Below are 72,089 nucleotides of genomic sequence, written 5' to 3'. Positions count from 1 at the left end.
TGGAAGAACATCTTTTGCAGATTCGACATTCCCAATGCGATAGTCACTGATAACGGGCGACAGTTCGACAATAATAAGTTCAAGATGTTCTGCTCTAAGTTCAACATCAACTTATGTTTTGCCTCCCCAGCTCATCCTCAGTCTAATGGACAAGTTGAAGTTATCAACAAAATAATCAAGCGAACTTTGAAAACCAGTTTGGACAAGGCTAAAGGTTGTTGGCCAGAATTTATACCCCAAGTTCTTTGGTCATATGGCACTTCCTATCGGACATCAACAGGAGAAACCCCATTCTCACTTGCCTTTGGTACAGTGGCAGTTGTCCCAGTTGAGCTTGAGCAAGCAACGTTCCGAGTCCAGAACTACGTGCAAAGCGAAAATGACAAACAACTTACCCTCAACTTAGATCTAGTCTAACAACACAGAAACCAGGCTCACTTGAGGAATGTCGCCTACAAGCAGTGCATCTCCAACTACTATGACTCAAGGGTCAAACCTCGTTCTTTCAAAGTAGGGGACTGGGTATTGAAGAAAAGATTACTTTGCGACAGAGTCTCGAGTGAAGGAACACTTAGTCCAAACTAGGATGGGTCGTTTGAAGTTGTTGGCATCAGTCGCCCTGGCTCCTACAAGTTTAGAAGCTCCGATGGCAAGACCCTTGGCCATCCATGGAACGCTGATCACTTGAAGTACTATTACAAGTAAACTCACATTGTATAAGTGTTAAGCTTCAGCCGTTCGGCATCCTATGTAACGAAGACTATTTGGCATGAATTCAATAAAGAAGTGATTTAGACAACTCGGTCCTAATCCTCTTACATTCCTAGCAATGAAACACTCGGGTTCAAAGCTTCAACATGAATGCTTCCAACATGAAACAAAGTCTAAGTATATGTCAACAAGACTATACAAATAAACGAACAGCTTTACAGTATATTCGTTCAATCATACATTCCAACACATTCATACATAAGCCAACTGTGTTTTGAAAGGGTTCAACATACTTTGTGTCATTCGACACTTGCTACAATGTGCCTAGACACCTTGCCCTTATTCTCACCAATCAGGTGATGAAATGTGAAGAAGGAACTCATATTCATGCCACCAACCATGTGATGAAATGTACAACCCGTACTGTCCTTCATGCCACCAACCAGGTGATGAAATGTACAACTCGTACTCTAATATCATTTGGTAACTTGCCACTCATGCCACCATCCAAGTGAAGAATGAACTTATCTTCATGCCACCAACCAGGTGATGAAATATACAACCTGTACACTCATTCATGCCACCAACTAGGTGATGAAATGTACAACCCATACTCTAATATCATTTGGCAACTTGCCACTCATGCCACCAACTAGGTGAGAAGGAACTCATCTTCATGCCACCAACCAGGTGATAAAATGTACAACCCGTACTCTAATATCATTTGGCAACTTCCTATTCATGCCACCAACCAGATGATGAAATGTACAACCCGTACTCTCCTTCATGCCACCAACCAGGTGATGAAATGTACAACCCGTACTCTAATATCATTTGGCAACTTGCCACTCATGCCACCAACCAGGTGATGAAATGTACAACTCGTACTCTCCTTCATACCACCAACTAGGTGATGAAATGTACAACCCGTACTCTAATATCATTTGGCAACTTGCTATTCATGCCACCAACCAAGGGAAGAAGGAACTCATCCTCGTGCCACCAACCAGGTGATGAAATGTGATGAAAGGTGATGAAAGGTGATGAAAGAACTTACATTCATACCACCAACCAAGTGATGAAAGCAACTCACCATTCATTCCACCTACCAGAAGATGAGTGGTATAACTTGTACATATGAACTCGTAGCATTCACAAATAATAAAAAACCCTTAAGCTTGACAACTCAACTAGGGGAGCACTTATGCCCAACAAGAGTTATAATCACCAACAAAGTCTTATTGCAAGCCAATAACAACTTCAGTGCATGCATACGAAGATTAAGCTATTCAGCCATTTTGCATCTGCTTCAAACATTTCCCCTCTGTAACAATGCAAACAGTACAACTCGTAGAAAGCTTCATACACTCTTGATCAAGACAGTGTGAAGCAAAACCAATTTATAGTGCAAACAAGAGCTTCATCAAATGAGTTCAACCACAATTCTCAAAAGCTTCACACACTCTTGATCAAGACAGTGTGAAGTAAAATCAATTTATGATGCCAACAAGAGCTTCATCAATGGAAGGCAACCACAATTCTCAAAAGCTTCACACACTCTTGATCAAGACAGTGTGAAGCAAAACCAATTTATGGTGCCAACAAAAGCTTCGTCAAAGGAGTTCAACCACAATTCTTAAAAGCTTCACACACTCTTGATCAAGATAGTGTGAAGCAAAATCAAATCATGGTACCCAACAAAAGCTTCAACTCTAAAGCTTCAACTCCAAAGCTTCACCTACAAAAGCTTCAACACAAAAGCTTCACCCACAAAAGCTTCACCAACAAAAGCTTCATCAATGGAGGACAACTACAAATTCTCAAAGGCTTCACACTATCTTGATCAAGATAGTGTGAAGCGAAATCAATTCAAGGTACCCAACAAAAGCTTCAACTGCAAAGCTTCACCTACAAAGCTTTAACTGCAAAGCTTCACCTACAAAAGCTTCAACACAAAAGCTTCACCCACAAAAGCTTGACCTACAAAAGCTTGACCTACAAAAGCTTGACCTAAAAAAGCTTTACCCACAAAAGCTTAACCCACAAAAGCTTAATCCACAAAAGCTTCATCCACAAAAGTTTGACCCACAAAAGCTTCACCTACAAAAGCTTCACCCACAAAAGCTTCACCAATAAAAGTTTCAACACAAAAGCTTCACCTACAAAAGCTTCACATTATCTTGATCAAAATAGTGTGAAGCAAAATCAATTCATGGTGCCCAACAAAGCTTCAACCTCAAAGCTTCACCTACAAAGCTTCAACACCAAAGCTTCACCTATATATTTTCAGAAATTTGAAAATTCAAAAATTCGAAAATTTGAAAAAAAAAATCAAATATTCGAAAATTAAAAAAAAAATTCAAAATTCAAAAAAAAAAATTGCCTAGGCCTCTTCTTCTTTGGGCCTAACAACTTTCATAACAAATATAAATGAAGGACGAGTTTTGGGCTACCACTTAGAAAAGAAATGTCTCATTCGTCAACTCCCTCGACTGGAGACTTAGGGGACACCTACCATATGCTACTGCACCTTGATACTCAGAAGTCTCATGACCACTCAGTGACTTGGATTTTTCAAGTCTCCAACCGAGAAGTTTTCCTCACTCGGCAAATTAAGGGAGCACTACCTCAACATACATGCTTCACTTTCAAAGGTTCAACATACAAGCTTCAACAAAAGGAAAAATCCAAAGAGCTTAGTGAAGAAGGCCTTGGTGTATTTAAAACAATACGTTAAATTGAAGCAAAGCTTGTTTATTAATATCTCCGATAAGTTACAAATATGTACATATACATGAATGAAAATAAACAAACAAGAGGGAGCCTTCACAAAGGTTGCTCAGGAAAAGTCTCAACAGTCGGTAGAGCCCCAAAAAGAGGAGGCACCAAAGGGTGATTATTCGGAGCCTTAGTACTAGGCAGAACCGCAGAATGAGGAGGCACCGAAGGTTGATCATTTGAAGCTTCATTATGCGGTACAGCCCTAGAAGACGAAGGCAATAAATGCCTTTGGAAAAAACCTACAAACATCCGATGATTAAGTAAAATCTAACCATCAGATTCCTGCAGCTGGTTGAGCTTTATCTTCATGTTTGTAGCATAGTTATGTGCGAGCATGTGCAACTGTTTATTCTCATGCTTGAGCCCTCTAATCTCATGTTTAAGACTTATAACTTCAGCTGCCAATGATTCAACTTGGCGGGTTCGAGCAAATAGGCGTTGGGCCATATTCGACACAGAACCTGCACACTGAACAATGAGAGCCAGAGAATTCTTAATAGCCAACTCAGCAGACCGTTTGGAAAGTAGTCTGTTATCTTTGGGAATAAGAAGGTTCCTAGCCACCATCGCAGCTGTCATATCATTCTTCATCACAAAGTCCCCAACGATAAGAGGACCAGTATGGGATAAGAAGGATGGGCACCATATGTTGTCTTGAGAAGACATAGTTGCCTCTTCACCAAAGTTCAAGTCAAAACGACAGTCGGATGGGCCAGACATTCTCATAAATGATGAAGGAGAAATGAGTTGCAATAAATCTCTGAAATAAGGGGAAAATTCCTACAAGCAATAACTCTCTGAATGTACTTCTTGCACACAATTGGTGCCTTTATAAAAGCAAGGGCAACAAGATCGTTGGTTCAAGAATCGAAGAGGCACCACTCTCCGGATTTCGAAGAGGCACCACTTTCCACACCTAACATCAGTTCCTCGGGTACCACAGATAACTTTGCCAAAGATCTCTGACAAAGTTTAGACACATAAATTTTGAAGGTCCAGCTACTCTACTATTAACCACAAGGGTAAAGGAACAGCACCACTGCTTGATAACTAGAAAGTCCCAATGTGTGTCAACCTCCGTGCTCCGTAGCAAGGCAGACTGGCAAAAATGCCCAACCTTTACTCACATTCGAGAAAACACTCCCAACAAGATTGCTTGCTCAAAAAAAAAAAAAAAAGGCACCGCTCTCCGAATCTCAAGAGCCGGACTCCCAACGGGATTACTTTCTCAAAAATCGAAGAGACATTGCTCTCCAAATCTCGAGAGCCAGACTCCCAACAAGATTATTTTCTCAAAAATCGAAGAGACACTGCTCTTCGAATCTCGAGAGTCAGACTTCAAACAGGATTGCTTTCTCAAAAATTGAAGAGGCGCTGCTCTCTTCATCTTGAGAGCCAGACTCCCAACAGGATTACGTGCTCAAAAATTGAAGAGGCACCGCCCTTCGAATCTCGAGAGCCAGACGCCCAACATGATTACTTTCTAAAAAATGACGCCCAACAGGATTACTTTCTCAAAAATCGAAGAGATACTGCTATCCGAATCTCAAGAGTCAGACTCCCAACAGGATTGCTTTCTCAAAAATCGAAGAGGCACCGTTCTCTGAATCTCGAGAGCCAGATCCCCGACAGGATTGCTTGTTCGAAAACCGAAGAGGCACCGCTCTCCGAACTTCGAAAGCCAGATTTTCTTAAATAAAGATTGTCTGTAATCTTCACACGCAACATCAGCTTTCCGGATATCACAGACCATTTTTTCAAAGTGCTCTGACAAAGTTAAAATACGTTAAGCTTGCAGTTCCCACTACATTGCTATGACCAAGAAGGGTAAAGGAATAGCACTACTACTTGTTGTTAGGGAGACTCCTATATATGTTGACCTCCATCCTCCATAGCCAGGTAGACCTACAAATAAAAAAAATGCTCAACTTTTCTTCACATCCGAAAGGGCACTCTCAACAGAGTCCCTCAAAATACTCAGCTTCTTTTCCTCTCGATAATACCTCTGCAAACAAGCCACACCAGAGCAAGAGTATCTCATATCATTAGGGTGAAAAGCAAGAGTATCATATATCATGCTTTTTCCCTGTCTTTTCCTTTGGCCTTGTTTTTACCTGCAAGACAAGGAGAAAGAGAGCAATCAGTCAGCACTTAGAATCAAGCTCCAGTCAGGAACTGACTGCCTGGAACCCCTTGCCTGATTACTTACCTGGCATTGCTCTCGAGTACTCATCTTCAACATTTTATGCTTCCAGAAAAGATACCACATCTGCATGAGGAACAGATAAGGCAAGTGAGAATGATATAAGGAAGCATGTAAGACAGTGTGAAGCAAAATCAATTTATGGTGCCAACAAAAGCTTCATCCATGGAGGGCAACTACAATTCTTAGACCTTCAAAGCAAATTCAAGATTGTTCGAAGCAAATTCAATTTATATGGTTCATCCAAACCTTCGACTACTACAGGTGTGGCTTGCATCACAATCTCTTGCTCAACATTGTGGAAGCAAATTTTGTATATGCTGTCTCTCCCACATTTTCAAATTTCTAGTTTCCCAAAGAAAAAAAAAAAAGGAAATTCAACAAAGCTTCATCAATGGAGGACAACTACAAATTCCCAAAAGCTTCACACTATCTTGATCAAGATAGTGTGAAGCAAAATCAATTCATGGTACCCAACAAAAGCTTCAACTCCAAAGCTTCACCTACAAAGCTTCAACACAAAAGCTTCACCAACAAAAGCTTCATCAATGGAGGACAACTACAAATTCTCAAAAGCTTCACACTATCTTGACCAAGATAGTGTGAAGCAAAATTAATTCATGGTACCTAACAAAAGCTTCAACTCCAAAGCTTCACCTACAAAGCTTCAACTCCAAAGCTTTACCTACAAAAGCTTCACCCACAAAAGCTTGAACACAAAAATTTCACCCACAAAAGCTTCAACATAAAAGCTTGACCTACAAAAGCTTGACCCATAAAATCTTGACCTACAAAAGTTTTACCTACAAAGCTTCACCACAAAAGCTTCACCTACAAAAACTTCACCTACAAAAGCTTCACACTATCTTGATCAAGATAGTGTGAAGTAAAATCAATTCATGGTGCCCAACAAAGCTTCACCTACAAAGCTTCAACACCAAAGCTTCACCTACAAAGCTTTAAAATATATATATATATATATATATATATTTTTTTTTTCTTCAGAAATTCGAAAGTTCAAAAATTCAAAAATTTAAAAAAAAAAATCGAAAAAAAAATTTCAAAAAAAATAAAAATAAAAATAAATTGCCTAGGCCTCATCTTCTTTGGGCCTAACAACTTTTATAACAAATATATATGAAGGAGTTTTAAGCTACCACTTAGAAAGGAAATGCCTCATTCGTCAACTCCTTCGACCGGAGATTTGGGGGACTCCTACCATATGATACTGCACCTTGATACTCAAAAGTCTCACGACCACTTAGTCACTTGGATTTTTCAAGTCTCCAAACGAGAAATTTTCCTCACTCGGGAAATTAAGGGAGGACTACCTCAACCTACATGCTTCACTCACAAAGCTTCAACATACAAGCTTCAACAAAAGGAAAAATTCAAAGAACTTAGTGAAGAAGGCCTTGGTGTATTTAACACAATACGTTGAAATGAAGCAAAGCTTGTTTATTGATATCTCCGATAAGTTACAAATATGTACATATACATGAATCAAAATAAATAAACAAGATGGAGCCTTCACAAAGGTTACTCAGGAGAAGTCTCAACAGTCGGCAGAGCCCCAGAAAGAGGAGGCACCAGAGGGTGATTATTCAGAGCCTCGGTACTAGGCAGAACCCCAGAATGAGGAGGCACCGAAGGCTAATTATTTGGAGCTCCATTACGCGGTACAGCCCCAGAAGACGAAGGCAATAAATGCTTTTGGAACAAACCCACAAACCTCTGATGATCAAGTAAAATCTGACCATCAGATTCCTGCAGCTAGTCGAGCTTCCTCTTCATGTTTGTAGCATAGTCATGTGTGAGCCTGTGCAACTGTTTATTCTCATGTTTGAGCCCTCTGATCTCCTGTTTGAGACTTATCACTTCAGCCGCTAATGATTCAACTTGGCGGGTTCGAGCAAATAGACGTTGGGCCATATTAGACACAGAACCTGCACACTGAACACTAAGAGCCAGAGAATCCTTAACAGCTAACTCATCAGATCGTTTGGAAAGTAGTCTGTTACCTTTGGGAATAAGAAGGTTCCTAGCCACCATCGCAGCTGTCATATTATTCTTCATCACAAAGTCCCCAACGGTAAGAGGACCAGTAGGGGATAAAAAGGATGGGCACCATATGTTGTCTTAAGAAGGCATAGTTGCCTCTTCACCAAAGTTCAAGTCAAAACGACAGTCAGATGGGCCAGACATTCTCATAAATGATGAAGGAGAAATGAGTTGCAATAAATCTCTGAAATAAGGGGAAAATTCCTACAAGCAACAACTCTCTGAATGTACTTGCACACAATTGGTGCCTTTATAAAAGCAAGGGCAACAGGATCGTTGGTTCAAGAATCGAAGAGGCACCACTCTCCGGATTTCGAAGAGGCACCACTTTCCACACCTAACATCAGTTCATCGGGTACCACAGATAACTTTGCCAAAGATCTCTGACAAAGTTTAGACACATAAATTTTGAAGGTCCAGCTACCTTACTATTACCCACAAGGGTAAAGGAATAGTACCACTGCTTGATAACTAGAAAGTCTCAATGTATGTCAAGCTCCATGCTCCGTGGCAAGGTAGAATGGCAAAAATGCCCAACCTTTACTCATATTCGAGAAAACATTCCCAACAAGATTGCTTGCTTAAAAATCAAAGAGGCACCACTCTCTAAATCTCGAGAGCCAGACTCCCAACATGATTACTTTCTTAATAAGTCGAAGAGACATTGCTCTCCTAATCTCAAGAATCAGACTCCCAATAGGATTGCTTTCTCAAAAATCGAAGAGACACCGCTCTCCAAATCTCGAGAGCTAGACTCCCAACAGGATTACGTGCTAAAAAATCGAAGAGGCACCGTTATCCGAATCTTGAGAGCTAGACTTCTAATAGGATTACTTTCTCAAAAATCGAAGAGACACTGCTCTCCGAATCTCAAGAGTCAGACCCCCAATAAGATTGCTTTCTCAAAAATCGAAGAGGCACCGTTCTCTGAATCTCGAGAGCCAGATCCCCGACAGGATTGCTTGTTCAAAAATCGAAGAGGCACCGCTCTCCGAACTTCGAGAGCCTGATTTCCTTGGATAAAGCTTGTCTGCAATCTTCACACGCAACATCAGCTTTCCAGATACCATAGACCATTTTTTCAAAGTGCTCTGACAAAGTTAAAACACGTGACGCTTGCAGCTCCCACTACATTGTTATGACCAAAAGGGTAAATGAATAGCACTGCTACTTGTTGTCAGGGAGACTCCTATATATGTCGACCTCCATCCTCTACAGCCAGGCAGACCTGCAAATAAAAAAAAATGCTAAACTTTTCTTCACATCTGAGAGGTCACTCTTAGCAGAGTCTCTCGAAATACTCAGCTTTTTTTCCTTCCGATAATTCCTCTGCAAATAAGCCACACCAGAGCAAGAGTATCTTATATCATCAGGGTTAAAAGCAAGAGTATCCCATATCATGCTTTTTCCCTATCTTTTCCTTTGGCCTTGTTCTTACCTGCAAAACAAGGAGAAAGAGAGCAATCAGTCAGCACTTGGAATCAAGCTTCCAGTCAGGAACTGATTGCCTGGAACCCCTTGCCTGACTACTTACCTGACATTGCTCTCGAGTACTCATCTTCAACATCTTATGCTTCCAGAGAAGATACCACATCTGCCTGAGGAACAGATAGGGCAAGTAAGAAGGATACAAGAAAGCATGTGGAGACAAGCATAACAGAACACGTGCTGATACATCCACTACTTTGTCAACAGCAAAAGTATCCCATATCATCAAGGTCGAACGTACTCTAGATTTGATGGACTTGTTTTGACCCTCAAATGCTTGAGTCGGCCTTATACTCTGGAGGAAATCAAAAAACCCTCCAGTCCAGTTCAAGAATACGCCTGTGGAAAGTTACTTCTTGATAAGAAAAAGTATCTCATATCATCTCTTCTCCATTTGCTTATCCTTATCCTTGTTATTGTTTACAACATAAGGAGAAGAAGAACAATCAACCGGAAGCCGAAGTCGAACTTCTGATCCAGGTTGCTTGCTTGGAAGTCTGATTGCTTACCTTGTCTGTTACCTCCTTCGGCAAATCTCTTAGCTCGACGACTTGGGGGACTCCAACTATAGGGTTTTGTATTGCACTTGATCAAGCCTAAAACTACAAGTAAGCTTCAAGTGAAATTGATACATGACCTTGTGCATCTTCATCGATTAAAGATACCACCCCTGGATGGAGTAAAAGTACTTCCAGATAAGATGTCACATCTACGTATGAGACAGATAAGACAAGTGAAAATGATACCACACTTCGGTACTTAGAAGTTTCGTGATTACTCAATGGCTTGGATCTTGCAAGTCCCCAACCGAGGGGAGCACTGTTTGTATCGTAATTTGTAAAAATAATGGTTATAATTATGGGAGAAAGTGGAAAACTGAGGAATCTAAAGATATATGCTACGGAGGTGGTGATAAAGTTTGACTTCTCCGAGTTTTATTTCATCAGGGGTTTCAAATTTTGAATTATATGTTTTGCAAAGAATAAAAAAAAATTAAAAAAAAACCTTGTTTGCATCAAATTATCTGCAAATAAAGTCATCTAAACAACTTAAATTCTGAACGATTTCTATTTTGGTTTCAGGACAGGGTCCTAGCTACAAACAAAAGCAACTGTTTGGATTGAAACAGAAGGATGCTTGTGGACTATACTATGATAGTATAGTCCACACCTAATAACCATTAATTTCATGGAAAGTTGTTCTATGCAATGCAACTAGTTAGTTGTGATCATATGATAGTAGTAGAAAAATCCATCACCTAATAACCACTAATTTCCCAGAGCTAGTAATTATACAAGCTTTAACACAATACTAATAAGCTGCAAGAATGAAAGAAAGCAGTACATGTGATGAAGCAGCTAAACTAAAATAATTCCAACAAAATCACACAAAAATTCGATTTAACACCAAAACCCCCAATTTAACCCTAAAATTCGATTTAACACTAAAACCTCCAATTTCTATTTTAATTTTCCTACAATACCAAAATCTTCAAATTAAGGCATTAGAAAGAAGAAAAATAAAGAATTAAGCAAAGATAAATACCTGGCTAGGTGCAGTCGAAAGGAAGGAAGGATGAGGAAGATGCTGGCTGCGTGGGTGCATGGGTGCAGTCGGGAGGAAGGAAGGATAAGGAGGAGGCTGGCTGGGTGGGTACAGTGGGGAGGAAGGAAGAGAGAGATCGAGTGAGAGAGAGGGAAGAGAGACCGGCTCTGGGAAACTTGTGTTCAAAATTGAAAAAATTAAAAAAAAAAAAAAAGCACCTATTAACTAAAATTGTACCACCAAAATTTTAACCAATTGTGCGACGTAGGTATACACCATGACGTCGTGTAAAGTGTTTTTGCGCAACGATTTCATTGTGGCGTCGCGCAAAGTGTATTTAAAAAAATATTATAATATTTACTAAAAATGTGACTTTATTCCCTTCAAATTCAATTACATAAAACCCACAATAATATATTTTTCTAACAAAAACCCGATCCAAACTACAAGAATAAATTTAAAGCTATTTAATAAATATACATATCATTCAATTTCTTAAGTGTTATACGTACAAAATAAATGAATTTAAAGTTACTTAATAAATATATATACAATTGAACTTGATGGGATACGCATTCTATGAAACTAGTTTCAACGATCCAACCGTTAAACTTGTTCGTATATCTGTCAAGATCACATACACCAAAAATCACAAAAAACAAACATTCAGAGATCAAGTAACAAGACAAAACTTTTTTATGGTTATAAATGAAAAATCACTCTTTAATGGTAGTTTTAACTCCGATTTTGATTATTTTTTATAGCTACACTCCTTGACCCTATATGAATACAATGAATGAATTTGACCTTCAATTTAAAATATTTACACTATCTTTATGTTATACTTAATGAAACTATAAATAAACTCTAAGTGTTGGTGAAACTATCGTTTTGATGGGATACGCATTCTACGAAGCTAGTTTCAACAATCCAACCGTCAAACTTGTTTGAATATCCGTCGAGATCGCATACGCCAAAACTCGTAAAAAACAAACATTCAGAGATCAAGTAACGGGACAAACCTTTTTTACAGTTATAAACGAAAAATCACAATTGAACGGTAGTATTAATCGCGATTTTGATGATTTTTTTACAGCTACACTCCTTGATCCTATATGAATACAATGAACTAATTCGATCGTCAATTTAAAATATTTACACAAGTGGACACCACAAAATCTTATGTTATACAACAAAGTCATTGACTTTGCGCGACGAAGGTGTGCATTCATCACGCAAAATAGCTTTGCGCGACAAAGGTGTACTTGTGTCGCGCAAATAACCTTTGTGTGACGCATTGGTTGGTGCATCGCGCAAATAGACTTCGCGTAACACATTGGTGGTGTGTTGCGCAAAGTGTGTTTGCGCTACGACCCAATTGTTAAGTCGCGCAAGTTATATTTAAAATACACACACACACACACACACACACACACACACACACACACATATATATATATATATATAATTTACTAAAAATGTGACTTTACTCCTTTCAAATTCATTTTTTTTTACATAAAACACAATAATATATTTTTCTAACAAAAACCCGATCTGAAAAAATTTAAAGCTACTTAATAAATATATATACCATTCAATTTCTTAAGTGTTATAACAGAATAAATAAATTTAAAGCTACTTAGTAAATATATATATATATATATATATATATATCATTGAACTTGACGGTTATAAATGAAAAATCACGATTTGATGGTTATTTTAACTCCAATTTTGATGATTTTTTACAGCTACACTCCTTGATCCTAAATGAATACAATGAACTAATTCGATCGTTAATTTAAAATATTTACACAAGTGGATACCACAAAATCTTATGTTATACCACAAAGTCATTGACTTTGCGTGACGAAGGTGTGCATTCATCGCGCAAAATAGCTTTACGGGACGTAGGTGCACCTTCGTCGCGCAAGGGATGTTAGTGTGACATAGCCTGTGTGTCGCACAAGATTTTGGCACCAAACCAAGACTTTTATTGCTTTTTCCCAACATTGTGCGACGAAGACCTTCATCGTGCAAAGTTCCGTTGCGCAAAGTGTCTCTGCGTGACGTTTTGTTGTTACCATTGCGCAAACATACTTTGCGCGACACAATTTGTTCCGTTGCGCAAGTATATTTTTGTACTAGTCTTCTCATTAATTTAACACATTTTCTAAAAGTTGAGGACATAACTACACTTGAAACCAAAAGCAATTGAGGACCAACGTTGAATAGCCAGTAACTTCAGAAGGCCAATTTATAATGAACTATTTTGTCGTTTATGCGGATGTAAATCAGACAAGATTAATTCCAAACTCTTTCTCTCTCTCTCTGCCCCATATGGTTCACATGGTCCTATATATATGGTCCAAACCGCATCTCTATAATTTTATGAAATCAAAATTTTGATGTTATATGAATATGTATTGATAACAGAAAAAAACAAAGATGAATATATACTTGAGAACAAATTAAACCATTGTAAAAGGAGACAAAAGCAGGCAGCTGGTATAATGTGAAAATTAAAATATCACATGTGTAATACTAGGAAGATTAAATTTGTAAACAAAATTTGCAAACTAAATAATTTGTCACCAATATGAATGAGCACGTATATTAATGCTTAAGTAATAATCTAATTATCAACTTCCATGTCGTTTAATTTACAAAATTTTCTACAAATTTAGTTTCCTTAACATTACCCTAAACAAAGTTGTAGGGTAGTGTCTACTTGATAATCACATTTTCCATCCAAACAAAAAACAAATCCAAACCCAATTTCCCTTTGGCTAACCAGAAAAATCCCACCACGCACTACCCAAACAGAAACACACACACACACACTCACATCAATCGTGTAAATTATATGTTAAATTTGCTAAGTGTTATTTCTCCTTACTTTCTATTGATTAACGCGAACTTATAACTAAGACAGACATTAAAGTGATAGAGTTTTATAATTGAGGCTAAACTTCAAACACTTACCCTAGTGGCTAAGGCAAAACCCCTATCTGTTGAATTGGTGGCCAAATTGTAGTGGGCCACTTCTTAACCCAATAGCCCATTAAGTGGGCCTTTTATTTAACCCACATGGAAGCCATGTGATGTGGCTAGTAGGGTTTTTAATTGGCAGCAGCAACTGCCCATTTTGTATGAGTTGCAGCAGAAAACAGAGAGTTGTACAGAGTAGAAAAAGAGCCACTGCCGCAGCCCCATTTTAGAGAATGAGGAGTTGTTGCTCCTTCCATTGGTTAGCTATCACTCCATCAAAGTTGTATTTGTTGTATTAGCTTTGAGCTTTGTATAGAGAGGAAATTATTCACAATATTTCATTCTCTATTTGTTTCTTTGGTGAGTGAGAGTTATTGGGTGTATTGGGGTTTTGGGTTGTGAGATTGCCAACACTTTGTAAACTCCCATTTGGTTGATAATGGATTATTTGGTGAGCTCTTACTGCTCCGAGGACGTATTCCAGTTACACTGACTGTTGAGGAACCTAGTTAAAATCTTGGTGTCTTTTATATTTTGTTTTTGCATTTCATTTGATATATTGCATGTGGGTTAGATTGAGTTGGTTCCAATTGGTTTGGTGCTATCCTAGTACAACAATTGGTATCAGAGAACTGGTTGCTCTTGGGTACTGTTTAGTTGCTAAAGATGTCAGACGGGCAAGATGAGAATCCTTTTGGAAGCAGGTCTGGATTTCCAAGAACTACGGTGCAAAATGCAAAGTTTGAAGTGGAAAAATTTGATGGCACAAACAACTTCCGGATGTGGCAATGTGAGGTCAAGGATGTGTTGGCTCAACAAGATCTACTTGCCGCTTTGGGAAATAAGCCGGAAGCTATGTCGAAGTCGGAATGGGAGAAATTAAATTTGTGGGCTTGCTCTACAATTCGGTTGTGCCTTGCAAAAACTCAGAAGTATTTTGTAATGCGGATACATTGGCAAATGTGTTGGGGGGGGAATTAGAAGACAAGTACATGACAAAGAGTGCGAAGAACCGGCTACACTTGAAGAAAAAGCTCTACCCCTTCCAATACAAAGAAGGTACAATAATGATTAGACACCTTGATGCTTTTAATAAGTTGATTGCCGATTTGATGAACTTAGATAAGGATATTAAGGATGAAGATAAGGCCTTAATATTGTTGAATTCTTTGCCGGACTCTTATGAGCATTTTGTTACCACTATTATGCATGGTAAAGAAACTGTGAAATTTGAAGATGTGTCAAATGCCTTGATGAATTATGAAATAAGACATAGAGATAAGAATCATGATAGTACCCCTCAAGCTTTATTTGTTAAAGGTAGATCATCAGAGAGGAGATCTTCCTCTAGTAAGAAAAAATCACTTTCTCGACCTAGAGGAATTTCTAAAGGTAGAAAAAGTTTGGAAAATGGATGAATGTGCTTTTTGTCATAATAACAGCCATTGGAAGAAGGATTGTCCTAGGTTGAAAACTAAAGGCAAAGTGAGTTCTGAAGCTAATGTTGCTGAACTTGAAAATGATTTTCTGATTTTGCTTCAACCGTTTCCTCATCATTTGATTGTGCTACTAAGTGGGTATTGGATACGGGTTGTACTCATCATATTACTCCTCACAAGGGTTGGTTTTCAAGCTTGAAAGAGTTTGATGGTGGTGTTGTTTTCATGGGAGATGACAATCCTTATACAACAAAAGGGATCGGTACAGTTTATTTGAAGTTGCATGATGGCATGGTTAAAGAGTTGATTGGGGTTCGGTATGTACCGAATTTGAAGAAAAATCTTATTTCTTTGGGCACTTTAGAATCCAAGGGCTTCAAGTTTCATTCAGATGGGCAGACATTGAAAGTTACTTATGGTGCACTTGTTGTGATGAAAGCTCCTCGATGCGGTCATTTGTATCTATTGCAAGGAAGCACCATGACAGGTGAAGCGTCTGTAATCTCAGAAAATATAGGCACATCTGATTCAGATACTACTAGACTGTGGCATATGAGATTAGGCCATGCCGGTGAAAGAGCTCTACAAGGGCTTGTGAAACAAGGTCTTCTAAAAGGTGCCACGACTTGTAAGCTTGATTTCTACTAGCATTATGTCTTGGGGAAGCAAACTATAGTGAAGTTTGGTACTGCAGTACATCAGATGAAGGGCATTCTTGATTATATGCAATCAGATGTTTGGGGTCCTACAAATACTCCCTCTTTGAGTGGTAGATATTGGTTTGTGACCTTTGTTGATGATTATTCAATAAGGTCTTAGGTCTCCACTATGAAGCACACACTACTACAAAAGGGCCTTATAATGTCAGTTGTTGCGTCGGTTTAATATAATATAGTGGCGCATAAGAGAGTTGCAACACCCACTGAATATGACGTCGGATTTACAAAGCCTGTGTCGCTTTTAAACCGACGTAAACCTTTAATGTCGCTTATAACCAACACACATTTTAATAATTTTAAATACTGGCGTCGCTTTAAATAAAACAGTGTCGCTTTTAAGCAACATAAAGTATGGGTGTCGTATAGAAGCGACACTAATTGTTGTTTTTCTAGTATGGGTGTCGCATATAAGCGACACTAATTGTTGTTTTTATATATTATAAATCCTGCGTCGGTTTTGAGCGATATATATTTAATTTTTTTAATATTTTGAAACCCGGTGTCGGTTCTAAGCGACAGATTGATGGTCTTTATATACCCTCCCCGTGTTTTCTTCTTATTCTCTTGCATGTATCTCGTTCACTCTTCCGATTTACAAAGCCTTCTGGTGTTCTCTTCTTTCACCATTCTTATTTCTTCTTCTCTTTCACCTTCCCGTGTTCTTGCAAGTTCATTCTTCACAACGGTAAGTTTTTCTTGCTTGTAATATTTTTATTTTCTCCTCTTATGTTTAATTTTTAGATACAATTTATTTTTGTAGGAAATTGATTTGAGCTGGTTGAGTACATAAAGAATTGATCAACGACGGAATTCTTCTATAATTCAGGTTTCTATCACTAAATTCTTTAATTTTTAAATTGTATAATACACAAGTTTATTTATTTAAAAATTGTAATTTAAGTAGTTAGATAAATTTCTACTATTTTTGTTAAATTAATTAATATTTAGTCAAATTAATTAATTTTGTCCCTTGAATTGCTATGAGAAAATGGAATGAATAATATTTATAAGCATTTATGTTAAATTAACAACATTAAATATAACATAAACTTATAATATTGAGTAATTTAAAAATATATTATGTTAAATTAATTTTTTTTGCACTCTAATTGTTATTTTAATTTGTTGTTATTTTGATAATTTTTTGTTGTTATTTACTAGAATGGATTAGATGAGAATAATTTGAATTGTTATGAGAAATTGGAATGAATAATATTTATAAGCATTTATGTTAAATTAACAATATTAAATATCACATAAACTTATAATATTGAGTAATATAAGAATATATTATGTTAAATTAATTTTTTTTGCACTCTAATTGTTATTTTAATTTGTTGTTATTTTGATAATTTTTTGTTGTTATTTACTAGAATGGATTAGATGAGAATAATTTGAATTGTTATGAGAAAATGGAATGAATAATATTTATAAGCATTTATGTTAAATTAACAATATTAAATATAACATAAACTTATAATATTTAGTAATATAACAATATATTATGTTAAATTAATTATTTTTTTTTTTTTGCAATTTGAATTGTTATGAGAAAATGGAATGAATAATATTTATAAGCATTTATGTTAAATTAAAAATATTAAATATAACATAAACTTATAATATTTAGTAATATAAGAATATATTATGTTAAATAATTTTTTTTACAATTTGAATTTTTATGAGAAAATGGAATGAATAATATTTATAAGCATTTATGTTAAATTAAAAATATTAAATATAACATAAACTTATAATATTTAGTAATATAAGAATATATTATGTTAAATAATTTTTTTTTTGCAATTTGAATTTTTATGAGAAAATGGAATGAATAATATTTATAAGCATTTATGTTGAATTAAAAATATTAAATATAACATAAACTTATAATATTTAGTAATATAAGAATATATTATGTTAAATAATTTTTTTTTGCAATTTGAATTTTTATGAGAAAATGGAATGAATAATATTTATAAGCATTTATGTTAAATTAACAATATTAAATATAACATAAACTTATAATATTTAGTAATATAAAAATATATTATGTTAAATTAATTTTTTTTGCAATTTGAATGGTTGTGAGAAAATGAAATGAATAATATTTATAAGCATTTATGTTAAATTAACAATATTAATATAACATAAACTTATAATTTTTAGTAATATAAGAATATATTATGTTAAATTTTTTTTTTTACAATTTGAATTGTTATGAGAAAATGGAATGAATAATATTTATGAGCATTTATGTTAACAATATTAAATATAAATTTTGTACTATAATTGTTATTTTGATAACTTTTGGTTGTTATTTACTAGAATGGATTAGATGAGCAGAATTTTGATAACTTTTTGTTGTTATTTTAATTTGTTTTTACTATAATAGGTGTTGAAAATTAAAAGATTGCAATCGTGATAGAGTTCGAGGGTTGAAAGATAGAAATTGAAAATTCTAATAGTTATGCCTACATGATAGGGATTGCAAGATTGTAGGCATCTTAGTGTTAGCGTAATATATTACCCTCGTAAACTGGTAAAACATGGACAAGAGTTGGTTGACGATACCCCGAAATTTTGAAGCGTATACAGCTGGAATTAATTTGTTTTTGGATCAAGCAGTTGCAAATGGTGTTGGTCCTGATAAGTTTAGATGTCCTTGCAAAAGATGTTGTAATCGATATACTTTTGTTAGGAACACTATTATTGAACATCTCATATTGTATGATATGGATAAAGATTATAAAAATGCTTGCTGGCGACATCAAGGCGAGCAAAACATTGGAGAGCAAAATGTGGCAATTGGAGAAGGAGAAACAGGAGATGAGGTGATTGGCATGCATGACTTTCTTAATGATGTATTTGTCCAACCATTAACAGAAGAAGGTGTTAGGCCATCTACTGAACCGTCTATTGGGGAAAGGCGTCCAGAATAGGTGGAGACTTTTTTTAGGTTGCTTGAAGAGGCAGATCAAGATTTGTGACCAGGGTGTAAGGAGTTTAAGAAATTAGAAACAGTTGTAAGACTGTATCAGATCAAGTGTTTAGCGGGAATGCCAGACGAGATCTTCACAACTTTATTGGAGTTAATTAAAATAATGTTGCCTGAAGGGGATTGTTTGCCTGAATCTTGTTATAAGGCAAAAAAACTTATAAATGACTTGGGTTTGACGTATGTGAAAATTGATGCATGTCCCAATGATTGCATGATCTATTGGAAAGATACTTCGGATTTGGCCGTGTGCTCGGTTTGTGGTGAATCAAGATATAAAATTACCAATACAGCGGATAGGTCGAGAAAAAAGATCGCAGCTAAGGTTATGTGGTATTTTCCTTTAAAACCACGATTGCAATAATTTTTTAAGTCGAAGCATACGGCTGAACATATGAAGTGGCATGCAATTGAATGTCCTAAAGATGAGTTTATGAGACATCCTTTAGATTATCCAGCATGGAAGCATTTGGATAATTTATATCCGGATTTTGCGTCATAAATTCGAAATGTTCGATTAGGGTTGGCCAGTGATGGATTTAATCCTTTTGGAAAAATGAGGAATGACCATAGCACATGGCCCGTGGTGTTTTCTGTTTACAATTTGTCGTCTTGGATGTGCATGAAGCAACCAAATTTGTTGTTGTCTCTTTGCATACCAGGACCGTGCAGTCCTGGTAAAGAGATTGATGTGTACGTCCACTGATTGATGAGTTGAATGAGTTGTGGGAGGTGGGCACTCCAACTTATGATGCGTATTTCAACCAAAGTTTTACGATGAATGTTGCTGTCTTATGGACTATAAGTGATTTTCCGGGTTATGGAATGTTGTCAGGATGGAGTACACATGGCTATAAAGCCTGTCTACATTGCATGCATGATAAAAAAATCTATTTACTTGCCGGCAAGTCGTAAAGTTTGTTATATGGAATACGAATTCTACGAAACTAATTTCAACGATCCAACCGTCAAACATATTTGTATATAATTCGAGATCGTATACGCCAAAAATTGAAAAAAAAAACATTCTGAGATAAAGTAACGGGAAAAACTTATTCGACGGTTATTAACGAAAAATTACGATTTAACGGTTATTTTAACTCTGATTTCGATGATTTTTTATATGTACACTCCTTCACCCTATATGAATACAATGAATGATTTCGATCTTCAATTTAAAATATTTACACTAGTGGATACCACAAAATCTTGTGTTATACTTAATGAAAGTATGAATAAACTCTTTAAGTGTTAGTGAATCTATCGTTTTGATGGAATACGAATTCTACGAAACTAATTTCAACGATCCAACCGTCACACATGTTTGTATATAATTCGAGATCGTATACGCCAAAAATTGCAAAAAAAAACATTCTGAGATAAAGTAACGGGAAAAACTTATTCGACGGTTATTAACGAAAAATCACAATTTAACGGTTATTTTAACTCCGATTTTGATGATTTTTTATATGTACACTCCTTCATCCTATATGAATACAGTGAATGATTTTGATCTTCAATTTAAAAGATTTACACTGGTGGATACCACAAAATCTTGTGTTATACTTAATGAAAGTATGAATAAACTCTTAAGAGTTGACAAAATATTTTTTAGTGCAATGTTTTATTGTGAAAAGTTATCTTTTTTTTGGGTTACACAACTTACACATAACGTACCATAAGTTTTGTACGTACCAAAATAAGGATAATACAACGTACTAATAACTTGGTACGTACTAAATAAAAAATTGCATAACGTACCAAAATACTAATACATACCCAGATTAATACAAATTGGTATGTTATATTTAATATTTGTGCATGTTATATTTCATAATTGTATGTTAATATGATGTTTATATGTTTTTATAATTTAATACAACAAATTATTTGAATAAGAAAAATTCATTTTAAACGAATTATGATAAGATAAGAAAGGAAGTTTGTGGTGATTTTAGAATATTTATCATATTATTGTATGAACTAGTTGGTTAATTATTTACAATAAAAATTAATAGAAGAATGTTTGATCAAAAGTTTAAAAGTTATAGATGTTTGATTAAAACAATTCAAATTTAAGGCATCAATATCAAAATGATCCTAAAATTATATTTCTGTTTTTTATTAAGTATTATGTATAAGTTAAATTTTATTTATTAAAATATTATATGAAATAACTTAACTGCTTATTTTTTAATTTTGGGTTAAGCTTTTTTTTTTGTTTTTTTTCTCCTCGTTTCCATTTTTTTTGAAGTTAAACTCTTTTTTTTATGTTGGGCGGGAATTTTCCCGGTTTTTTTGCACGGGGAAATAGATTGGAAGAATTTTTCAATCACTGTCAAAGTCGGCGTCGGTTTAAACAGACGCAACCACTTATAATTAAGACGCCTCGTTTCATGCGTCGGTTTAAACTGACGCAACCACTTATTATTTCGACGCAACTATTTATTATTTCGATGCCTCGGTTCATTCGCACGGCCAATTCGAGGCCACTGCGATGACTGTCTCTATCAAAGGAACGTCAATTTAAACCGACGCAAAGTGTCTTTTATTTCGACGCTAGGCAAATCTGTCACAATAACGTTGGTTAAAACCGACACAATATGACCCTATTTCGATGCCACTATCCTTGCTGTCAAAAGTGTGTCAGGCTAGGTGTATCTAGGTCGAGTCAAAGGTTGTGTTGGTTTTAAACGACGTAATATTTTCATATTTCGCCGCTAAGTTTTTTTCCATATTTAAGCTTCTATATTTCGACCTATTTCCGTGTGTTTCCCTTTCATTCTCTCATTTCACTCCCTCTCCTTCTCCATCTTCTTTATTCCCCATTTCTTCCATGATTCCTTTACTTTTGCTATGGATAGTTGTAGTGATCATCAACGTTCTAAGGAACTTCGTGTGGAAGAGGAGGAGCTCGAAGCTGGTTATTTTTCCATATTATTATTAGTTTTGTTTTTTGTTTTTGTTTTTGTTTTTGGGTGTGTTTAATCTAGTATTATGCTTAAACTGAAAATTTACATTTGTTTCCTACTTTTTTGGTGTGTTTTAATTGTGGTTTTTGTATGAACAAGGAACATCTCAACAGAGGCGAGGACCCTCAGTTCCCAAATGGACGAAACAACTTTGTTCGTTTGATATGTCCGGAAAATGCATTAGTGATAATTCTAGTGCATTTTCAAAATATGTGGCATCGGAGGTTAGAGACCACAGAAATCTCACGTTGGCGAAGCATTGGCGTAAGATTAAGGATGTAGATAAGGAAGCTTTCTGGAATAGAATTAAGGTATAGATATTTTTATTTTTACTAGAAAATAAAAGAATAATTCAATGATTGTTATAATATTTGACTTGGTTGATTTTATTTTATTTTTTATGGATGTAGGGAAATATTGTTTTTGAAGATGCAGATATACCAAAAATGCCTTTGATCCGCTTTATGACGCTTAAGGTTGCGGAGCATGCACATAAAGAGTTTAGAAATAAGTTAAAAAAAAAGTATTATACCGAAAGAGTAGCAGATGAGCGTCGCCAGCCTTCTCCTGATGTGAATCCTACCTAGTGGGTTAATTTGTTGGCATACTGGAGTGGAGATAAAACAAAGGTAATCGTTATGTAGTTTATTTCGTTATAACTATAAATTTGTCTAATATTTTTATTTTTATTTTCAGGAGGTTGCTGAAAAAAATAAGATTAATCGGCAAAAGAAAACAATGAACCATACTTGTCACAGCCCGTCCCGAAATTTCATTTATCGTGGATGTGAAATGACGGAATTGTCCTTAAAGGTTGCTAAGGTGTGTGACATGTTTATTTGAATATTGCATACTTTCCTAAGTTCTTGGAAAATAAATTAAGTGGATTAAAATTGTTTGCAATTGTATGGCTAGGGACTTAGGAGGACACACACACAAAGCCAACCTCACTCTCTCTCTCCTATCCCGTATCTCTCATCCCTCTCAGTTCACTCTCTCTCTCTCCCATTCAAACTTGTACGGATAAGGAACCAACCCCTCAAAAGTTCACAGATCGACGTCAAAAAGGTGAGTTCCTTCATCTTTACAACCTTCTGAATCGATTGGTACTACTTTTAGAACTAGAAACCCTCGAAATCACATCGAAACCGTATTCCCGTTTAATATCACTGTTCACGAACTTTGTAATGGTTGGTTTTTAGGACAATCCAAGCTCACAGTAAGTTTAAGGAGGTTCCCACGAAGCTTGGGGACGTTCATTTGGAAGTTTTGGACGTCGGGAGGCCCTAGTTCGAAGGTGGCCGGTTTTGGTGAAATTATCCCGACGAGTTTTTGAAGGATTTGGAAGTTTTAAAAGGTATAGCCTTCTTCCTCTCATGATTTGTGACATTTTGGTGAAAATTTCGTGGAAAATGGTGCGAAATCGAGCGAGAAAAGAGGAGTTACAGGTCTGCCTAGTTTTCCGGCGCCAGCGAGATTTTCCGGCGTCTGGAGGTAGGGGATGACGCGCGTGGAGGCGCATAGCACCGTGCCTATCCCGGCGTGTAGGGGCGCGTGCGGCGTTGAAATTTTTTTCTAAAAATATCTTGACGTCTGTGACGTTAAGTAGGTCACTGTGGTATATTCATATACCCAAATTGAGTATCGTATGACAAGTTATTACGTATTGTTGGTTATATGCTTTAAATAACGTTTTTATAGTTGTTTCGCATATAGGTGAGACCTATCACGAGGACGAGCGCATTCAAGGGCGTCACGGGGGTTACGACCCTTCGACATACCAGTGAGTGGGCAGTTATTTTCTGTATATACCTATATACTACTGACTTTTCCCAGAAATTGAATTCAAATGAAAGTATGTTTTAAAATGTCATGCATACATATTATATGAAATATATGAATTAGTACTTGATGCATATATGTGAAATTGTGTTGTGGACGCATAGGTGAGTATACGGTGAGTTTTATGTTGTTCATGTGATTTATTGATGATGTAAATTATGTTGAAAGCTCATAACCTGCACCCCTGGTGTTAGTGCTTATATTATTCACCCCGCACCACACGCTCACCTTGGATCCAAGTAGGTGCATGTCGTACAGATCACTAGAGGTGATTCCGACATGTCGTACAGACCATTAGAGATGGTTCCGACTTGTAGGTGACTTTAGATTATTATACAGCTGTTGATGAGAGAAGCACTAGAGCGTATTCTTACACCATGCTTGTCGTACAGACTACTTCAGGTAGTTCCGATTTATGTGCAGAGTAGTGTCGTACAGGTCATAGTTGTGACTCCGGTTGGGTTGGATATTGAGCTATAGAATTAATCGTACAGGACAACTGCAGGGTCTCTGGTTGATTCCTTATTTCACCTGTTATATTGATGCATCCTTATTATGTTTGAAGCATAGCATGGCATATTTCTTGAAAAGTGTTAAAGACTTGTGATTTGGGTTATTTGCTGTTATATATGGTTATATATATACTATTTTTCTGGGAAAGTATAATGGTTTTACAGTGAAGGGTTAGAAGTGTTGTTAAATGAAATATTTTTTAAAAGCTTTATTTTACTGACCCACTCAATCTTGTTTTGCGCTCCTCCAGGTTCTAGTTAGCAGTGTTGGTGGCTCATAAGGATCCCCACGGCGTTCTAACAGACTTCTTAAATGTAGGACTCACCTTCGGGTGTTGTAATTTAGTAATGGTCTTACTTGACTGCACTTGGTACTTATGCTCTGAATATGTGTATTTCACACTTAAACTCACTCTAGCATGTTAGTTGGATATTATTGCTAGTAGTTGGTTTTTATTCCTTCGTAATTCTTTTACCTTTTGCTTCCGCATCGCACTTTTGGTTACGTCACGCCCACGCGACGACCAGCACACCTTGATTCTATGATCGGGGTGTGTCAATACTACTGATACAAAATCTTTTGAAAGAAAGCGGCAAGAATATGTATGGATTGTATAATTTGAAGAAATGTTATTTTAAATATTCTATAGTTGTTATAAATTTTAATTTAATGAGGTTTGCTTAAAATTGTTTGTGTGAAATTTTATTTTTGGTAAAGTGGAAGAAGCATGGGAAAGAAGCAAATCCTGTAACCTTTTTTCGTGAATGTCATATACGAAAAAATGAAACTTGGATTGATGAAACATCAGAGCGTACAGGGGTAGTTTATTTTACTGTGTTAGTATTTCATTGTTATTAATTTTTATTATCTATAGCTTATTTTTTTGTTTTACGATTGAATTTTTATTTTTAAAAATTGTAATGCAAGGCAACAATGGAGAGCAATTTGCAAACTTTGATTCAGTCGGGCCAAGAGGATAATGAAGATCTTAGGACCCGAGTGTATGTTGATACAATGGGTCCTAAGAGGTATAATAGAGTCAGAGGATACGGTCATGGGGTGACTCCTGATATGGTGTCCTATGCGTCTTCTTCATCTTCTACATCAATTTCCTCCAAGAGGTCATCTAACAGTGCAATGGCATTGTTGATGACTCAAAATAATGAGTTGAAAATAAGGGACAAAAATAACAATAAACAGATTTCGGACCTAAAGAACAAGCAAAGTCAGATGTTTGCATGGCTTTTCCAAAGATTTCAGCCACAACCACAACCACCATATAGCTCGGGAACCCAACAGTCAGGCCAGAGTCAGCCTTCTCTTCCTCAACAGTCGGGTCAAAGTCAGCCACCCCCTGCATATCCATATGCTGGCCATAATCAGCAACTTCCGTATCCTATGTATCCGATGCCTATGCAGCCCACAACATACATGCCATACATGCAGCAGCCTCCCATGCCTTACATGCAGGAGCCGCCTTATCAAGTGCCAGTATATCGACCCGAGAATTTCCAGCTGGGGGGCTTTCTGAAATGCTTGCGAGTGTTGGATCTGATGTGGACTTGACGAGGATGTTACACTTTAATCGTTCTATCTTTTTTGTTTTTTTATGTTATGTTTGTAATGTCGGATTTAGTAGTTGTTATGACGGATGAGATTTTGTATATTAAGTGGAACGTTAGATGTACAATATTTGTGTATTTTAGCACTATTTTTCTTGTTAATTATTTTCATTAATGTTTATTTTGGCCTTGGAATTTATTATTGTAATTATATAAATTTTTTCTGTTACAATTAATTGAAGACGAATGCAGTTTGTCAGTTTTTTTTTATTATTATTAACAAAGGTGGTGTCGGTTAAGACCGTTATTAGTTTGCATATTTTATTTATTTAATTGTTATTTGACGTCAGTTTATGGGATATTTAATTGATTTAATTTTATTTCGATATCGTTTAAAAGCGACAGTAGGTTGGATATTTTAAAATTAAATTGCTAATGAACGTCGCTTTAAACCGACGTAACGTGTATGTATGCGTCGGTTTAAATCGACGTCAATTTTAGTGTCGCTTTAAAGCGACGCTGTTTAGTGGTGGTTTAAGCCAAGAAACCGACGCTAAAGCCCTTTTGTGACGCTAGCGATAGTGTCACTTTGAAAATGTGACATTACATTGGTTTATGTCGGATTTTTGCCAAATTTCCGACGAAATCGGATTTCTCGTCGATCTGTGCTCCGACGGTGATAGCATATGTTGTAGTTGTGACAAGAGTGAGGTATTGAGCATTTTCTTAGGTTGTAAGAAAATGGTTGAGAACCATACTATGAGGAAGATTAAAATTTTGCGATAGTATAATGGTGGAGAATACACATCCGACCCTTTCTTTAAAGTTTGCAAAGAGGAAGGGATTGTGAGGCATTTTAGTGTTCGGGGAATTCCACAACAAAATGGATTTGCAGAGAGATTGAATCGAACCTTGCTTGAGAAGGTTAGATGTATGTTGTCTCAGTCGGGTTTGAGCAAGTCATTTTGGGCAAAGACAGTTACTTATGCATGTCACATCATCAACCGGTTACCCTCAGCTGTTGTTCAGGGCAAGACACCAATGGAGGTATGGACTGGAAAACCTTCTTTTGATTATGACTATATTCGTATTTTTGGTTCACCTGCTTATTTTCATGTAACTGAAAATAAACTTGATCCTAGAGCCAAAAAGGCTATCTTTCTTGGTTTTAGTAGTGGTGTCAAAGGTTACAGGTTGTGGTGCCCAGAGATGAAGAAACTTGTAATCAGTAGAGATGTGACATTTGATGAAGAAAGTATGTTCAAAGACTCTGAGAAGATTATGAAAGATGTCCAACAGGTGGAGCTTGAGAAAATTGCCTCTAGTACTTCAAATCTTATTTCCACTGATGTTGAAGCCCTTACAAGTGAAGAAGTGGGAGACCAAGAGGATGTTGAAGAAGTTGAACTTGAAGATTCTATTCTAGATGAAGAGCAAGCTTCATCTCAAGAGTCCATTGCCAAGAACAGAGGAAAGAGAAATATTACCAAGCCAGCTCGGTATAGTGATTATGTTTCTTTTGCTCTTCCTATTATCACTGATGAGATTCCATACAATTTTGAGGAAGCTATTGAGAATGAAGAAAAGGAGAAGTGGTGTAATACCATAGGTAATGAAATGAATTCTATCTTGAAGAACAAGACTTGGGAGTTAGCTAAATTGCTTAAGGGTAAGAAAGCTATCAGTTGCAAATGGGTGTATGCCAAGAAGGAAGGTGTTGATGAAAAAAGCAATGTGAGATTGAAAGCAAGATTAGTTGCTAAAGGGTATGCACAAAAGGAGGGCATTGACTACAATGAAATCTTTTCTTCGGTTGTGAAGCACTCCTCAATTCGTATTATGTTAGCTCTTGTTGCACAATATGATCTTGAGCTTGTGCAACTCGATGTGAAGACGGCTTTCCTACATGGTGATTTGAATGAAAAGATCTATATGTGTCAACAAGATGGGTATAAAGTGAAAGGGAAAGAGAATTTGTCTTGCAAGTTGAAGAAATCACTTTATGGCTTGAAGCAATCTCCAAGACAATGGTAGTTGAGGTTTGATAAATTTATCAGAGGCCAAAATTATTCTAGAAGTCAATATGATCATTGTGTATACTTCAAAAAGTTGCAAGATAGGTCTTTCGTTTATTTATTGATATATGTTGATGATATGTTGATTGCCTCAAAGAATGTCGAAGAGATTGAGAAATTGAAGAAGAAAATGAAGAACAAGTTCGAGATGAAGGATCTTGGAGAAGCGAAGAAGATCATTGGCATGAAGATCATTAGAGATAGAGAGAAGAGTTTGGTATGCTTGAATCAAAGACAATACCCTTTGATTTGGAAGTTTGGAGTTCATGATTCAACCAAACCGGTTAGTACCCTTTTGGCTCCTCATTTTAAAGTGAGTTCTCTACAATGTCCTAAAAATGATAAAGAAAAACTACAAATGAAAAATATACCATATGCAAATTTGGTTGGTAGTTTGATTTACACAATGGTATGCTCTAGACCGGATATTGCTCATGCAGTTGGTATGGTGAGTTGATATATGCATAATCCTGGTATAGAGCTTTGGTATGCAGCTAAGTGGATATTGAGGTATCTCCATGGTACTTGAGATGTTGGTTTATGCTTTGAGAGGGATGACTCTGGTAGGAAGTCTACTACAAGCTATGTGTTTATTATGGCTAAAAGGCCATTTTGTTGGAGGTCCATTTTGCAGTCATTTGTTGTCTTGTCTACCACAGAGGCTAAATATATGGCGGTTGCTGAAGCTATAAAGGAGGCCATTTGGATACATGGACTGATTAGAGATTTGGGGGTTGATCAGAAGTAGGTAGAGTTGCATTGTGATAGTCAGAGTGCCATTTATTTGGCTAAGTATCAGGTTCATCATGCGAGGACCAAGCACATAGATGTGCATTATCACTTTGTTCGTGAAGTTATTGGTGAAAGGGATATCATTTTCCAGAAGATTCCAACTAAAGACTACCCCATTGATATGTTGACGAAAGTTGTTGGTGTAGCCAAGTTTGTTCATTACTTGAACTTGGCTCACATTTTGCCTATATAAAGAATGTGTTGAGTAATAGGAGTTTTGGAGCATTTGGCTCACATGAGTTGTTCTCTTACTACTTTCGGGAGTGGTTTGTGTTGATTGTTGATTATGTTTGTTTGGCTAATCATTGCGCTTTCGGAATTTGACCAAGGTGGAGATTGTTGAATTGGTCACCAAATTGTAGTGGGCCACTTCTTGACCCAATAGCCCATTAAGTGGGCCTTTTATTTAACCCACGTGGAAGCGATGTGATGTGGCTAGTAGGGTTTTTAATTGGCAGCAGCTGTTGCCCATTTTGTCTGAGTTGCAGCAGACAACAGAGAGTTGCACAGAGAAGAAAAAGAGCCCCTGCTGCAGCCCTATTTCAAAGAAGGAGGAGTTGTTGCTCTTTCCATTGGTTAGCTATCACTCCATCAAAGTTGTATTTGTTGTATTAGCTTTGAGCTTTGTATAGAGAGGAAATTATTCACAATATTTCATTCTCTATTTGTTTCTTTGGTGAGTGAGAGTTATTGGGTGTATTAGGGTTTTGGGTTGTGAGATTGCCAATACTTTATAAACTCCCATTTAGTTGATAGTGGATTATTGGGTGAGCTCCTACTGCTCCAAGGACGTACTCTAGTTACACTGACTGTTGAGGAACCTCGTTAAAATTTTGGTGTCTTTTATATTTTGTTCTTGCATTCCATTTGATATATTTCCTGTGGATTAGATTGAGTTGGTTCCAATTGGTTTGGTGCTATCCTAGCACAACACCATCCACCATGAGTGGGAAGCAAATCAACTCAGTGTGCTTTTTGAACCAGAAAATTCAACTCAGTCTGCTTTGAGATAGTCTCAGCTCATTAATATCTAACCAAACATAAATAGGGAAATAAAAAATTAGAAATCAAAAGAACTTGGTTACTGGTTACCGAGTAGCCAGCAGAGCGTGTAAAGGAGGGAAGGAATAGACGAAAAAGCAAAGGATTAGAGTGGGAGATAGGGTTTGGCCAACTGGCCTCTGCCACCATGCATGGGTGCAGTTTTGATACCTTAGCATGAGACTGCCTACTCAGCATTAAAAGAGGGAGATCTATTGATCACTAGCACAAATAATCTCATCCCAATCGCAATCCCAATCCCATCCAGGTGGGTCAGAATTCAACAGAAAAATTAACAGAAATATGTATTATTTTTTTATATTTGCAGGTCTACATTGTTTCTCATACCCACATAAGGTGCGGGCCTGTAGCTTTTTTCTCTTCTTGTTTGCAAAGATGGTGAGTTTTCTATGCACATCTTTACGGCTGCTTTGGAGCTTATATAGAGGTGAGTGCGCACCCCATGACCCGTTACTACCAAACCCCTAAATAATATTTACACTCATAATTGTGGTTGTTTTTTTGGGATCGGCTGCCCTCTCTTTGCACTGTCCTTGTTAATGCTGCAGCTGCTGCTCTGCCACCAACAATTTTTGAAAGCCGTTGCAGAAGAAAGAAGAGCTGTCCAGAACACTGGACAAACAACCCCCACCAGCTTTTTTGCTTCTTCTTCTTCTTCTTCTCTCTCTCTCTCTCTTTTTTTCTTTTTTTTTTTTTGTTTTGGTCCTTTTTTCTCCTGTTCTTTTGTTTTTTTGTTTTTACTTATGTTTTTTTTTTTTTTTTTGAGAACTTACTTATGTTTTATTATCCCTCCTTCTTCTCCTGCCTTCCGCATGACAGTATGGACAGTGGTCAGATAATAAAGGAATTGACCAAAAGTGAAAACCCTAGTTGATCACAGCCGTTGATGGTTCAGCATCTTTGATAAAACTCTGAACGTGAGCAGAACTAGATGGGCGTAAGGAAACAAACAAAAAGTTAGCATGCCATCTTGATCCCGATACTGTCATTTTCCCCATTTTTTCCATACGGCATGGCATGCCAGGTCACCCCTTGAAAATTCTTATATATTTTATACATCTTTGATTGGGAATTGTTTGGGTTTCATTTACCATGACAAAAACCTACCACATGCATAGAGCCAAACTAATGGTTGGACTTGGACATTGTGTACGAGAGAGAGAAAGAGTATCACATTCACGTTCACATATCACGGGAATGTGGTGCATATAAACTAACGAAAGAAATATCAACGTGGGCCATGCAGAGGAAAAGTCTTGTAGGGAGTAGATTGCACATGTTGTTTGTTAATTAAAAAAAGACTTACATATCATGTATACATCAATATTATATTATGTTGTGTTAATTATACAATATCATGTGTAAATTTATTGAACGACAATAATTTGATATGAAAATTGTTTTGCCCAAATTCACAAAAGAGAAGGAGAGAGGAGAGGGACCACGACGGACTGAAAACCAAGAATACAATTCCTAGTTCTACTACTTCTACTACTTTTCTTGTCTTTCCTTTTGTTGGCGTCATTGATTACGCCTATTAAACCCTCTCTTTCCATAGAGTGGGGACGGCACTGCACTCTTCTTTCTGCTTCAGGCTTTGGGAGAGAAGGCTTTGAACAATGCATAGGAATCTTGTTTGCCTCTCACCACCTTCTTTTTCATCATCCTTAATTTCCTGCCTTCTTTATTAGTTACCGCTGTCGCGTGCTTATTTTGATTTCTTATGCATGTTGGGAGAAGGAAAGTTGGTTTTGGCTACCTACTCTTACTCATCGCCCTACGCACACTCCCAAGACTAAGCTGATGGCTTTTGACGAGATATGTTAAGGAAACTCTTTAAAAATTAGGACTCTCAATTGACTCTTCTCCATCTTTTTATTTTTGGCACAATGTATTATATTGTTGGAACAAAAATTAAAGTTAAATTGTGAGGTGACAAAGAATTTAGGGAGAGTCTGACTTTGAGAGATTCTTCTTAGTATTTCTCTAGATAGAATTATTTCTTCATATGTAACGTGTGATTTGGGTTTAGTTTTGGATCAATTGCACCAATTACACGTTGGATATGGGTTTAGGTAGTGTTGGAGCTTGCTAGCTTCGACAGGGGCACTCCTCAATCCTAATAGCAATGGGATAAAGCAAGTTAGCTATCAGAATAAAACCCAACGCGATGTACGTGATCGTTGTCGATCGAGTGGACAAAACTTGTGTTTGGTGTATATTTTTTGGGGAGGGATGAGAGAGGGGAGAGGGGAACAGTAGTTGATAGTTGTAAATGCAATCGGGATGTCCAACACTTTTTCGTTATGCTTGTCAGGTCTGATAGCTGCAGCAATGCTAATGCTGCTGCTGCTGCTGCTGCATGCCCTACATCTATATATTCTGATATCACTGAAACGCTACAGCTCATTTAATTAAGGGAATTACATTTTACTTTTTCATGTTTATGTTCTACTACAACTTCATATATCATTTTTAAAATATTTCAATTTCATACATGATCCATTTACTTATTATTTCATTTCAATTAATTTCATACATTTGTTAAAAAATCTATTAAATTAACTGTTAAGTGATGACATGACAAATGTAAAGTATATTAGAAACCTGCTAATTCTCTCTTCCTCTCTGCCTACATGATCTACATGCACTTCTATTCTCTAGACGCCCCCCAGTTGCCGGGTACCTAGCTAGGGCTCTCAATTAATGCATATGTATATTAACATTACATATATACATATATTATCTATAGAGACGGATCCCCTAGTATATATAGCACTTTTACACAAAATTTTTACAGTATGATTCACTTCGTAATATATTTAAACGGATTCGGACTGTTTATCTTTTAAGGTTTCTTTAAAAGATCATGTCTTAAAAAATCATTCAAATCTGAAACTAATAACCGTTGGATTAAGAGTTTAGGGTTTCTTTATATATTCGTCTATTTTCTTCACTATAAATCAATGTTTTAATGATTTTTGTTTTGTCTAATTTTTGTAAGGATAATTTATGAATGATATTGTAAAAGATAGACAGTTTGGATTGTTAAAATACATTACGGAAGCCACCCGAAAATGTTGTTAAATTGTGTGTAAAATAATGTCACGTCTGCCCATTTATATATATTGGAACTACAATATAATTGAAGGAAAAAAAGTGGTCCGGTAAATTAATCAGAAACTTATCAGTGGGTATGTTCTTGTAAAGCATGACAACACCTAAACACGAGTACAGGATTTATGCTTACTATACAGTAAAAGAAACCCTAAAAAGGACACAGTGGTACGTACAGCGTACTCAAATCTTACAAGTTACAATAATTTTCTGCTTTCTGTTTTATTTTACTGATCATATAATGAATATATAAGATTATTAATCAATTGGGGTCTTTTTCTACTTGAATTTTGTTTAAAGTAAGAAAATCTACATTGTTGTCTCTTGACTCATTAGTCGTTAATTTCCATTGAATGTGCATGTCATGTCATGTCATATATATATATATATATATATATATATATGAATCGAGCATTTGAAAGTCACACCAGGATGTGGATTGTGGAGAGTAGCAAATATATTTGACATTTTAACCGATTAATTTCTTGAAATAAGTTGTGGTTCGCTGGAATATATATGAAATTAGTACTCTAACTCTTTATCGCTCATATACAATTTTATAAATTTCTGATGCGAGACATTTCTTCACATTCACCCATGTTTCTTTCTTTTATGTTAACCGACTTTCCATAAGTATAATAAACCCTACACATATCCTAGTGTCCTTGTTTTACATTTTATGGTACACCAACAATCACAACTTTGAAAAATCTGACAAACAAATACTAAAAAGAAGGTTTTTTAGTAAAAATGGTCTTTGGGGCTATCATTCTACCTACTTTGGTCATTGAGATTAAAATCGATAGAAATGATCTCTGAGATTGTTCACTATTTTGGTGATTCTGTAAAAAAATCTCCATTAAATTGAAGAAATCGTCAGTTCACGTGAGGTATTGATGTGACAAAATACCCTTAATTTAACAAAGATTTTTCACAGAATAATCAAAATGATTGACGGTGGACAATCTCAAGGATCACTTCTATCGATTTTAAATTTCAGGAGTCAAAGTCAGAAATTATGCAAATCTCAAAAATTATGTTGACTAAAAAGCTTAAAAAGAAATTATCTATCTCCCTGCTACTCGCCATCTCCCGAACCCGTAGTTTCCTCTATCCAGTTGGTCACTTCCTCAGTCATCACCCTAACCCATCTCGATTGCTATATATGGCCGGACTTGGCCATGAGCTGTATTTAATTTTTTTGTTTTAAATTCTTTTGGAATTTATTAGAAATTTTTTAAGAACAAAATATGAGAGCAAAATTGTTGCTTTTGGAGTGAGTATAATAAAAGGGTAGTGCTTTTCACATAATTTTTCACATTATACGAACCCTTTTATTTTCGTAGCCGTTCGATTAAATAATAAAATAAAATAAAATCAATGGCCAAAATTAAGAGGGGGTTTGCACTAAATAGAAAAGGGCGTGTTGTAATCACTACCTAGGGCAACAGTTCAGCAACCCATCAAAAGAAAACCTGAAGTTCAAATACTCTGAGGTTGCGTGTAACCGTTCAACCCTAAACCCTAACCTCACTTTATTTTCTCACGAACTTTTTAACACTATCTTACAAGTGAGCAACAACAATTATGTTCAGTATTGTGGCAATCAAAATCCTAATGCATGCCAACAACTACGATTTTACTGTAACGTTTTCTTCTTGTGTCTCGAGTTGACGTATGTTCCTGTAAACTTGATTTTCATGAGTCAAGTGTGTATGTATTGTAAAAGTATGGAAAACTCTTTAGACTTATGCAAGCAGTCCCTCCTAATATTTTTTTTTTTTTCCGGTTGACAATGGGGCACATAAAGCCTGATAGAAAGATAAATTAAGTTAAAATGTCACGAGGCCAGTCGACTGCTCCAGCTATATCACCAACCAGAAGACCGTAAAAAAATGGAGGAGCTTGCTTAAAATACTGCAGTACGTTTAGGGTTAAATAGTACCTAGGCAAAATTTACCTAATAAATAATGATAAATTACTTCCAATACTTTGCAACTTTATTCTGCATTCAAATTTGAATCTCCCTCTCCGTAGTTAATATTAATTTAGAGTAAACTATTGTTTAAACAACACTTGCAAAGAAGATACAAGCTCAAAATTCTATTGGGAGTTTCTTTTTTTTCTTTTTTTTTGGGGGGGGGGGGGGGGGGGGGGGTTGGAACTCTTGTCAAAACAATGAAAGCCAGCCATTAACCCCTGACAGCATTCATTACCCTACTGAAAGGAATATATCAGCTTCGATCTATGTACACATACTTGATAGAAAAGCCAAAACCGAAACACAACATATGATAAGGATCTGGGAAGGAAACAATTAACTAAATATATATGTTACTATATATGATTGAATGCATCCAAATGGTGTTACTGCATTAATGTAAAATGGAATTCCTTTTGCAGGAAATCCAATTACAACTTTTACTAGAAATGCTTCGTTAGTTAAAACAGGCAAACGAATAAAATAAACTTAAACTGGAAACTAAAATTTAGCTGTACTGACCATACATTTACATCTAACTGTTGCAAATTATATACTCTGGTTTTACAAGTTAGTTAGTTTCTGGATTTTGTACATGTCAAAGCAATTTTTTAATTTCTATAAATGCAATACATTCATCAACTTCTAGAATTCGCATGTATAGAGATTTAGGGTAAAATGATTACTCATAAATATCGGTAATGTGAGATTAAGGTATGTACGTAACCCTTGAAAATGCAAAACAAATGTTGTATAGTATTACCATCTACATATGCGTATTGCTTAAACGTATTATACATGCATACACAATTCAATCAATTTGTACCAAAAATCATATCAACAAGAAAAACAGCAAACAATATACTAATATCATCATCAAATGAGTTTTAGTAATACTGGCCATGGCAACATTATAAGTACTATAAGGATTTCAAAAATTCCTAATTAATATCTTACCATGTAACATTAGTAATGAAAGAATTTAGGAGTAAAGATTAGGCGAATGAACAACATTAGTATATGAGCAATTAATTACTAACTACAAACCAAATATTCCCAATCCTTGTAATTTGTGCTCTTCTTCACAGAAAAAAAAAAACGGTGAAAAAGGATTTTACCAATCATATATATCTGCTAAAATTAATTGATCAGTGACCGATGTGGGATGTTTCATTATATATAATGTTAAAATTTGTATACTGCAACTAATTAATTGGAAGAATAACAAAAGATATGTACCTTGAAAAGAAAACCTACTACATACGTACTACATTAGAGTATTTTCATATACATTTACCATGTCATTTTGTTAAAATTCTGTATGAAATACATTTGTACCTCTCAAACTGAGAAAAATTTATGTCTCAAGCACATGAACCCTTCGACAGCAGCTAATTCTTTTCCTCTGATAAAAATAATTAAGCCACATAAAATCAAGGAAAAAAAAAGAGAAAGTCCAAAGTGTGTAACCCTAGGCTATGATGAGAATGTATAATGCTCATGATTTCAATATGCAACTAGTGAAATCCTAAGATGAACGAAAAATTTGTATATTTCAGGCCTTAGCAATGAGTTTCAGTATTAGGCTCACCGATCCTTAATTTTATTACTCATTTTACTTCATGAATGCAACTAATGCATTCAAATACAACAAATACATATGCCAGCCCAAGTATGTATGCTATAGTGAGTCAGTGACAGATTACTTGAACTATACAACAGGAATATATCAGCTTCTATGGCAAAGTTCTTATCCACATTACAACTAAATGATGAAAAAAAAAACATGATCTTTAATGGTGGCAAAAGAACTTGGTCATGAATCTGGTAAGTTGATATCGATATATATATATATATATATATATATATATATATATATTTATGTATGTATGTATGTATCCTCCATATCCTCGAACTCATTATACAATCGTCATGAAATATCAACCATGATCATCAAAACATTAAAAGTTATAGAGGCGACGCCGAAATATATTGTTTTCATCTTTAAAACAGTATGATTTTTAAAATCCACATTACAATAGGGGATGCAGCAGTCTAGCTACATATACTATTATTGTCATGTAGTAGTTGTTACAAGTTAAAATTGTGGTCCATATAAAAAGTTAAAACCGTGAAAAAGTAAAGTACTGTTTAATCCTTACATTAGTTAGGTATAGTACTATCATGTTACATTTTTCTTGCAAGTAAAAGCCAAATAGCTAGGGAACATGCAATTGGATGAACAAAAATTATAAGAACAGTATAGTGCAGGTAATTTTATCCAACAGTAGGAGCAGTTTACATGTATTTTGTCCTAATTATTAACTACATGTTGCAGTGTACACAACACCGACATATAAACAATAATAGTAGTACTAGAGCTGCACCATAATAAATTAGCTATTATTTGGAGGAGAATTTAATTTAATTTTGTAGTGAAATGAATGAAAAGATGAAGAAGGTGGAAAGAAGTAAATCAACAAATTACTATTATTGCAGAAAAGGAAGGTGACAAGAATTAATTAGGTCAAATAGTTAAAGATATATAAAGAGAAAAGTTTTCAATTAAGGACATTATATATAACAGAGCTAGCTGCTACCTTATTGCTTTTAATCTCTCTGCAAGTCTGTCTGAGAAAACCTGCGGGTGGTGTGCCCAACGAAGCAGCGACAAGAACAACAAACCTACCAAAGGTAAAATACAAAACCGCAATTACATCAGGTAGCTCTAGCAGCACTTGTGTTCTGATCATCAACTGTTTCTGAGCAGTCATCAGGAAACGTTGTTTCTTCCATTCACTTGAATGAAAACAACAACGACAACATTGAAGGGAGGGAGGGAGGGAGGGAGGGAGGGAGAGAGAGAGAGAGAAGTCGGTGGCCAAAGAGATTAATATATAAATAAATAAAGATTATAAATAGTAACAAATTCATATTTCAGATCATGAGTGATACAAAATGAGAGCATGAAATCTTGGGGAAATGATGGATCTATGTCTTGATAGAATATACCACTGCGCTGACTATGATCTATATCTATCTATATAGATTGTTATTATATTAAATAAAAAAAATATTTATACACATGAAAATTAAGGTTAAAAAAACTAATAAAGATAAAGACATGATCAGTTGGATAACATTTGTTGGCATTTCTATCACTTAGATCATCATCAGCTCATTCTCTTCTAAAAAAAAAAACCCAAACCTTGTACCGTTTCTGTACCGATGACTATCACCAATCGAGCTGAAAAATCTGTTCATATTTCAAATTAATTCTTCTTATTCAATAGCCAATCTGCCACATCATCGTTTTCTCCTTCTTCATTCCTTGTTTCTCGTCTTAATTTAACCAACGTTTGATGATTATTGGCATTTGTGTGATGGATTAGAGAATTAGACCTCAAAGTCCAAGGACATGGAAGATGATGAGGCCTTCCCACTTATGCTGAGAAAGTCGGTAGTGGTACTAGTAGTGGTACTAGTAGTGGTGGTAGAGGGCATAGCTTGGTGGCGGAGAGGCATGCCGTCGTAGAGCCTTAATTGGAGTGGTGGGGGTTGCGACGGAGAAAGTTGTTGGTTAGCATGATGATGATGATACTGGGAGGACGATGAGGATGATGATAACGTGGCTGAAGACAATAAGTCACATTCATGATCTGACTCCGATATGGGACACTCCATGTTTACTCCAAATAGCCTCATCCGCTTGGCTGCCGCCTTCCCATGGACCAGCGGCACCGACTCCAAAACCATATTCGACTCATGATGAACCCGACCCAGCTGTACTTGTTGATGTTGTTGTAATTCTATTAGTCCACTGCCCTCTTGCTCGTGAAACTGTGGCGGGCCGGCAGCAGACGAAGCTGATCTCAAATAATAAATCGGGCCAGAAGAGTTAACCACATTTCCGTAACCATAAGAACCCGAACCACCACCACCACTGGTCCCAGTATTCCGATAGGGGTGATGCACGCCGGAATGAATCTGCTGCTGCGACAAGTGCAAGTGTTCCCGAGTCATTACTGCCCCGGGCGGTCTCATCAGCAACGGGCTCCATGGAACGGACTGGTGGGGATTCCAGGAGTATTGATGCTGATGAGGAATTGCAAAATTGGGCTGATAATGTGGATGATGAGAATGAAGCGGGTAGTGGTGGTGGGGATGATGATTTGGATCAGGCGCATCCGGGCGGCGCCGCCAATCAATAAAAAGATGGTCTTTCCCCACCTCACCAATCCCTCGCTGGAATGAGACTGTGTCGCCAGCGTCAAGCTTTTTCTCCTTCACAAACCTGCTCCACCCTTTGGTCATCACGTAGCTCTGGCTGCTGTTCCAGTAGGAGTACCTAAACCGCCATGACTTCCCGTTCCGGTCCTCGAAATTCAGCAGAAGCCCCTTCTCGTTGCTGGAAGAATCCAACGGGAAGTACTTCTCCGCGTGCTGTTTCGGGATGACGAGGCGGTTGAGCTTCCCCACGTCGCTCGGCGTCACGACTTTGTCGAACATGTGCTCCCTCTCTATGGGGATTGGGTTTTCTTCTCTTTGAGCACCACCACCTTCACTGTTTTCTCGGGGGGACGAGTCCATGAGCTCGAGCTTCATGTCGGGGCCGCCGCCACCGTCGTGCCAGCCGCTGCTTCTGCTGACAGCGGAAGAAGGGACCATAGTAGCTATGCCGGTGGTTTTGTTGTAGTGAGGAGAAGATGAAGATGAGGTGGGAGAGGAGGCATAGGAGAAAGGGAGCTTACCTCTCACCATATTTTGGTCATCCTCAGTAGAAAATCCACCATCTATAGCTCCTCCGGCTGCTGCTCCAAAATTCATAATAAACAAAAAATAAAATAAAAGTGAAAAATTAGAAGAAAAAAAGCCCCACTTCTTGTTTTTACTACCTCAAATTCCTAGATCTTGAAGATCTAAGGGAAGAAGAAAAGAAGCAGGTGGGTTGGGAGCTAAACTCTAAAGCTAACACTTTTCTCTTTCTTTTTTGTTGTTATTATTGTGGAATTTTTTTTTTTCTCAATTTTTTGTGGGTTTTTTTTCCTAGGGTTGAGATTGGTGATGGAAAATTCTAGTGAAGAAGAAGAGGAAAGTAGGAGGCAGCTGCAGGCTGAAAAGAAGCAGAAGCCAGAAGGGTAGCTCTCATTACAACGACGGTCGGTGCATTCTTCTTTGACCAACAAGACTCAGATACCCCATGGACGTTTCAAAGAGTGCAAAGAAGTTCCTCTTGTTGTTGACTTGGGCTTTGAGAGAGAGAGAGAGAGAGAGAGAGAGAGAGAGAGAGAGAGAGCGCGTAAGGGTGGGAAAGAGAACAAAAGAAAATAAAGAAGAAAAAGAAAGAGATATTTATAGAGGCAACTTTTTTTTAGTATTTTCGAAACACCGTTAGGAAAGGTTATTAGTTTTTTGTTTCTTTTCATAAAAAGTAGATAATTTGTAGCAAATCATGGTTATGCATTCTTTTCGGGTTCAGATAGGTTATGAAGAATTTCATTTCTATTCGTGACTACAATCAAGTAGACTCACAAACTCAAAACATAACCTGAACCTCTCATATTGGGAGGCACAGTCCGCGCTCTTATTAGTTTATTCAGCTTAAAATATATTAGATTGTATTTAATTTTTATATTTGAAAGTGTGACATATCAATTATATTATTTATTTTTATTATAACACGTAAAGTTGTATACTACGATAATTGTGTTTGAAAAAAAAAATCTATTTGAAAGGAGGGCTGGCTATTAAGTATTTGTTCGTATGTGACTATGTTCCATGTGTGTGATTTTCTTCCAAGGAAGGTGCCCTCCAGGAAACTTCTCCAGTTAGGCATGATTTTTTTTATATATAAATATTTTTTCCACGTTATAATTTTAATTGGTTTCTGATTAATAAAATTGTGGGAAATTATATATAAGTAGGGACCTCATGTATTATCTGGTTGGGCTCATGTGAGCCTGTCCCTATCATCATCCTGGGTGGTAATTCATTTTTATTTCAAGTTTTTAATTGTTTTAATATTATCTGCGATAAGGCCCAAAGGGCCAGCTGTTTTGGAGAGCACGAACTTGTAATTTCAATACAGCAAGTAGGATCGGTGGACCATTTTTATTCTTCTTCGGCTTTATTTTTGGAATTTTGCTTCCATTGTACCTATTTTAAGCATCTGCGTTGCTAGCAACTTAGCAAGCTGGTGAAAAAAAACAAGAAATGGTTAATTTTACCTTGTGATTAATTTATGGTAAGTGGGTTTTTTGGGGTTTAATAATTTGACTTGCTTGATTACATTTTTTTTTTCTCAATAGGACCATCCTCTATGTTAGGCAATATAATTGTTTGACTGCCCTTTGCTAAAGCATTCGGTCCTATCTTTTTTTTTATTATTATTAACTTCCACGATATAAGGAGTATTTCACACGACACGTTTTGAGTTCAATTTCAAATACTGGTAAATCACACAACAGTAATCAGGAGGAGATTGAAATGCCTCTGTGAGTCTTCTCGGCTCCCGAAATGATGGATTGCTGTGGTAAAACTACTAGCTGGTTCCCCTTATTAAAAAAAATGAAAATTGCACTTAAGAAATCATCAAATTCAATTTTAAAAAATTTGTACTTTTGTTTTGGTAAAAGCTTATAGATTAAAACAACAAATTATTTATCTCCTCATTTATGATTTGGGCACGTAAATATACATTTTGAAGTTAACTTTTTAACTTTCTTATTCCTCATTTTTATCTTGAGCTTGTTTCGAGCTCACACATGTGTTTGGTGTGCTTTTACCTTGTGAAAACTATTGATCAAAGTGGTAGTAACTGACTGTGGGTACCTCAGCTTGATTCAAGTAATTTTGTAGTGCAAGATTAAGCTTAAATTATTTCAATTGTTAACATGTGTTCTTAAGAAATTGGTTCATGACTATAGGTGGCGGAGGCTTTCATTACTATCAATTGGAAGCATGTTTTTAGAGAGGCTAATTTTATGGTTGATGCTATTACTAGCTATGGTCACTCTATTCAAAAAATTTAATCCAAGATGCCGGCCCTGCCGCTGGGGGGTGCCCCCACCCAAATTGTTTTGGTGAAAAAATGTATATACTTGTGACATTAGCAAAGTGTTTCACTAGTTTACTTGTTACATTAACATTAACTGTTCTAGTTGCTACTATCAATGTTGAAAGAGTATTTTCGGCCATTAAATTTATGAAGAATTGATTAACAAATAAGATGGTAAATCAATGGATAAATAATAACATGATTATTTTTATACAAAGTGAGAGAAATATTTGGTGGTGTTGGTAATGAAGTTGTCATGGAATGCTTTTAAAGCATGAAAACACATTGAGGGGTATTATAATATGTTGTGTGAAAAATATAGATTAATATAGTATTTTGTTTAATTAACTTTTTAACTTTTTAATTTGTGACTTTGTTGTATGAGGATGCCTTCGTCCATACAGATTTCTAGTTTATCCCTGCTTGGAAAACTTTCTATTTTTATTGTATTGGAACAAGTTGTACTCATTGTTTCTCATTATAAAGTTTTCATTTCCTAGCAAAAAAAAAAAAGAAAAAAAAAATGAACAGAAGAGAGTACTCTTTAGTTGATTTATGGATATGGTCAAAGTAGTAAAGTTAATAAGGGTCAGTTATATGGTCTAACTTTGTGTTACATGCTCGTTTTAAATGGGGTTTCCACCACTATGTTTTCAAGTAGAGGTACTCCATATAATTAACTCTATTTATATACAAATAAAATAACTAAAATTGGCATTCGTCAAGCAACTCATAGTGAAATATATAAGCTAGGGAAGGAAGAGTTGAAGATGATTTTTTAGATGAAACCATAAGAGTTTTATTAGAACATTTTGAAAATGTACAAACTTCAAGAAGAGAACCTGAGATTAAGTTGAAGAGTTCTGACACCAAAAATACTCGAAAACAAAATGATATTGATGCATATATATGTGTGTGTGACAAACATAAGAAGTAACAAGGAAATGTAACAACACTTCAAAATCAAAAGAACTTTGATCCTGCCAACTAAAATTGAAACATTTCATAACCTGCCTCGTAAGAGATTCTACAACAAAACTAGTGTCCAGACACTTTGAAACGCAAAAGATACAAATAGTTAATGCTATCGGAGATTATGTGTATAAAGATGCTAGGGAGACTAAATTTATAGACCAAAATTGCAAACTAAATGATGTGTCACCAATAAAAATTAAGAAATGAACACGTTTATCAACGTTTAAATAATAATACAATTATCATCTTCCATGTCATTTAGTAAATTTACAAAACTTAATTTACAAATTTAATCTCCCTATTACTCGTGCATAAAATCACCAACAAAACTACTAATTGCATCGAGATACACACCCCGCTAGCTCCCCCATAAGGCCATCTCCAACCGAAGGGTCCAGAGGGCCAGAGGGCCGAAAATAGCCCTAAAACCGTCTCCAACCGAGGGCTAGGCCAAAGGGCTCTGGAATCTGGGAGGGCCCCACGGGATCGGAGAGGGCTGGAGGGCTGGAGGGCTGGCTGCTTTCGGCTAGCCAGCCAGCCCCGGGCTGGCTATTTTTTTTTTTAATGTTTCCTATTGCTGTCGGTTAAAACCGACAGCATTGAAGAGCTTTTTTTTTTTTAATAGTTTGAAATATTTTTGAATGTAACGTAGCTGACTCAGCTAGCCGTTGGTTTTTTTTTTTTTTTTAATTTATTTTAAACATTTTTTTCTTCTATAAATATGGTGAAGTTCTTTCAATTCTTCACTTCATTTGCAATATTTCCTTCTTCAATATTTTTTAATATTTCCTTCAATATATTTCTCAATATTTCCTTCAATATTTCCTTCAATATATTTTCTAATATTTCCTTCATCTATAATATTTGTTTCAATTTTTCAATATTTCCTTCAATATATTTTCCAATATTTCCTTCATCTATAATATTTGTTTCAATTTTTCAATATTTCCTTCATCTATAATATTTCTTCATTTCATTTGCAATATTTCCTTCATTTTTTTTCAAAAAAAAATGGCCTCATCTGCAATGAAAGGTAGGGCTTGGACTCGAAAAGAAGATGAAGCTCTTTACAAGGCTTATAGATGGATCTCAGAAGATAGTGTGAGGGGGATTTCTCAAACAAGTGAAGGTGTTTGGACTCGTGTGTCCAAAAAATACTTAGAGTTCTACGAAGGCACCATTCCACCGAATATCCGAAACCACGAAAGTTGTTCTTCAAGATGGAAGAAACATCTTCATCCAAGTTTGAATAAATGGCATCAAGCACTATTAGCAGCAACAAGTAGACATGAAAGCGGCGCCAATTACTATGACGAAGTTAGTGTTTTTACAGTTTATTTTAAATGTTTAATTACACTACATTAATTTCGTGAATTAATTTCCTAAAATTTTTTTAATTATATTTTCTAGGTACGCCAAGCGGAGGAATTGTATATGGAGGGCAGCTCAAAACCCTTTCAGTTTCACGGTTGTTGGGAAATTTGTAAAGGGTGGGTGTTATTTGAAGATCCACCTCAACATAGAGTGGATCCTTTGGAAGCTGCATCCCCATCTGTAGATATGAATGAAGATGGATCTCCTACCATTCAACAAACAAGGGTAGAAAATCCGACTCCGTCCGAAATTTCTTTACCTAGGCCTATGGGACGAAACAAGGCCCGAAGGTTGAGGGAAAAGGGCAAGGCAAATGCTGATTACGCCGCTCAACATGAAGTGGCGGCCTCATTTCGATTACTGGCGGAGCAAAATGCCCGTGAGGCGGAAGAAAGGAAGTGTAGACATGAAGAGCGAGCCAAACAAATACAAGAAGAGATGGATGATAAGAATATGGAAAGGAACACTTCGAATTACACTCCAATGAGTAAGGCCTATTTTGATAGGAAAAAAAAAGAAATTATGGCTCGGCGGCAATTGTTTATCTCTGACTATACTCCTACAATGGTGGATGATGAAGATAATATTGATTATGGATATTAAATTTAAGTCATTGTAATTTTTAAATTTAAGTTAATGTTGTTTTTAAATTTAATTTGTAGTGTTTAAATATAAGTTGTTGTTTTTAAATTTAAGTTGTTGTAGTTTTTAAATTTAAATAATAAATTATGTTTGGCCTTATGGCCCTTTGGCCCTCGGTTGGAGACGGTTTTTTGTGACAGGGCTAAAACGAGCCCTTTGGCCCTCTGGCCCTCAGTTGGAGACGGAGGCAAATATGGCCCTGTACTGTTCATTAAAATATTAATATCTTGGGGAATCTTGGAGGGCTAGAGGGCTCAAACGAGCCCTCTGGCCAGCCTTCGGTTGGAGATGGCCTAAAACATTGACAAAAGACACAAGCTTACAAGAGAGAATCTAACACGGATAATAGTGATAGATAACTAAATAGCAGTAAATAACTAAATATCATGAGTTAATTATACATGTAATTTGTCGGTGCACAGGAAGTAGGATGTTAGAATTGGTTTCATTTATTTTGTATATATAGACCATTTCTTAGTGCAGACAACACAGTGGAGTCATTAGGTGCAGCAATGTCTAACTGCCCCATGCATAAGCAATCAGTTGCATGATGCCAATTTATTATTTAGTAATAATCTCTATCTTTCCATTCTCCTTCAAATATCTTCATTTTACCGCCCTCTATATGCTTCAATCTAAACGATGCAACCAATAACATAACACGATTACATACTTCTTTTTTCTAATACAAACAATACTAAAGAAGGAGAATTCGAACTCAGGACCTCAAGTGTATATACTTCAGTTTCTCATTCTAATATTCATTTTTCTAAAAATTTGACTGAAAGGAATTGAAGTACATAACATTCAGAAATAGCCAATTTCATTCTAATTAGATACTTCAGATATAAAAGAATTATAGTCGATCATGATATTTTGATCCCTACCATCCAATGACTGTGCTAAATTTTAAGACATAGACAGAGGGTTGTTGAATAGCCAATTCCTCAAAGGGGTTTAATGAACATCACCTACTCAAAAATGGCCTGGATGTTGATATTTTACTACATACATAATTAAAATGTAAGGTCCTGCATGTACGTGTCCTTTCATGTCTCCATCCTCCAGCTTTTTCTTCCTTTTGCATGCCCTAAATTCCGATATTTTGTTCTTCATTTCTGACTCTCGACACCATCAAAGGATCCCTCTAAGCCGGCACGCAAACACTGCACATAAAATATCAGACCGAAGACATAAACAAATAAGTAATGTATAGGTGGAATTACGTGTCTTGTGTAACACATGCAATGTTAAAAACATATTATCAATCGATCATATAGCATCTCTCGCTCACCAATAACCCTTTTACGGAATATAAACGGAAATTTAGCTCAATATTTGAAGCATTGAGATCTCGCTTTACGAAACTTTGCACCTATATTGAATAGTTACTAGCATGTACATGTCTGACTCATATGGATGGGTTAATTAATCTTCTATCCACTTGGAGCCAAAAAATGGTCCACACTAGAGACTGATAAATAAATAGTATAGGATGTAAAATGTAATTTCTATTATTATTGGAAAATAATAATAATAATATTATTATTATTTTGGGTTTTGGGTAGATATTATATTGGCGGAGTCTCGTTTTTTTAGTCACGTGGTGATCAATAGTTTATGGCCATCCACTCTTGAATAAGTTTAAATTAAAATATTAATAGCACGTATCATTTATGCTCTTCTGCTAATATTACATCTTAAGGTGAGTAACCATGTATTCTTTAATCACTCGATACCTGAGAAAAAATTTATGTATACTAGCTTATATTAAACTAGATTATGTAACTCATGAATATGGTTTCGATGAGCATGCATGATTAGATTCACATCCTTCTTTTTGTTACTCCATTGATTAAAATCCTATTCATTTTCAATTTTTGATCAAGGTCCTTGGGTATTAATAACATCATTAATTATTTGAATAATAAAATATTTTTATTTTTAAATATATTCATTTAGTGTTAAAAATGCTACAATTAGTATATTTATATTTATGGCTAATTTTTTTATCATATATTTTTATTTTTAGTTTGAACCTATTTTTAATTTGCAAATATTTTTTAATTTGTACCAATTTTCTTTTCATTTTTAATTTGTACCCATATATTAGTTTCTTTTTGTGCCCAATTTTTAAAAGTTTTATTTGTGTTTGTACCCATGTGTAAACCGTCACGTGACATTGTATATTTAATCAATGATAGAAAAATTATATATGGTATATTTATGTTTTATGCCTAAACTTTGTATCATATATTTATATTTTTAGTTTGTACCCACTTTTAATTTGCAACATTTTTTTAAAATTTGTAGTATTTTCTTTTTAGTTTTATTTTGTACCCATGTATTAATTTCTTTTAGCACCTATATTTTAAAAAAAATCATTTGTACATAATTTTTTAATCTTTTATATGTACCCTAATTTATTTATAATGTACGCATTCTTCTTTATTAATGCACCACCTTGTTATATGTGAAATGTACCTATTTTTTTGTAAAATGTACCAATTTTTTAACACTATGGATGCATTCTTTTGCCATTTATTATTTCTTATTTTTACATAGTTTTTATCCATTTATTAAATCAAAATGTTTGAATTTTTTTATTGTAACCGTTTCTAATAGTAATATAATGAGGGATTTTAAATTTATAGGATTATAAATCTCATAAAATATCAAACAATTAATGTCAAAACTATAAAAATAAAAATATTAATAGTAATATAATGATGTGTACAAAGTCAAGGAACTTTGATCAAACTTTGAATACTATTAAGGTTTTAATCAAATAATGTTAAGGATTAGGGACCGCATCCAAAGTATCTTTTTATCTTATAAGTTGATGCTACAGTTAAGATGCGGCTGTCGTCATCCCCCCTCCCTCCCGGAACAGTGACGTTTGTGTTTATCGAAAGAAACTCTGTTTAATTTATAGTAATTAAATAAGTGTATAATAATACGATTCGTTTGACTTAAAAGTGCTTGAGGCCAAGTTCTCTCCCTCCCAACTTTCCATCCAACTTGCAATTTTGACATCCCCAAAACGTAAAACCCCCCACTTGTTTTAGACGCCCAACCAGGGTTCTTGTCTCGTTGTTCCCCTTAAACTAAGCTTATATTATATAATTTACTTGCTAAAAATTGTGACACTAGTAACAATCAAGAATGTTGTAAAGGAAGCAACTTCCAGCTAGCTTATTAATCTAGAGTTTAAACAAAGTGAATGTGATGTAGAACACATGGCTAGGAAGATTGATGAACAACATTTTTGGAAGGCGCAAAACTGACAGCAAGGTTCGAGGGACGCATGTTTATGCGTCAACGTCATAATTAGGTGAATGATATGTTGTTTCAAATAGAACGACGCAAGGAACAATACTCACCACTTTTGATTGTGACATGGGGCAATATGGGCCATATTTCTCTTAGAAATTGAAATATACTTCATTATTATTTGTTTACAAGAGGGAAGTCCTCTTTTATAGAGGGCCAAAACTAATCCTAACAAGTGGACAAGCCAAATGATGATTACATGAGGAAAACACCGAAGAGGAAAATAAGAAGAAAATGAAAGCAAAGCAAAGTAATGATAGTTAGCTATAAAGCAAAGTAATGATGACTAGCTATAAAGTAAAGTAATGATGGCTAGCTAGAGGAATAATTACAAGTATATTGTCTATACCAATAATGTTTAGCAGCTATTGTTGACACTCCCCCTCAAGTTGGTGCGTAGATGTCATGAATGCCCAACTTGCTTAGTGAGTTGTGAAATACTGAACTTGTGACTGCTTTGGTGAGTATGTCTCCTAATTGATCTTCAGATTTAACGAATGGAACTTCAATAAGTCTTGCCTCAATTTTTTCTTTAATAAAATGTCTATCCACCTCCACATGTTTGGTTCGATCATGTTGAATCAGATTGTGAGCAACGTCAATTGCAGCCTTGTTGTCACAATGTAGACGCATAACATGCTTGGGCCTAAATCCCAAATCTCTCAGTAAAGTTTTCACCCAAAACAGTTCACATACTCCATGTGCCATGCTTTGATATTCTGCTTCAGCACTTGATCTATCAACAACCTTTTGTTTCTTACTACGCCAAGAGACCAGATTTCCTCCAACAATAACAAAGTATCCTGATGTTGATCGTCTGTTAGTTACATCATCAGCCCAATCAGCATCAGTGTAGCCTTTAACGTCTAGATGATCATGTTTTGAAAACATTAATCCTTTCCCAGGAGCTGACTTTAAATACCTCAAGATACGGTTTACAACATCCATGTGTGTTTCACTTGGTGCATGCATAAACTGGCTTACCATGCTGATTGCATATGCTATATCTGGTCTAGTATGTGCAAGATATATTAGCTTACCCACAATTCGTTGATATCTCTCTTTGTTGGTAGGTATCTGATCAGGATATTCACCAAGTTTGTGATTCAGCTCAATTGGGGTATCTGCTGGTTTGCATGCTAGCATCCCAGTTTCCGTCAAAATATCAATAACATATTTCCGTTGTGATAGAAATATTCCTTGTTGTGAGCGGGCCACCTTAATGCCCAATAAATACTTTAAAGCACCGAGATCTTTCATTTCAAATTCACTTGCTAGATACTTTTGCAGTGCTGTCTTCTCTTCTGGATCATTTCCTGTAGCCACCATGTCATCCACATATACAATAAGAGCAGTGATTTTACCTTTCTTATGCTTTAAGAAAAAGAGTATGATCTGAGTTGCTTTGCTTGTTTCCGAAAAATTTCATCGATTTGGTAAATCTCCTAAACCAAGCTCTCGGTGATTGCTTTAAATCATATAACAACTTTTTTAGTTTACAAACGTTGTTGGTCTGATTAGGATCCAGCTTGCATCCTTGGGGAAGCTCCATATAAACTTCTTCTTCTAAATCTCCATGCAGGAAAGCATTTTTTACATCGAATTGTTGCAAAGGCTAGTCAAGGTTTATTGCTAGGGATAAAAGTACAGGAATAGTGCTTATCTTAACTACATGGGCAAAAGTATCTCCGTAGTCAATGCCATATGTCTACATGTAGCCTTTTGCCACTAATCTTGTTTTGTATCGCTCAATAGTGCCATCTGCATTGAATTTTACTGTGTATATCCATCTGTAACCAACTGATTTCTTCCCCTTGGGTAGGTTAGTTAACTCCCAAGTGGAATTTTTCTGGAGTGCCTCCATTTCTTCATTCATTGCACGAGTCCACTTAGGATCTTTCATATCATCCTCTACACTACAAGGAATAGATACAGTGGATAATTGATTTACAAATGCCTCACATGATGTAGATAGCCTATGAAGGGACACATGGTTAGCAATTGGGTATTTAACCTTGGCTCTAGAATCAGGATCATATAACTGTTTAGGAATCCCTCGAGATTTTCGAGGGAGAAGTTGATAATTAGTGGACTCAATTTGACTTGCCTCAGGTACGATCTCAATAGAATTAGATTGATCAGTTACCTGTTGATTGCGTTCAGGGGCTGATTGATCATGTGGTACGGTCGAAGAAGGCAATCCCAAGCCATCTGGACTTAACGTTGCTGGATGTACTTGTGTGTCTGATGTTGGAGTCGATGATTCTGTTTCTGCATGTATTGTTTGATTATAGTCGTCTGCCGACTTATCAACATTTATCTCAGTTTTTGAAATTTCTGCAACAATTTTAATGTTGCTAATGTCTTGGGTATCCTCTTCAAACATACTATTCTCCTCCTGAATGGGATACTCAATGTCTCCCTTTGAAAAATATGTTTCTCCTTCTTGAAACTGGACAACTGCAGTGATGTATAGAGTTTGGGTAGGAGGATGAAAACATTTGTATCCCTTTTTTGTATCAGAATAACCCAAGAATACACACCGGAAGGCACATGGATCAAACTTCCCCTGTTGATGTGGATAAACCTATACATAAGCCACACAACCAAAGACACGTGATTCTAAGTTTGGGGTAGATGGAATGGTGAGAAGGTGGTTAAGTGTTTGGAATGGTGTTTGATATTGGAGAGTACTAGATGGTGTTTGATTTATGAGATATGTTGCAGAACACAGTGCCTCCCCTCAAAACTTGTGATGCATATTGGCACCATATAAAGATGCATGAACCACTTCTAAGAGATGTCGATTCTTCCTCTCTGGCTACACCATTTTGTTGAGGTGTATAGGCACATGTGGTTTGATGAACAATACCATGCTCTTGCAAATAGTTATACAGAGCATGATTGACATATTCTCCTCCATTATTAGACCTAAGTGTCTGAATTTTCTTGTCAAACTGAGTTGCAACATATTGATGAAAAATATTGAACTTGGTAGGAACTTCACTCTTGTGCTTCATTGGAAACACCCAGGTCATTCTAGTACAGTCATCTATAAATGTCATAAACCATCTAAATCCAGAAGTGGTAAGAATTCTGGCAGGACCTCAAACATCAGAATGAACGACCATGAATGGCACAGAACTTTTATTTAATCTTAATGGATAGGGGAACACGATGACTTTTGGCCAAAATACAAATTTCACAATGGAAATCAGATTCTTTGAATTGGGGAAAAAGTTCAGGGAATAAAAGTTTAAGATAACCAAATGAGGGATGTCCTAATCGCCTGTGCCATAACCAAATCTTCTTCATTTGGGTTGATTCGTCTCTATTTACATGATGCACTTGACTCAATCTATTGCTGCATTCTTCCGTTAAGTCCAAATAATATAGTTTGCCCCTTCTAGTACCACAACCAATCACGGCCCTAGTGAGCAGATCCTGGAAAAGACAATATAGTAGCCAAAAGGAAACAGAACAATTAAGGGAGTCAATAATTTAAGAAACAGATAAAAGATCGTAATCTAGGGATGGTACAACTAGGACATGATCAAGATTGAGTGAGGAAGTTAGTGAAAGAGAGCATTCTTTAGTAACCAGAGAGATTGAACCATTGGCACTGGTAATGAATGTTTGGTTGGCTGTTTTTAGTGAGTGAAGAATGTTAGCATCATATGTCATGTGATCTGTGGCACCTGTATCAATAATCCACGATTTATTACAAGTATTAACAGATGTAGAATTAGATGTACCTGAGGTGTTCAAGTGCTCTGCTGGATTCCTTCTTTCGTCCTTTGTGAACCCATCCTTCTGGATAGCCAATAATCTCATAACAGCCTTGAATAGTATGATTTTTCAATTCGCATTTGGTGCACTGCATAGGTGGTCGATTACGAAATCGATCAGCTGTTGAGGAGTTTATGTTTTGAAGTCGAGGTCTTTGTGGAGATCGAGAATTTGTGGTAAAGAGCACAGTACCCTTAAGCATGGTGGCACTTTCTGACATGGTTCCTTGTCGATTGCTTTCACGTTTGACATGAGAGTATGCTCCTTCAAGACCAGGTTTGGGCTCCATCCTCAAAATCTCACCATGAATTTGATCAAACTTGTTGTCTAATCCTGCAAGAAAAATATAGACTTGAAGTCGCTCAATTTCTTGCTGCCTTGATGAGATATCACCTGGGTCCTTCATGTTAGTAGGACTAAGTTGATCAAGTTCTTGAAAAATCTTGGTGAGATTGCCGTAATAGTTAGCAATAGGAGCTCCATTTTGCTTCATGGTAAATGACCTTTTATGAAGATCATAAATTTTTGCTTCATTAGAGCCATATGAGTAAGTTTTTTTTATGGCATCCCATACCTACATGGCTGTGTCGTAACAGATGAACCGCTTCATCTGATTGGGTGTCATAACATCAAATAACCAACTTTTGACTTGGCAATTTTCAGCTCGCCACTTGTTATACAGTGGGTCTGTGATTGCAGGCTGCTTGGTATCACCGTAAAGATGCCCATGTTTTTCTCGACCTACAATTTTCTTCTCTATGACTTGATGCCATAGAGAATAGTTGTTCTCATCCAGTTTAATTCCTACAGAGAAATTGGAATTATCATTTTGAATGGTGACCACTTGTGTGGTGGAGTTTGATTCACCTGGTGTGAATGACTGAATTGGTAGGTCTGATACTTCATCATCACTAGCCATTGTATAGGCTTAAGATCAGTGAAGTTGAAATAAAAATAAAACTGATATGATGATTGAGATATGATATGGCGGAAGCTTTTTTTTGTTTTTGAGGTTCAAGAGTCAGTCATGATCGACTGCTTTGATACCATCTCAGAAATTGAAATATACTTCATTATTATTTGTTTACAAGAGGGAAGTCCTTTCTTATAGAGGGCCAAAAACTAGTCCTAACAAGTGGACAAGCCAAATGATGATTACATGAGGAAAACACCGAAGAGGAAAATAAGGAGAAAAGGAAAGCAAAGCAAAGTAATGATGACTAGCTATAAAACAAAGTAATGATGGCTAACTATAAAGTAAATTAATGATGGCTAGCTAAAGGAATAATTACAAGTCTATTGTCTATACCAATAATGTCTAGCAGCTATTGTTGACAATTTCTTTGTTTACAATCTCAAAACAGCGTTTGAAATTTTAGGGTACTTTATTAACCGTTGATTTTATTTTCTCTACAAACTTTAAGACCTTTTAGGGTTTGGTTTTATGTTTTGGCATATAAATATACTACTTGGGTGTTGAAATTGTGATCTTTCAACTATTATTCAATAAACGTGAACTTTCTATCAATTTTTTTAGTGGATTCTAGCACTACTAAAAATGTGGACATTTGGCACCCTTTTCTCCGCACGGTTTGGTTTTGGTGCCTTTTGCTCGCCCATAGGCAATATTTGTAAATGAACGTTGTGGAAAAGAAAATTTTGCCCACAATTCAAAAAGGGTGTGCTTCGTGGAGATTTCTAGTAGTGTAGGGCTTGCTAGTGGTTTTAGCGTTGAGATTTAATTTAGTTTCCCTTCTCGTACATCTCGATGTATGGGTCAGATCGGTTTCCCTCATGTGCCATTAATCTTAGCTAGCTAACAAATTAAGAATCAATTAATTGAAGGAAGCAACTAAGAATCAATTAATTGAAGGAAGTGTTAAAAGTTCCATTATAAATTAGTTGACAATGGTAGGAGTGTCCAAATTCTTTATAAGTTTTTGTAAAGTTTCTTACTTTCTGATGTCAAAATTGAAAACTAAAAACAGTTACCAAACAAGATTTCAAATTTTAATTAAAAAATATAAAAAATAAAAACAAAATGATTATCAAACGACCTTTTAACTGTCATTTTTGCTTACCATTCCATATACATATATTTCTTCCACAACATCTCCTACCATCGATATGCACTCCTTATTTAAAAGAGATTTTAGTCCTTATTTAAAAGATAATTTTCTCATTCGTATCTAAAAAGTAAAAATAATGAAAATTGAAACCAAAGGGTGGTCACCATACCCTTGATTAATACAATCATTATTTAGAATAGTTTGAGTATACATTCACTATTTAGAAGAGTACGTACTCTTGTCGAGGTAAATAATATTATACACACAAACTCACTGCATATCAGTTTAAAGAATTTATTTATCTTTTAAAGGTAAAACCATGTCTTAGTTAAACATATTATAAAATGCTGTAGCGTTCGCGAAAATTCGGAGAGTACGTAAGATATCAACTTTCATGCTGTGGCATGTTTGACAAAATGTTGTAACTTAAAAGTAGCATGAATTCTATTCAATGTTATTATATGCTCATCATTTGATGCCTTCCCTAGGTTTCTATTTGAAGATAAGAAAAACTATGATAATAAAAAACTGTGATAATATCTGGGTTGATGTATTTGTTTTGGGTGATGATAGAGAGATTAACTTTTTAGATCATATTGCAGACCACATAATGTGGTGATTAATGGTTGAATCTTTTATAAAATCATTAACCGTTACATTATTTTATTTACAAAACACAGTCTATAGAAATATGGTTTCTTCAGCAGATTCCATTTGTTCTTAATTTTCTCGTTACGAAATATTTTGTCGTAATCCCTTGATCACCCATCTGGCAGCCAATATAATGTACAGATTGCTCTTATCGATGTTATATATATATGAAGGAAAAGAAAAAAAAATGGAATAGAAAACCATAATATATTGAAAGTTTTAACGAAATATTTCCGGTACTGTTTATTTTAACGAAAAATGACATTTTTACCCTAAAAAATCATTCCTAATAGTATTCATTTACACTACCTTTTTGTCATTTTGATTAAAACTTAAAGTTTTAATATTATTTTCATTAGGTTTCCTTAATATTATATAAGCGCCCTAATAATATGTACGGAACGTTCTGGCTTATGATGATAACATTGTTTTCTTTGAGAAACATCTTGTCTCTAGGGATATCTTTGTTGGATTATATTATCGCGACATTTCAAAAATCATCATTGAGTAATTTGCTGGAACAGTAATCTAATTTTAAGCTTTTATATTGACAAATACTTAAATATATGTTATATATAGTTATGTATCGTGCACTACAACACATGGATTATTTTTTATTTTTTTATTTTTTTATTTTTTTATTTTTTTGTCAAAGCACTACAACACATGGCGTTAAGTCTCTAGATTAAGCGATGAATCACTATTACTTGCATATATAAGCTTTTTGTTGAAAGCATCTAATACTGAATGCATATGCTGAAGAGTAAGACTCGATATTATTGTCACGCTCTAGATTTGGGGTGGGTGAAAAAATAACTCCGCAGTTGTTGCACGAATAAAAATAAAATGAAAAATAAATAATTATTATTTTACATTATAAGGTTCACAATAGCACACAATCACATTCTAATTTATATTATAAAGTTTCTTTTAGACTTTCAGTGAAAGTCGACTACTTTTCAAGTCTCTGGTTCAACATTGTCAATGACAATAATCTATAAGGGGTGAGCTACTAACTCAGTAGGGTAATAACCACAATGCATTCAGCATAACAGAAGTAACGATAATGCATGAATGTAACGTTTCCTTTCATCCTAATTTTGGAAACCCAATTAACAAATAATCTCATTTCCTTTCATTAGTCATATTGTCAAACTCTTAGTCCTAAAATTCGAACCCGATTTGATCATTTTATCGGACTCTAACTGAAGGGGCTTCATACCCTTTTCTTGTGCACTGTGGGCTGAACATAGATCATGACAGGAACAAAGCTAGATATTTTTTTAGTTAGAGGCATCTTAAAACAACAAAGTAAAATTAAAATGTACAACATGTTATATATACTAAATGAAACACTTATATGTTAATTCATAATCTCTTACGTGCAATACATTATAATTTTCCTCCATTTGCTTAATGTTTTGAGAACAGTCCAATTTCATTAATATCTCTTTTCCTTTATATAACTGTGTTATAGTTCAATTCTACAAAGAATTCATCTCAATACCTATAGCCGATTTTTTTATTTTGAGTTACATGTTGATAGTTTAGGGATGGACATTGTGTGGTTTGGTGCAGTTCCGCTTAATTAATTTTATTACTAAAATTTTACGATTCTGTTCACACTAATTCCGGTTCGGTTCGGTTCATGCTGGTTTACAGTTCCGAATACTAAATCATTTGAATACCAAATCAAAATGTTATTCAAAGTTTACTTTTTTTTTCTTTGCATGCTTGCATTCAAATACAACTTCTAAAATAGTTACACAAAGTTACAAACAAAACAAGTCATTTTTAAATACTAAATCAAAATACAAATATCCCCAACACCAAGCAAAAAATAAAAATAAAAATACAATTCAAATGTTCATTGCTGCAAAATCAAACAAACAAAAAACTTCAAATTTTGGCAGCTCCTTGGCACCGTGCCGATGTCAAATTTCCTTTTGAAACAGCATACACGGTGCAAAATCTTGGAGTGCAGGCTGAGATTTTTAAGGGAGTCCTTTTTGTTTCCTTAGAGCATTAATTGTTAACATGAATTAAGATCACTCACAAGGTAATTCTGATACAATCGTTCACTAAATACATGAAGCATGATCACTTTCAATGGGTGAACTCTGAAAGTGAAAGATTTAATTGAGAAATGCTCATACGTAGTCGCCCTAGGTGAAATCAGTTTAGTTTTCATCTCTCATTTAGTGACACTTGTATACACAACTATAGAATATAATTAAATATATTCATGATTCAGTTCTGAACCGTTTGATCAACACAGTTTTCTACAGTTTATTTTGTCGTGGTTTGATTCGGTTTCATGGTTCCACGGTTTTTATGCCAACCCCTATTAATAGGTACCAATCAACGTGTTTAACACAAAGATGCATTAAACAGAGAACTTATCAAGAGAAATGAAATGATATCCACACATCTCTTTTATTTTTTTGTGCACATATTTGTTTATTTATGTTCATTGATTTTCCTTTAATTTATTCAATCTAATAATTAGAAATAAACAAGAATATGTAAGAAGAGAGGATGGGTGTGTGGAAATCACTTTCCTATGTAAAAACAACAAACATTGATAAATCAAAACCATGTTAAAATTTAATAAATAATATGCACAAGCAAGCAAGAAGAAACATAACCAATAAAGCAAGTACACAAAAAATGATAAAAACTCCAAGTTAGAATATAATTAGGTTGATTATACTTAATTTCTATTGCATATGGCATAAGATAATGGGAGGGGTGTTGTTGGCAAAATATAAGTGAATATTGTACTTCATTGGGTTATTAGGTGAGGTTTTAATTTGGAGGTTGACATTATTAACTATGTTGAGAAAAGCTTAATGAGTAAGGAAGATTGATGAACACAGAGGAAGAACCAATGAAGATTGCAAAGAGAAAACAAGGAGATAGAAAGCTATAGAGAAGTTAGAGAGAGAGCAACAAACTGAATAGATTTCATTAAAGCACTCAGTGTTAAACCAACGGTACATATACAGTGATTCTAACTAAGTTGCCTATGTGGCATATCCAGTACAACCAACTTTACTGTAACAACCTTATCTTTCTCTATATAAACCTATAGATTGTTGACACCTGTTATTACTCCCGTCAATCTCAGCTGGGAACTCCTAGCCTAAGATTGTGACAATGCTTAATGAACAGAGGACTATGCAATCCCTTGGTAAGTATATTAGCAACCTGTGACTCTGTTGGTACATAATTCACTGTTATATCTTTGTTTTGGACCTTTTCTCTAACAAAATGATAGTCAGTGTCTAGATGTTTTATGCGGGAGTGAAACTCTGGATTGAGGAGAGTGCCAAAGTAGACAGATTATCATAATGTAGAGTTGGAGGATAGTTCAATACTTGATGCAAATCTTTTAGAATTGATCTGATCCAACAAACATCAGCAATGCAATGAGCTAAAGCCTTATACTTAGCTTTAATTGAACTTCTTAAAATTGAAGCTTGCTTCTTTGATTGGCATGAGATGAGATTATTGCCAACATACACCGCATATACTGAAATTGATCTCCTTGTGTTGATATCTGCAGCCTGTTAATCATCGGTAATTGATCAAGAATCTAAAGAATTTAGAGAGAGAAGGAGAAAGCTTAAGAGAGAGAGATAGAGTTATTTTCTGTAAACTGTTCTTCTTATTTCTTCTTACTGAAGTTATTACATTCTACTGATATTTATATAAAGGCCATACATCATAACCACCTTTCTAACAATCCCAACTACCTACACCTATATTGAGTTGACAAGTGGCACCATATCTACCCTTGATTATACTCTAACATCCTTCTGCAAGCTCATGTTTGGATGAACCAAGCATGAGATTGTTACAATGAGTGTGGAATAATGGTGCACTCAGTCCCTTAGTGAAGATATCAGCAAACTGTTCTCGAGAAGACACAAACTGAACTCCAAGCCGTTTTTGTCCGCTCCTTGACGAAATGAACATCCACCTCAATATGTTTCGTCTTTTGATGTTGGACAGGATTAAATGATAATGCGATGGCAGATAAGTTGTCACAGAAAAGAACAGGGGAAGAAGGGATTTGAACCTGCAGAAATGATAGAAGTTGTAAGATCCAATCAATCTCAGCATTGGTAATAGACATTGCGCGGTAATCAGCCTCTGTGGAAGACCGAGATACAGTTTGCTGTTTCTTGGAAGACCAGGAGATAAGATTAGCACCAAGAAACACCACCATTCTAGTAGTTGACTATCGATCATTCGGATCACCTACCCAATCGGCATCATTAAAAGCCCGAATTGTCAAATCACTCTTAGAGTAAGTAAGACCAAGCTGCATGGTGCCTTTCAAATACCGTAATATCCGCTTTACAGCAGTGAAGTGAGACATCATAGGGTTTTGCATAAACTGACAAACTTGGTGCACAGAGAAAAATATCTGGACGAGTAAAGATAAGGTATTGTAAGGCACCTACAATGCTTCGATAGGCAGTAGGATTGGTATATGAAATGCCATCATCCTTCAATAATCGGTTATATGGTAAGCAGAGAGTCTCAGAAGACTTGGATTCGAGCATTTCTGTCTTCTGCAATAGATCTTGAATATATTTAGACTGGGAGAGAAACAATCCAGAAGTTGTTCAAGTGATTTGAATGCCAAGAAAATAATGTAACTCCCCAAGATCTTTAAGGTCAAACTCAGAAGTAAGCGAACCAATAACCTGTTTAATAGCCGTTAATGAACTTCCAGTAATGATAATATCATCAACATATAACAATAGAATCACAACTGCACTGCCAATTGTATTGATGAACAGAGAGGAATCAAAGTATGTGGATTTGAACCCTTTTGTTGGTAGAAAGGTAGTGAATCTTTCATTCCATGCACGAGGGGCTTGTTTCAAGCCATAAAGAGACTTGTGAAGCTTACAAACAAGATGCGGATGACTAGAATCTTCAAACCCCGGAGGTTGTGACATGTAGACCTATTCTTGCAGTAAACCATGCAAAAATGCATTTTGCACATCTAATTGCCGAAGAGGCCAGCCAAAATGAGCAGCAAGAGATAAAACTAACCTCACAGTGGTTGGTTTGACCACAGGACTAAAGGTCTCTCCAAAATCTAAACCAGGTTCTTGGCTAAAACCTTTGGCAACCAAACAAGCCTTATGTCGTGCAATGGAACCATCAACATTCCGTTTTAGTTTAAACACCCACTTACAGCCTACAAGATTCTTCTGAGATGGTAAAGAAACCAATGACCAAGTACCTTGAGAATGAAGAGCATTTATTTCCTCCTACATAGCATTGTACCAAACTGAAACCTTAAGAGCATTCTTATAAGATGTAGGTTCGATAACTGAGAGGTCCACTTCACTAGAGTCTGTCAAGGCAACAAGGAAGGCCTTGCTTTTGATGATACCACTTTTGCTCTGTGTTTGCATAGGATGCAAGTTAATGGGAGCAATGGGAAGAACCACTTGCAAATTCTCAAAGCAAAATGGTAAGCTTACAGAATCAACAGGTATAGAATCCTCAAGACCATGTGTAGAATCCATAGGGAGTGGAGATGAAGAACTGGGGCCAGCAGTAATGGACTGTGATTGTAATTGTTGCTGAGAAACAAAAGGACTTTGAGGAACATGTGAAGATGAGACTGCAGTAGACACGGGTGCTAGTGGCATTGACTCATGAGGGGTGGAAACATAATGTGTATGAGTTGAAGGAGATAAATCAGAAACCAAAATGTTATCCAGTATGGGAATGCAAGTGCAATAAAGAAGACTACTTGTAGCCGCAGGCAGGGAGGACTTATTAGTATGAGAAATCAAGTCGGTATATGGAAAGTCTAACTCATTGAACACCACATGCCTAGATATGTAATACTTGTTTCGAGAAACATCAAAACAAATATAGCCCTTGTACTGAGAAGCATACCCAAGGAAAACACATTTAGTAGTCTTTGGTTGTAATTTTGTTTCATTATAAGGTCTGAGAAAGGGGAAACATGAACAGCCAAAGATTTTAAGATGGGAAATGATGGGGAGTGTGCCATACAAAGCTTCAAAAGGAGATTTATATTGTAGGATGGGGGTAGACATTCGGTTTATAAGGTAAATAGCAGTTTGACAACCAAAAGACCAAAAGTTTGAAGGTAGAAAAGCATGTTGAAGTAGTGTAATTGTGGTTTCAATAACATGTCTATGTTTACTCTCCGCCAAACTGTTTTGTTGAGGGGTATATGGGCAAGATTTGTGATGTAGAATGCCTTGGTGTTCTAAGAAAGAATGTAACTTGTGATTAACATACTCACCACCACCATCAGTTTGTAATATTTTGACAGTAGTAGAAAATTGAGTATGTACAAAAGAGCAGAACCTCACAAAGGTGTAAAAGAAATTAGATTTATTTATAAGAAGGAATATCCAACAAAACCGAGTACACTCATCAATTAGTGTGACATAATATTTGAAACCATCTATAGAAGTACAAGGAGCAGGAACCCAAAGGTTACTGTGTACAATTTCAAATGGAATGGAAGATTGATGAGTTCTAGGTGAAAAAGATAACCTAGTGAATTTACCCTCTAAACAACTCTGACACAGTGGAACACAACATCTTTATCACATGTGATATTGGCATTTTTTAGCATCAATGAGGTAGTAATATTAGAAGGATTACCTAAATGTTTGTGCCAAACACTGGAATTGATAAGCTGTCTAAGACATGCACTAGCTTGAGGAATTGAAGGTCTAGATTGAGCAAGAACTGGTATGGGATAAAGTCCATTACTGCACGGTCCTTTGTGTAAGATCTTCCCTGTGGCTTTGTCCTGGATCCAAAAACAATAGGCATAAAAAAATGAGCCAACAATTGTTATCAAGACATATTTAATGAACTGATAACACGTTATGAGTTAACTGGGGTACATATAAAATGGAATTCAGTTTAATGGGAGAAGTGGAAGGCTGAATAACACTGCTGCCAACATGAGACACAGTTAAACCTTCACCATTGGCAATCTGCATAAGCTCAGTAGTTGGATATGGAGATGTCAGAGACAGGTTTTTAAGGTCAGCAGTCATATGGTTGGAAGCTCTTGAATTCGCAAGCCAAAATTGAGGAGAGTTCTGAGAAGATGAGCCGTGTGATTGATGAGATACCACAGTATTCATAGCATGTAAATGAGGCGAAGCTGGAGATTGAGTATAAGACATTGGCACTTATGAGGGATATCCAGCAGATGCATAAGAGGCAGTGATCAGATGAGACTGAGAAGCACCAACATAATTTGGCCCTTTGTCATTATAAAAACAGAACCAAGTGGAGTGGTTTGTTTTTCCACAGATATGACAGCCTTGTTTCGAAGGAGATCTCGATCCACAAAAAGCTGCAGAGTGACCATATGTGTTGCACAATTGACAGATAATTGAAGGAGATCCACCATTAGACAAAGTTGGAGAAGGCCCAAGAACGCCTGAAGTAGGATTAGGATACACATTCTAAGACTGTCTGTTGAATTTTACACCTTGATTAAACTTGCCCCTGCCCTTTTGTTTGGTATGATTAAACTGACGGTTCCCTCCTGATAAGAAACTAGATGGACTTGAATTATTTTGAAACGGAGATGTAGACCCTTTGGTAGCAGAAGAATGATCGGCAACCATAGCAGACAAAAGTGGATTGGGAACATGAGTTTCAACAATACGTTCCTCAGCAAGAAGTTGAGATCGGAACTCCTTAAGAGATATAACATTCTCACGACCCCGAATCATACATTGAAAAGTATTATATTCAGGAGGTAAGCCAATAAGTGCAAGAATCACAATATCCTCATCCGCAAAATGTACCCTGGCAGCAGAAAAATAATCTCGAGCTTCTTTAATCTTTTGCAAATACTGAGACACATTATCAGACCTTTTCTTGATTGTTTGTAAGTTGGACTTCATTTGAAAGATGCTAGTGCGAGAAACAGTGGAGAATTGTTCATTTAATCTAGTTCATAAATCTTGAGAACTAACACTGCCAATAGCATATGACATAGCAACCGGAGATAAAGTTGCAGTAATCAACTACATTAAAGCCCGCTCTTGCATTTTCCAGACAGTGTAATCCTCATTTGCAACAGTAGATGAACAAGTCTTAGTATTACTATCAACCGTAGAATTTCCAGAATGTTGAATAAAACGAGCAGGACAAGGGGTAGACCCATCAACAAATCCTATACTCCCATGGCCTTCCAACAACAATTGCATTTGAAATTGCCAATTGAGGTAGTTAGAATCATCCAATTTCACATGAACAGATGCAGAAACAGTGGAAATAAAAGATGTTATGGTCACATGAACAATCTGAAGTTGAGAAACAGTCACCATAATGTCGTAAATCAATTGAGACAATATTACAAACACCTGGCAGACAGAACAAACAATTTGTACTTTTGAAGAGAATCGAAGATGGCAGTACCAGAAACCCTAGAAATCGAATGAGAAGATACCAATCTTTGAAGAACCACAACACGAATTATAGAAATCGCTGTGGGAAGAAGATGAAGAACGCAATGAGCAACAAGTAACGAGTAGCGGAAGCAACTAGAGGATCGAAGATGCGCAAGCAACACCGGTGATGGATACCATGTTAATCATCAGTAATTGATCAAGAATCTAAAGAATTTAGAGAGAGAAGGAGAAAGCTTAAGAAAGACATAGAGATATTTTCTGTAAACTGTTCTTCTTATTTCTTCTTACTGAAGTTATTACATTCTACTGATATTTATATAAAGGCCATACATCATAACCACCTTTCTAACAATCCCAACTAACTACACCTATATTGAGTTGACAAGTGGCACCATATCTACCCTTGATTATACTCTAACACAGCCCAATCAAATGCTGAGATATTGATGTCTTGTGATGGTATAGAGGTAAGTCCACAATCAAGTGTAACCTGCAAATATCTTAAGATTCTTTTTACCAAGAAGAAATGTGCATCAGTTGGCTGAGTCATGTACTGATAAACAACATTCACAATATGTGCTATATTCGGCCTGGTGAATGTCAAGTATTGCAATGCCTCTACTATACTTCTGTACAATGTTGGATCCTCCATGGGTGTTCCTTATGAGACAAGTAACTGTGTATGAGGCTTTGATGGTGTTAGGGTAGGTTTACATGAACTCATGCCTACCTTATTAATCAATTCCCTTACATACTTTGATTGATTGATAAACAAACTGCCATCAAGTTTGTATTGAATGTGCAGTCCCAGAAAATATGTCAATCTCCCAATGTCTTTTAAATCAAACAATTCTGCAAGTTGAGTAATGGTTGATTGCACCTTTGCTTTATTTGAACCAGTTAGAATTATATCATCTACATAAAGTAGTAAGATGATAATATCCTCCCCATCATGCTTGATGAACAAGCTTGTATCAGATTGAGCCATAATGAATCTAAAAGATGGCAAGACTCCAATGAACTTTACATTCCAGGCCCTTAGAGCTTGTTTAAACCTATACAAGGACTTAACCAACTTGCACACATGATTAAGATACTTTGAATCAAGAAATCCATGTGGTTGCTTCATATAAATCTTTTCTTGAAGTTCTCCATGTAAAAAGGCATTCTTTATATCAAGTTGCCTCAATTCCCACTTATGATAGGTTGCCAAAGCTTATATCAATCTTAATATGGTATGTCGAACTATTGGACTAAATTTTTCTGAGTAATTAATGCCTTGCTCTTGAGCGAATCCTTGAGCTACCAACCTTGCCTTGTATCTTGCAATACTTCTATCAAGATTTCTCTTTATTTTATAGACCCATTTGCTGCCAATTATTAATCTATTAGATGGTGTGGGAACAAGATTCCATGTCCCTTGAGTTTTCAATGCATCAAACTCTTCTTGCATTGCTTGTTGTCATTTAGGAAAAGATGCAGCAGTTCTAAATGTTTTTGGTTCATCACCATCATTAATATCAGCAATAAATGAATATCTAGCAAAAACATCATCATAAGTATCATCAAAGTTCAATGATTGAAGCTCTGGAAATAAAGCAAGATAGGCGGCATAATTCTTTCTTTCAATAACTCGTCTTTAATCTTGTTTGCAAATAGTGAATTATTTGATGTTGGTTATTGCATGTAATCAGAAGCAGCTAAAGATGCACTAGGAGTAAATGGAAGAATTACCTGTAGTTGTGCAAGTTCAAGGACATGCAACAAAGGTTGAAATTGATCTTGATTTTGAGAATGAACCAGAGAATTTGAAGTTTCAAATACCTATGAAGTTCTATCACTGATCGATGTGTTGTAGCAGCACTACTATTCTCAGAAGAACTATACAACTTCTGTGATTTTAGACCTATCAATCTTAGTCGGAAAGGTTGATTTATCATGTAGAACATGTCTTGAAAGAATCAACCTTTTTTATTCTGAATTGTAACAGATGACACCTTTATAACCATGAGCATAACCTAGAAATCAACTCACTGATGTTCTAGGTTGAAGTTTGGAATCATTATAATACCTCAAGTATGGATGTACAACTGATTAAGTCTTGTAACTGTGGTGGTTTATTAAACAAGGCATAATAAGGAGAAGTCATCTGCAAAGTTCTAATTGGCATTCTATTGATCAAATACATTGCACGAGCACAAGCATGGTACCAAAACTCTTAAGGTAATCCAGCAACATTCATTTAGGTTATAGCAATTTCAATTATATGCCTATGCTTCCTCCCAACTAAACCATTTTGTTGAGGTGTGTAAGGACAAGAAATCCTCTGAGTTATTCCTTCTGAAGCAACAAAATCCTTAAAAGCTTTACTGGCAAACTCACCACCTCTATCAGATTGCATACATTTAATCCTAATTCCAAATTATACCTCAACAAAATTATAAAACTGAACAAAAGTTGGGAAAACTTCAGATTTATCAATTAGTGGAAAAATCTACACATGTTGAGTACAATCATCCACAAATGTAACATAAAACCTATATCCTTCAATTGATCTAACGGATGTTGGCCCCCAAACATCCATATGAATTCTATCAAAAGGAAGAATACATCTCACAGATTCACCAAAGAAAGGTTTCTTAGCTATCTTTCCATGAATACAAGCATTATACATCCTATGTACATCATCTATAGCATGAGATATTTGAGACTTAGCTAGCATAATAGGCATTACTTCATTTGTTGGATGCCTCAATCTGTGATGCCACACTAAAGATTTCACCAATTGTCCAATAAAAGCTGCTAAGGATGAGAAAGTTGATGCAGGGATCCAAAATAATTCTCCAGGTTAATCATTCCTTGGTATAAGATTTGCTTTGTTGCCTTGTCCTGCACAAAGAACACTGAGTCATCACAAATAAACCAGCATTCATTGTCTTTGCACAGTTGAGTTACTGATAAAAGATTAACTGCAATTGAGGGAACATGTAACACTTGTTTCAGTATTAGAGAATTGAATGGTGTCTCTATAATAGTGCTACCAATATTGTGAATTGATAATCCCTGACCATTCCTAATTTTAATTATTTTTGCACCTTCAAATGGAGCAACATTGTTCAAACTTGCAATGTTAGAAGTTATATGGTGAGATGCTCCTGTATCAAGATTCCATGTTGGAAAGTTCTGTGTAATGGCATCAATTGAGTTATTTTGAGCAGTCATAACATGGACTTGATATGAACCTTGATCATGATCAGAAGTGCTTGGATATGTTGTATACATTGCAGACCCTGGAACTTGATAAGAGTAATGTGCCATGAAAGGATTAGATGCATTAGAGTTGCCTTGCTGTTAAGGAAATGAACGAGAATGAATTTGAGGCATTGATGATGATGCAGTGAATGTTAGTGCTTGAGAGACTGGTGGTCTAGTAGGCTGATATGAATAATTTCCCCTGTGATAACACTCAAGTGCAGTGTGACCACGTTTTCTACAGATCTGACACTAAATAAAGAATCTATTAGTAGGTGTTTGAAAATTTCTGAAGAAACAATTCGGAGTTGTATGACCTCTTCTTTGACAGATTTGGCATTCAAGATGCAAAGTTGTCATTGATTCAATATTTCCAGACCATGTATTGTTTTGCCTGTATCCATTAGACCATGTACCTTTGTAACTCGATATGTATCATCCATTATTTCTCTATTAACCTCCATTGTATGGTATTTGTTATTGCTGCTGCCCACCATTATATTAAGTTGCACCAGAAAATTGACTAGATCCTAATTCAGCGTTATTACTACCAATAAGGAATAAAACCAGGTGGTTGAGACGTAAAACCAGGTGGCAGAGAGCCATATGGAACCTGAGGCACTGCAATAATTCTACCATCAATACTGGATTCAACATCAGATGACTGAGAACTTGAAGCACCATTGCTAAATTGTGAATTTCCAGAGGAACTAGATGATGCACCATTCATATACAAAGCTGACATGTTATGAGATAAAGAATTGATAACAGTTTCATTTTCTCTTTCAGCACCAAGAAGTAAAGACTTGAATTCTTTCATTGAAATAACAATATCTATTACCTATATTACAGTCCTTATAGTTGCATATTCCTTTGGCAAACCAGCTAAAGCAGCAATAATGACATCATTAATTGAAATGAACTCCCCTGCTGCAATCAATTGGTCTTTAATAGATTTGAGCCTTAAAAGATACTTATCCATCAAATCTCCACCTTTTTGAATTGTATGTAATTCAATCTTTAGATGGTTAACACTAGTTTTAGATGCAGAAGCAAATCTTTCCTCAAGATTAGACAAAGCATCTTTAGCAATTCTACAACCAATAACATGTTCAATTGCATCATCAGAGAGAGTAGCAATTAACAGACTTAACAAAGCCAAATCTAGTGATTCCCACTCTTAATAGCCTTCAATAACATCTTTAGTCACTCCAGTTTCAGTACTTAGAGTAAATTTAGGTGGACAGTCCACAGATCCATCAAAATGACCAAACAATTTGTAACCTTTCAAGATTGACTTAAACTTAAATGCCCACTTAATGTAATTGTTATCACTAAGTTTTATGGTCAGCATACCCAATAAACCTTCAATTTTGACAATAGATGAAATCATGATATCTTCAAATAACAATCTCAACAAGAACAATGAATCCTCCAATCTTTCACAACAAGTTAACATATTAAATGCAAGAATCACAAACTTTGATCTTCAAAATTCAACTAATCACAGTTGAAATGGGTAGCATTGCCTTTTCATATCCCAGAACTCAAATCTTGATTCAGAATAGTAAAACTAGCATCAACCTTTTTGGAAAGCAAATAAATTAAGAAATCGAAAGCAGAATTTATCATATACCCATCAACACACAATAATCAAGAAAATAACCAGTGCACATTCAAGAAAGAATAATATGTGACAAGATTTCGAACATTGAACCTGAAATTTCACCAGTATCCACCTTTTCACTGTGAATTATCAATACCACCAAAGTAACAGATGCAGAAAAAACTACTAGCAAGATCGCCAGAATCATGATGATGAAGCCCCTACTTTGCCGCGAAAACTACAACTCGAAATCCACACCACCGCGGCTAAGCTTCAAACCCCACAGCTGATTACATGCTCGATACCATATTAACTATGTTGAGAAAAGCTTGATGAGTAAGGAAGATTGATGAACACAGAGGAAGAACCAATGAAGATTGCAAAGAGAAAATAAGGAGAGATAAAGATAGAGAGAAGTTAGAGAGAGCAACAAACTGAACAGATTTCATTAAAGCATTCAGCGCTAAACCAACGGTACATATACAGTGATTCTAACTAACTTGCCTATGTGGCATATCCAGTACAACCAACTCTATTGTAACAACCTTATCTCTCTATATAAACCTATAGATTGTTGAAACCTGTTATTAGATATTACATGTACCTTTTTTTGGCAAACCAAGTGGATGGGGGCATCTATCCCAATGAGCCTATAGGCTCCGTTTTTGGATCTTGGTGCCCTGAGAATGTACGCAACTACTTTTAGTTCCATAATTCTATAAATTAATCACATACTTTTTTAATTTGGAACTCTAACAAATGATCATGTAAGGATCATAGTTATTCATTTCCATTTTATACCTTTCCAATAAGTTCATAATGAAGGAAATTAATAATTATCGTTCATGATAATTATAAACGGATATCAACATAACATTCTAATATACAATGTTATTCAAGAATTAAAGCTATACTCATGAACATATGAACCATGTCGATCAAGTAGTTATACAATTGAACCAAACAATACATATCACATAATCATCTATATGAAGCCATGTAACTTAACATGTATAAATATATAAGGGTTCCCCGAAATTCTCCTACCTAGATTCCAAAAGTTAAAAGCATATATCCAAGTAAATATCACAATGATCCACCACCTTGATCAACTCCTCGATAATCCGAACTTCGGCAAAACAACCCAACTAGTAATCTACACACGTCAAACCCTCCATATTTCTTTCATAATATATCTCTCTCTTCCCTTTCTTTTCCGTAAGGCACAATCTAGGACCAACTGAAGCCATTTTCATGTTCTAAAATAAAAAGGGAGTAGAGACTCCTATTTATAGGGCAAACAAGTGCCTCTGATTGGATAATTCTTTGCGGTTAGTCCCATCTGGTAGTGTTTTTTCTCCAAATTTAGATCATTGTTTCCCACAACTCAACAGCTCATACTAGTGATCTAATTCCTGTCACGTACATATCTCCTTGCATGCAAACTCAATTGCCACCTCCACAATTTGCATGTAAAGTTAGGGCCCCTCCAACTAAATGAAATAGATAGGAATCTTTTTGGAGATTTCTATGGAATACCAGAACTTATTAAGTTAATACATAATTTAATTATATAAAACTATGGCTAGTTTTTGTAGTGCAAGTATATCACGTGAAAATCTCAGGCTCATTAACTCTATATATATATATATATACACACACACACACACCAAAGAAATCCAATAAAAACTTTATTAATAGTAATACACATTTTTTAAATACGGAATCTCACAGTTACAATAGAGCTAAGTAAGGATTGAAGATGGTCGTGTACTATAGGATGGGAAACGTTTAAGGTAATTACAAGTATTGGTTGCTCAATATATACTCTGTGTATTTGATTTTTATCTACTCGAATACTGTTTGTATAAGAAAAAAGATCTAATGCATGAGAGAGTTAATAAAAAATGGCGTAGATAGGGGAAAAATCATCAGGGAAGATTTGGTATCCTTGGGCATTTCTGGGTCTTCAAAAAACTTGGTGATTATATTTAAGAAAAACTTCATTGACTGTGTAAATCGATGCTCGATTGCTTGATTTGGAATTCCTTTTCAAATATTGCCAATTTGCAATGGTCGGGTTCTCTACTATGTCTAGTTAGGTTTAGGCACTTGATCTGTTTATATTTTTCATAAACAAGTTGCTAGTTTGATATGTAGCCAACTTAGCTGGTGACCTAGCTGTAGCACGACGTATTAGTGTCAAATCAAACTATGGGGTTAGGAATAATTGGAACTTAATTAGGCGTAAGGAATAATTAACATAGGCCGACTAGTTAAGCTGCTATTAATTGTATATAACTTGAAAGTCAATGTGTGTTTCTAATGCCTACGTATCTCTATCGTTTTTAATTGCCCCCTGGTCATGAAAGATCAGTTTCTTCCGGAAAGAGATCCTCTCTGGATCTTTTCCATCAAAGCTACCGGATCAAGTGATCAGAGTCATTGAAATTTTATCCAACAATAAAAAATTATTATAGCTTTTAAAGGATCAAAAAGGTGGGCCGTTGGATGAAATTTCAAAGGCTCGGATCACTTGATCCGGTGGCCTTGGTGAAAGAGATCCAGACTTCTACCTTTCCTATGTTTTCAAAATAAGATGCTAAAATTAGGTAGGGTTTACGTGCATATGAGTTATTCGAGGGAAAGACTTTCCAACACTACTACAATATAGGCTATCACCGGCGAAGCAAAAACCGACAAGAAACCCAATTTCTGTCAGAAATTTGGCAAAAATCCGACATAAAACAATGTAATGTCGGATTGGAATAGAGATACTAATGCTAGCGTCATGAAAGGCCTTTAGTGTCGGTTTACTCGCTTAATCCGCCACTATGTAGCGTCGTTTAAAAGCAACACTGACATTGACGTTGGTTTAAAGCGACGTATACTTGAACATTAATTATAATATATCCATCCTACTATCGGTTCTAACCGACATTATCATAAAATTAAATAAATAAAATATTCAAACTTAGCAATTTAGTTATAATATATATCCACCCTACTATCGGTTCTAACCGACATTGTGATAAAATTAAATAAATAAAATATACCTAAATCGACGTCAGAAAACAATTACATAAATAAAATATTCAAACTAGTAACGGTCTTAACCGACACTGCCCTTGTTAATAATAATAAAAAATACGTGAATCTACATTTGTTTTCAATTAATTGGTACTAAAAAAAATTGTATAACCAAATTAATAAATTTCAAGTATTGGCCAAAACAAACATTAATAAAAATAATTAACAAGAAAAATAGTGCCAAAATTTACAAATATTTTACATCTAACATTCCACATAATATACAAAAACTCATCCATCACAACAAACACTAAATCCGACATTACAAACATAACATACAAAAACAAAAAAATAGAACAAATGTGTCATATTTATCCGACAAGAAAGCGAACCAAATAAACTACTCAACCGAATATGAGCCTGAATGTGGCCCAGATCCTTCTCCTCCTTGAGATCCTTCATCTGCTCCAAAAATCCTTGTCAAGTCCACATCAAATCCACCACCCGCAAGCATTCCAGAAAACCCCCCAATTGGAACTTCAGAACAAAATCCAACAGGAGCAGCCATCTCGGGTTGATATACTGGCATTTGATAAGGCGACGGCTGCTGCATGTATGACATGGGAGGATGCTGCATATATGGCATGGGCGGCTGCTACATGTATGTCATGGGCTGCTGTTGCATGTATGTCATAGGTTGCGTAGGCATTGGATACATAGGATATGAAGGTTGCTGATTATGGCCAACATACGGATATGCAGGGGGAGGCTGACTTTGGGGATACATAGGATATGAAGGTTGCTGATTATGGCCAACATACGGATATGAAGGTTGCTGATTATGGCTAATTATCACTAATGCATTTTCCGGATGAATCAAACAAACAAAGCTGTTTCGTCCATTTAGGAATTGAGGGTCCACGCCTCCGTTGAGATGTTCCTTATTATTACAAAAAAAAACAATTAAAAACCAGGAAACAAATGTAAATTTTCAGTTTAAGCA

General features: G+C 35.7%; 2 protein-coding genes and 1 long non-coding RNA gene across 4 annotated transcripts; 1 reads left to right on the top strand and 2 right to left on the bottom strand.

Annotated features, from left to right (window-relative positions):
- Positions 1–37,764: 37,764 nt before the first annotated feature.
- On the bottom strand, positions 37,765–40,146 carry LOC126598346 (B3 domain-containing protein Os03g0120900-like). Its single transcript, XM_050264699.1, has one exon. It carries the CDS (start codon positions 39,677–39,679, stop codon positions 38,249–38,251), a length of 1,431 nt encoding a protein of 476 aa, XP_050120656.1. The 5' UTR covers positions 39,680–40,146; the 3' UTR covers positions 37,765–38,248.
- Positions 40,147–44,117: 3,971 nt separating this feature from the next.
- LOC126599108 (uncharacterized) lies at positions 44,118–45,337 on the top strand. The gene is made up of 3 exons (XM_050265453.1): positions 44,118–44,201; positions 44,295–44,825; positions 45,323–45,337. Exons 2-3 carry the CDS (start codon positions 44,319–44,321, stop codon positions 45,335–45,337), a joined length of 522 nt encoding a protein of 173 aa, XP_050121410.1. The 5' UTR covers positions 44,118–44,201; positions 44,295–44,318.
- A 20,318-nt stretch (positions 45,338–65,655) lies between these two features.
- LOC126598347 (uncharacterized) lies at positions 65,656–69,253 on the bottom strand. 2 transcript variants are annotated; one of them, XR_007614796.1, is made up of 4 exons: positions 69,104–69,253; positions 68,661–68,736; positions 68,168–68,369; positions 65,656–66,087 (listed from the first exon to the last, which is right to left on the bottom strand). It is a non-coding gene; the product is annotated as an uncharacterized LOC126598347 (long non-coding RNA). The 2 variants fall into 2 exon arrangements; XR_007614795.1 differs by lacking the exons at positions 68,661–68,736; positions 69,104–69,253 and having other exon boundaries at positions 68,168–68,478.
- Between the last annotated feature and the right edge of the window lie 2,836 nt (positions 69,254–72,089).

Source organism: Malus sylvestris, chromosome 14 (genome assembly GCF_916048215.2).
Source record: "Malus sylvestris chromosome 14, drMalSylv7.2, whole genome shotgun sequence".
Taxonomy (NCBI): domain Eukaryota; kingdom Viridiplantae; phylum Streptophyta; class Magnoliopsida; order Rosales; family Rosaceae; genus Malus; species Malus sylvestris.
The sequence above is the reverse complement of the archived record's forward strand: the minus strand, read 5'-3'. Positions and strand labels throughout refer to the sequence as shown.

Coding starts and splice junctions, on each gene's coding strand:
- LOC126599108 (XM_050265453.1), top strand. CDS start 44,319: ATGGAGGGCAGCTCAAAACCCTTTCAGTTTCACGGTTGTTGGGAAATT.
- LOC126598346 (XM_050264699.1), bottom strand. CDS start 39,679: ATGAATTTTGGAGCAGCAGCCGGAGGAGCTATAGATGGTGGATTTTCT.